The following is a 72,089-nucleotide window of genomic DNA, read 5'->3' on the forward strand; positions in this document are numbered from 1 at the left end:
CGTCCTATACTACCAAATACAGATCCTCATTCCAAACACTTGGGATAAGAACCACAAGACATCCAAGGGTAATTTTAAGCTCTCTGGGCATGGCCTCTGAATAGGCTAAAACTCACTCTATTCTGGCTGAAATACTTCAATTTTCATTGTCTTTTTATGAAATTAATTTCACGACTGCAGGTGTGTGTACTGCCTATTCAAAATGTCCTGTTCACCTTTCAGTGATATCCATCCTATCACTCTCAACACAGATAGGTGCTCCTCCTCCTTCTCCCCCTCCTCTCCTTTTTATTTAGCGTAGAATTTGTTTAGGCGCTCAATAAATTTAACGCTTTCATAGAGGCTTCTAAAGAAGACATACAGAAATTGGTGCTGAGGATTATTTCTCATCTTTTGGGTCCTCGCTTACCCTCTTCCTTCTTTACTTTCTGCATTATTTATGTTCTTCCTTCCTTCTTTTTTTCTTTCCACAAATATGTACTGAACTCCTACCATGTGACTGGAATCTTGCTAAGTGCTGAGGCAAGGTTCATCCAGTTTTTCTCCTGTCACTTAGAATTTAGTGAGGTTTGACAGACATTAAATGAAAACTATTTATAAATGCCAATGTGATAAGTATGCAGAAAAAAAAATAGGCTGGTTTGAGGTAGAATATCACGTCCCTTACCTAGACTAGGGGATGAGGAAGGCTTGAATTGAATGCTTAGATTCTTAATGCTCAGATTCTTAATGCTCCTTTGATGGGCACATAATTATGAAGGTTTTAATATAGATGCAGCCTATGCTCATTTCCTTCCTTTGATGACTACACATACTGAGTGAGAAAACCAGCCTTGGCTTTCCAATGCAGACATGAAAACGGACAGAAAAAAATAGGTCTACCATTTCTTAATGTAGTTGTTTTAACAGCCAAGGGCAATAAACAATTGTGCAATTCAGTTAGTTTATTGGACAAAGATCTAGAAAGAGGTAATCTTACCAATCGTACCAATTTAATTTTAAACTCTGTTTCTATTTCACTCTATTTTTGAGGTTTCACAGGTGATATCTGGAACATGAACTCAGGTTTGGGAAGGGAAGGGAAAGAAAGAAACCAGCCTGACACACGACAAAGCCCCAGAGCATCAGTGTTTACAATGCCTAATGTGCAATGTCTGCCTAAGCTGACCCACCAATTCAGATTGCCTCTTCCTAATTTGGCATTTTTTTTTCTCTGAAAGCAGAGAGGTGACTGTACTCTCAGAGCCTTCCTGAGATGCATTTGTTTGAGAGCTAATTTGTTGCCTTGCAAATTCTCTTCATCAGTGTCCCATTCTATCCCCCACACTGAGACCCTCTGGCCCTTCGTCACCTTGATATATTCACAGCATCTGTATTCAAATAATTTATTCACAGACTGAAATCGCTAATCCCAGTTTGGGGTGGAGAAATGTTTACTCGGTCACTCACACTGTGTTAAGCGGAGGCAGAGAAAGAGGGTCACTCACAGCTGTCCTTCCCCATACAACTTTTGGAGCCGTGCACTGCAAACCATTTTATCTAAGAGCCGTGGGTAGCAGTCTGTGAGGACGTACTGGGAATCAGCTAATGGACAGAAAGTACCTGCTCTGACACATTAATTCCCTTCCCTGTCAGCCTGCATCACTGTAGAGCACGCATGATGGGAAGCAAAGTCCCATCACACCAAGGCACCTGCTGCTTTTCCATCTGCCGAGCGCAATAGCTCCTTTGATTGCCCATTTTTCAGCCTAATGGCTTATTCCTTTTCTCTTTGTAAAGTTTTTACATTTTTTATTGTGATTTTAATAGTCATTTAAAATTTTTCCTCATGTCTGTTTGGCACACCAAGGATGTTGATAAAAAAATAACATAAATAATATTCTAAACCATACCCAAAGTGAGATTTCTCCAAGAGCTGCATTTCAGTATTTAATCTGATAAAGTTGTCATGGCAATAAAGTCCCCTGAGAACAAAAATGCCATGTGCATGGCTGATTAAAGGAAATAGCTCAGATGGTACACAAACTGGTAAATATTGAACCTACGAACTATTATACTGGCCACATTTTTATTTTGCTTTTTATCTGCTTGGACTTTTTTTTTTTTTGGAAAACAGTCCAATGATTCACATTTCTTTCTTTCTTTCTTTCTTTTTTTTAATTTGAGGATTTATATTGTTAAAAATCTTTTAGAATAGATGTTGGCAGTGTTCCCAAACTGGCCTTTGGATTCTGTCTAAAGCTGTTGATTTGGCAGGATTACTCAAAGTGGCAGATCATTATTACATATTGAACATCTGTCAAAAATAGCACCAACAATTATCAGATACATTCTCTATCATGAAGATTGGGACTTGAGTAGTTAAGAAGAACTTTCTACAAATCTAAGTCAATAGGATGATTTAGTTTTACTCAAGGCAAGAAACAGAATTATAACTGCCTTTAATGTGAGGATTAAAAAAATGATAGGCATACTGTATTTGGGTATTTAAAAGGAGGATAGGTTGAAGCTATCTCCTTTCTGGGGGGTCAGAGCCAACCCTCTTCTGAAGTCTCAAGTACATGAGAGAGAAGAATGCGTGCTTTAGGGGGAAAATGTGAACCCTGATGTTACGTGCAGTCTAGAATTTTTCTTTAACATACCAACTTGATATATTATCTGTATGAGGGAAGGCTTTTTGATCTGTATGTTTACACATGACACCACATTAACTGGTGGAGTGAAACATCAGGATGCTGCAATACATGGTCTCATAGGCTGCGGGAATAAGATCAATAGTATACAAGCTTCTGGGAGAACAAGAGTGGGAAGACACTTCAGAAAATATTTGTTTGTGTATTTATACATTAAAGTTTAAAAAGCTCTGATCTACTAACCGCACCTCAGGCAGGGAATTCTATGACTATGAACCTGTCTAAGCCTATAAAGACCAGTAAGATGCCAGGCATGGTCAGGACGGTTTGGAAGGAGGCTGGCATAGAGCACCCATACTGACGGACAAAACAACAGCAATCTTCAGCTAACGGGCAGGCACCCCACAGATCTAGACCTCGAAACTGGAGAATGTCTGGAAAGGGGATGTTACAAGGGTGAATGAACTGAAGGCTCCCCAGTACAAGCAAGGCGAGAATTTTTCGCTTTGCAAATGTTTACTTTTTAGCTGCTCTGTTTTTAGACATTGGGCTAGGTGCTATAAGGAGAAGCGGAAAGAAATACAACTTCATCTTTACCCATAAGGAGCTTGCAATTAAACAGAGGAAGGAGACTAGAGAGAATCCCAAGAGAATGCATGAAGAAGCAGGCTAGTAGAAGTGCTGTATGTGCTGTGTTGAGCCTGGGGTGAGCTATCTCCAAGCTTCTCGGAGTGAAGGGGCCAATGTTAATGACAACGTCATGTAGGTGTTGACAATCTAAGCAGTCTGTCCTGGACTAGATGTGAGAGGGCAGGCTCCCTGATTAAGTAAAAACTGTAACAGAGTGTAAAGCCAGAGCTGAAGAAAGGATGCGATCAAAATTCATACTGAAAAGCGGAACAGGTTGAACACAAACTTCCTTCCCAAATGGAGAAGTGCTAGAAACAGGGAAGGTCTTCTTTGAGCAATACATTAGCATCCTTCCCAAATAAAAAGGGAAGAATGAAGGGAAGGAAGGAGGGAAGGAAGAAAGGAGGGAGACAGGGAAGAGAAAAGTAATCTTACGGAACTAGCCACTCCAAGTTGGTATGGATTGATTATGTTGTATGTTTCAATACTATAGAAGTGTTTGCATAACTTCATGGGTGGCAGATCCACATTCGTAACTGAGAGAATCCAAAGAACAGAGAGGCTGGATACTGGATACTCCAGTGTAAAATGCACTGAGTTGAGAGTCTGAAAACTTAGGGTAGAATCTGCTTGCATCACAAACTATTTTGCGTGATTTGGGGCAAGTTGTATTACCTCAGTTTTCTCATTTGCAAAAAGAATATATAATACCTATTTGACAGGATGGTTAGAATAAAGGAGACAATGGATGCGAAAGACTTAATCACCTTCTTATTAGCAAACACACACATTCCTTGAGACTGATATTAGAAAGGCCAATTTTATCTTCCCATTAAATTGTTCTGTCTCCTGCCTGGTAAAATGGACACCAAGGTTGTTGTGATATCTGATCACAGTGCAGCACTGCCCTCCTCCTTTTGACCCTACAGTTCAGTGAAGGTCTGTGCCTTATGCAGTGACTCAGGCACAATGTCTGGCAGAGGTCGGAGCACTCAGGCCCAATCCTTGATATGCAGGAGGAAGGCATGCTTTGTGTATTACAAGACTTGGCTAGATTAGCAAGGCCATGCAAAGTATTTTCCTTCTAGTCTTTTCCATCGTTAAATGCAACTAGTCTATGTATGATAACTTGATAAGGTTATGTATATTATACCAAAAAATAGAGATAAAATCCTAAACTATAGACAGGGACTAGAATGACCTGTAATGAACAAAGACAGCTGTGACCCCTCTGCAGTACGTGATGGAGAGCTGCTGGCTTGACAGCGCCAGGCTGTTTCAGATACACTGACATGCGTCACAGCACATGACTCTCAGTTCTGCCTTTCTCAGGTGGCAGAACAGTGAAAGGAGGAGGCTGAGGTGCTTCTTAGTGGGTACGGGGTCATCCAAGAATAGCAGATGCATTTATGTCATTAATTATTTAAAAGAGACTGGCAAAGAGCTCCCCCTCTCACTATGTCTACTCTAACATGCTCTTTGACTAAAGCGTGGAAAAGCGGAATATGTAACTTTGCCCTAAAGATCTACACATTCCCCAATGTGCAGCTGTTTATGAAGGTGGTGTTAAATTTGTCAGGGTGCAGTATCCGGACAACCACTGGTTTTTGTCAGAGCAGGTTATTCTACCACCAAATGTTTCATTAAGTCATCAATTCAAATGTTTTATCTGACTGCCTGAAGAGATTTTACACCAATTCATTGATTTCCCTTGCTTCAGACAGACACTTTTGAGTTTCCTTAGCTGGTTATCACTAAAGTCCAATACTCAGTAAAACAGTTTGCTATCAGTAGTTTAAGGTACTTCCCAGCCATGGCCAAACCCCTTCAGTCTTCTTGGCTGTAACTAAACACCAAAGTAAGCTACTGTTACATTTGGGGAGGTATGTTTTCGTCCTTTCTAACAACATAAACAATTAATTCAGAATATTGCTCTAAATCTGTTCTTCCAAGGTCATGTGAGCCAACTCCTGCTATGAACTGGTCAAAAGGGACAGCTGCTTAGGGCTAACTCTGACAGGTCAAACCACTGCATCCTGCCTTCTGCAGAGGAGGGGCAGTATTTCAGGGAATAGCCATTTTCGCAAGAGCCCAAATAAGGGTCCATGTACCCATCTTGAAATCTAATCCTTTTTTTTAGCTTTTTTTTTTTTTTCTGTAGCACTATCCTTTGGGCTGTCCCCTTATGGTCCTAGCTCCCTAGATGAATCAAGGCTATGTCTTCTATCCTTGTCTTCATTCTGTTTCCAGTTATAGAACAAACAGCATGTAAGTGACTCTTAAAGGCTAAGCTAGAATGGAACTACATCTTAGAAAAAACTTCAGAATCTCAAAAATTCTCCTAACAGTTGTAGGAATGCCATTCTAAAGCATTAAAGGCAGGCACCTATACATTAGCTGGACTGAGAATTGTGGGTAGACAGATGGAACTGAATGCTCAGCAGCTGACAGACAAATTTAGATACAAAAAATTAGGTACTTTGAAAATAGCCTTGGAGAAGATACATAAATGGCAAATAAGCACATGAAAAGGTGTCTCACATCCTATGTCATGGGGAAATGCAAATTAAAAGTATAATGAGTTACCACATACCTATCAGAATGACCAGACTCCAGAATTCTGATAACACCTGCTGGTGAGGACATGGAGCAACAGGAACTTTTGAGCACTGCTGGCAGGAAGGCAGAAGTGGTACAGTCACTTTGAAAGCTAATTTGGCAGCTTCTTACAAAATTAAACATAGTCTTACCACATGACCCAGCAATCATACTCCTTGGTGTCTACCCAAAGGAGTTGAAAACTACGTCCACACCAAAACTTACATGTGAATATTTGTAGCAGCTATATTCATAATTGCCAAAACTCAGAGGCAACCAAGATGTTCTTCAGTAGGTGAACAAATAAATAAACTGTGGTATATCTAGGTAACAGAGTATTATTTAGTGCTAAAAAGAAATGAGCTATCCGGCCATAAAGAGACATAAAGGAAACTTAAATGCATATCACTAAGTGGAAAAAGCCAATATGAAATGGCTAAATACTGTATGGCATTCTGGAAAAGACAAAACTATGGAGACAGTAAAAGGATCAGTGGTTTCCAGGGGTCATGGAGAGGAAGGATGAATAGGTGGAGCACAGAACCTTTAGGGCAATGAAACTATTCTGTATGAGGCTATAATGGTGGATACATGTTATACATTTATCCAAACCCACAGAATATCAAGACCAAGATGAACTGTAATACAAACTATGGACTTTGAATGATAATGCATATAAGTCCATCAGTTGTAACAAATGTATCGCTATGGTGAGGGATACTGATGATGGGAGAGGCTATGTTTGTATGGGGGAAGGAAGTGTATGGAAATCTCTGTACCTTCTGCTCAATTTTGCTGTGAACCTAAAACTGCTGTAAAAAGTAGTCTATTTTTTAAAAAAGCTTAGGATAAATATTGGTACTTTTAATACAAAGCAGTAAAGGATAAAGGCCAAAAATGCAAGTTCTGAGGAAGAAACTAGTGGGAGTTTGGGTTGGTCTAAGAAGAGTTTACGGAAAAGCTGGAGTTTAAACTGATCCTGGAAGGACAGATATGTGAAGAGCTAGGAGGAAAAGCACGGCACAGGGATTGGGGTGGAGAGGTACCATGCATGCTTTTGGAATCAGTGAATAAACCAAACTATTTTCCAAGTTGGGAAGAATCTGCGTAAGAGAACACAGCATACTTTCAAGGAGGTGAATGGGAAGAGCAACTTCATCACTCTAAGTAGGATTTATTAAGAATGGGGAGAAAGGATTGTTGCAGGAGGTATTGTGTAAGATGAATTATCAGAATTCTCACAGGGGTTGGCTGCAGAGCATGAGTAGAATGGACTCTCAAGGTCAACATTTCATTGAAAACTAGTAAGTCATTTACCCTTCAATGGGGAAGGGATATGCCTCCATCCTTGTTGATGTTTAGAAAGGCTACTGAGAGAGACAACTCACAAGGTAATTTCTTATTCTTGTGAACATTTTTTGATAATGTGAAAACAAATGCTTTATTCCTAATTGTTAGATTTAGTGACATCATGGCTATAGAATGAACTAAAATAATCTTTTATTTCTTAATCATAAAATTGTAAAATTACTGTATAATTATTTAATAAAATTCATTAAAAATAGATCAAGGAAAAAAACTCCCACTCAGCCGTACCCTTTAAATGTATCTTTTAAAACGCATTTTGGTATATTCACCTTTAATATTTTCTCTCTGTAGTTTTGGTTGTATAATTCTAGACATTTTGCATATGAAATTCTATATACAATTTAAAAACTGTTTTCTTACTTCTTTAAATATTAAATACATCTAAAATGATACTTACGATATTTTTGAAGGTAAGGATAATGGTAATCTGGCTGGATATCTACCACCCAGCCTGGGAAGTGGAAGACACTGCCAATCCTAGAAGACATCTGTGTGCTCCTCTTGGACACAGCACCACTTATTCATTCTAGAGGGAACCACTGTCCTAATCTTTGTGTGTAATATTCCCTTGCTTTAAAAATAGTTTTATATTACATGAGCAATGGGATTTTGTCAAAAGACAAATATCAGAATAACTGGAGTTCCAGAAGGATAAAAGAAGTAGAAGAGGCAGAGTTTACTTAAGAAATAATAGCTGAGAACTTCCCAAACCTTGGGAAAGACTTGGACATACAAGTTCACAAAGCTAATAGATCACCTTATTATCTCAATGCAAAAAGACCTTCTCCAAGACACATTATAATGAAACTGTTAAAAATCAGTGGTAAACAAAGAGTCTGAAAGGCAGCCAGGGGAAAAAAGAATGCAACCTACAGAAGAATCCTCATTAGACTATCAGTGATTTCTCAGCAAAAAATCTACAGGCCAGAAAAGAACAGAGTGGCATATTCAGAATGTTGAAAGATAAAAATTCCCAGCCAAGAATATTTTATTCAGCAAAGTTATCCTGCAGTTAGAAAGGATAAAACACTTTTCCAGACAAACAAAAGCTGGCTGAGTTTACCATCACTAGATGTGCCTTGCAAGAAATGTTGAAAGGAATTCTTCAAGCTGAAATAAAAAAATGCTAATCAGTACATGAAAACATACAAAAGTACACTACACACTGGTAAAGGTGAAAACAGACAGACTTAGAAAATTGTAATTCTATATTAGGATGGATGGTGTGTTAACCAACCAACAATAGTATGAAGGTTAAAGAAAATAATAAAAATAACTATAGTTACTATAAATTGTTAACAGATACACAATATAAAAAGAGATAAATTGTGACATCAATAATATAAAAGGGAGGAATAAAAGGATGGAGCACTTATAGGTGATCAAAGATAAGTTGCTATCAGCCTCAAATGGATTATTTTATCTATAAGATGTTTTATGTAAGCCCCATGGTAACCACAACACAAAAACCTAGATAAATCCACAAAAGACAAGGAGAAAGGAAACAGAGAATACCACCATGGAAAATAACTAATTAACAAATGTAGGCAGAAACAGAGGGGGAAAGAAACAATGGAAATACAAAACAACCAGGAAGCAATTAATAAGATGGCATAGTAAGTTCTTATATATCAATAATTACTCTAAATGTAAATGGATTAAATTTACCAATCAAAAGGCAAAGAGCAACTAGATGAATTAAAAAAAAGAAGACCCAACTATAAGCTGCCTAAAAGATATCCACTTCAGCTTAAAAGATGCACATAGACTCAAAGCGAAGGAATAGAAAAAGATACTCCACGCAAGAGGCAACAGAAAGAAAGTAGGGGTAGCTATACTTATATCTTTCTTTTAGTGAGAATAGACTTTAAGCCAAAAATAAAAATGAGCCAAGGAAGGTTATTACATAATGGTTAAGAAGTCAATCAAAAAGATTCAACAATTTATAATATATATGCACATGACATTGAAGCATCAAAATACATTAAGCAAATACTAACATATCTGATAGGAGAAATAGACAACAGTACAGTAATCATTAATTACGGACTTCAGTACCCCTCCTTTCAACAATGAATAGATCATCCAGATAGAAAATCAACAAAGAAATGATGGACTTGAACCATACATTAGACCAAATGGACACCTAATGGACATCTACAGAATATTCCACCCAACATCAGCAGAATACACATTCTTCAAGTGCACACAGAACATTCTCAATACACGTACAGATACATCATATTAAATGACACAAAACAAGTCCCAGGAAATTTAAGAAGACTGAAATCATACCATGTTATCTTTTCTGACAATGGTATGAAAATAGAAATAAAAGACATGAGGAAAGCTGGAAAATCTGCAAATATATGGACACTAAACAACACACTGCTTAACAACCAATGTGTCAAAGAAGAAATCAAAAGGGAATTTAAAGAATATCTTGAAACAAAATAAAATGAAAACACAACATACCCAAGCCTACAGGATGCTACAAAAACAGTTCTGAGAAGGAAGTTAATTGTGATAAATGCATATATTAAGAAATTAGAGATATCACAAAACAAAATAAACCTAACTTTACATCTCAAGGAACTAGAAAAAGAACAAATTAAATCCAAAGTTAGAAGAAGAAAGGAAATAATAATGATTAGAGCATAAATAAATGAAATAGATACCACATAAGCAATAGAGAATATAAAAAAGCTAAGAACTGATTTCTGAAAAGATAAATTGACAAACCTTTAGTGAGTCTAAGAAAAAGAGAGAAGACTCAATTAAAATCAGAAGCAAAAGAGGAGAGATTACAATTGACACCAAAGAAATACACAGGATCCTAAGAGATTACTATGAACATTACACACTATCAAGTTAGATAATCTAGAAGAAGTGGATAATCTCATAGACTCGTACAACCTATAAAGACTAACCCAGGACAAAATAGAAAGTCTGAACAACCCAATAATGAGTAAGGAGATTGAATCAGTAATAAAAAATCTCCCAACACAGAGAACCCCAGGACCAGATGGCTTCACTGGCAAATTTGAACAAATGTTTAAACAAGAATTAATGTCAATTCTCAAAATCTTCCCAAAAAATCAAAGAGGAAGAAATACTTTCAAACTCATTCTACAAGGCCAGCATTACTTTGCTACTAAAGCCGGATAAGCACATTACAAGGAAAGTATAAACCAGTATCCTTGATGAACATAGATGCAAAACTTCTCAACAAAATACTAGCAAACTGAATTAAAGAACTCATTAGAAAAACTGTACACTATGACTAAGTGGGATTTATCCTTGGGATGCAAGGATTGTTCAACATACAAAAATTTTTAAGTGTGATATACAACATTTATAGTTTGAAATAAAAGATAATATGATTATCTCAATAGATGCAGCAAAAGTATTAAAAAATACAACTTACTTTCATGATAAGAACACATAACAGATTGGGTATAGAAGGAACATTCCTCAAAATAGTAAAGGCCATATACAAGAAACCCACAACTAATATTATACTCAACAAGACAAATGTAAAGCTTTTCCTCTAAGATCAGGAACAGGACAAGGATACCCACTCTCGCCATTCTTATTCAACATAGTACCAGATGTCTTAGTGTGAGCAACCTGGCTAGACAGAGAAATAAAAGGCATCTAAATCAGAAAGGAAAAAGTCAAATAGCTGTTATACACAGATGATATGGTCTTATATATTGAAAATCCTTAAATGAAAAACTTTTGGATCTAATTAATGAATTCATTAAAGTTGTAGAATATAAAATCAATACACAGAAATCAGTTGCATTTCTATCTACTAACAACAAAATATCTTAAAAAGAAATAAAGCTATCCAATTCACAATGGCATCAAAAACAATACGTAGGAATAAATTTAACCAACGTAGTGAAAGTTCTATACTATGAAAACTACAAGACTTTGTTTAAAGAAACCCAAGAAGACATAAACAAATGAAAGGACATCCCATATTTATGAATTAGAAGAGTTAGTATTATTAAAATATATATCTACTAAAGACATCAATAGATGCAACACAGTCTCTATCAAAATTCCAATGGCATTTTTCACAGAAATAGGAAAAACAATCCTAAATATTGTATGGAACCACAAAAGATCCCAAATAGCCAAAGCAATCATGACAAGAACAAAATCAGAGGCATTACACTCCCTGATTTCAAACTAAACTACAAAGCTATAGTAACTAAAACAGTATAATACTGACATAAGAATAGACAAGTAGACCAATGGAATAGAATAGAAAGCCCAGAATTAAATTCCTGTATATGTCAACAAATGTTTGATAAGGGAGCCAAGAGCAGGGGGGAAACATGAGGAAAGAACAGTCTCTCTAACAAATAGTGCTAGAAATACTGAATAACCATGAGCAGAAAAATGAAATTTGATTCCTATCTTTCACATTAATACAAATAAATCAAAATTATATCAAAGACTTAGAAATAAGACCTGATACCATAAAACTCCTAGGGGAAAAAGAAAACAGAAAAGAAGCTCCTTGTCATTGGTCTAGGTAACAATTTTTTGGATATGACACCAAAAGCACAAACAGAAAAAGAAAAAAAAAATGTGGGATGACATCAAACTTAAAGCTTTAACACTGACAAAGAAACAAGAAAAAAGGTAAACTACAGAATGAGAGAAAGTATTTGCCAACCATGTATGAAATAAAACATTATAATTCAAAATTTATAAATAACTCATGCAACTCAAAAACAACAAAAAAACTGATTTAGAAAATTTAAAAATATTTTAAAAAGAAAATATCTAAAATGCTAACAGGTACACAAAAAGGTGCTCAGTATCACATATCATCAGGGAAATGCAAATCTAAACCACAATGAGACATGACCTCACTTCACTTAGAATGGCTACTAAGAAGACAAAAGATAACAAGTGTCGGCAGGGTTGTGGAGAAAAGGGAACCCTTGTGCACTGTTGGTGGGACTACAAACTGGCTCAACCATTACGGAGAACAATATGGAGATTCTCAAAAAATTAAAAACAGAACTACCATACCAACCAGAAATTCCACCACTAGGTATATATCCAAAGAAAATAAAAACAGATTATCAAAAAGATATATGAACATACATAATAGACAAGATATGGAACAACCTTAGTGTCTGCGAATTGATGAGTAGCTAAAGAAGAGATAGTAACCACAAATCAAAAACCTACAATAGATATACAAAACTAGAAAGAAAAGAACAAAACTATACTAACATCATGCAAATGGAAAAGACAAGAAAGCAGGGATAGCAATACTCATATCAAACAAAATAGATTTTAAAATAAAGTCTATAACAAAAGACAAAGAAGGACTTTATATAATGATAAAAGGATCAATACAAGAGGATATTACACTTGTTAACATATATGCATCCAACACTGGAGCACCTAAAGCAAGTATTAAGAAACATACTGGGAGAAATTGACAATGAGACAATAATTGTGGGAGACATTAAAACCCCACTTACATCAATGGACAGATCATCCAGACAGAAAATCAATTAGGCAACAGTGGTCTTAACTTACAAAACAGACAAATTGGACTTAATAGATATCCACAGGACATTCCATCCAAAAATAGCAGAACATATATTATTTTCAAGTGCACATGGAACATTCTGCAGGATAGATCACATGCTAGGCTATAAAATAAGTCTCAGCAAATTTAATTGAATGGAAATTATATCAAGCATTTTTCCAACCACAATGGTATGAAACTAGAAATCATGTATTACAGAGAGAAAAAATGGGAAAATCACAAACACATGGAGACTGAACCACATGCCACTAAAAAAAGAGTTACTGAGGAAATCAAATGCCTCGGGAAAAATGAAAATGAATGTATATAACAAAACAGATACAGACTCACAGATACAGAAAACAAAGTAGTTGATACCAGTGGGGAGAGGAGCAAGATTGAGGTATGGGATTAAGAGACTCAAATTATTATGTTTAAAATAGGTAAGTGTCTAAGGATACATCGTACAGCACAGGGAAATAGAGCCATTATTTTGTAGTAACTTTAAATGGAGCATAATCTATACAAATTTTGAATCACGATGCTATATACCTGAAACTAATAGAATGTTGAAAATCAACTATACTTCAATAAAAATAAAGTAAATAATACTATAAATTTCAGAAGATCCCCAAAGAAGATATAGCTCATATATGTGCGCACACACACTGGAACACTATTCAGCCATGAGAAAAATGGAAATCCTGCCACTTGTGACAACATGGATGGAATTTGAGGACATTATGCTAAGTGAGATAAGTCAGACAGAAAATGACAAACACTATGATATCCCTCATATGTGGTATGTAAAAACAAAACAAAACAAAAAACAGAGAGTGGAATGGTGGTTCCCAGAGGCTGGCAAATGAGAAAATAGGAGAAATATTGTTTCAGGATACATAGCTGCATTTAGTAGATAAATAAGTCCCAGAGATCTAATACACAGTTTAGTGATTATAGACAACAAAACTGTATTGTAATATTAAACTTGCTAAGAGACTAGTTCTGAATTGTTCCCACCTCTACAAGAAATGATCCCGATAATTCTGTGATATGTTAGAGGTGTTAGCTAATGCTGCAATGGCAATCACATTGCAATGATAAATGTATCAAATCAGTACGTTGTATACCTTAGACTTACCCTACTTATATGCCAATTATTTCAATAAAAATACCCTAAAATAGTTTTATCACACACACACACACACACACACACACACACACACACACACAGAGTCATCTCTTGGTATCTGCAGGGGATTGTTTCCAGGACTCCCTCAAGGACACCAAAATCTGAGGATGCTCAGGTCCTTTATATAAAGTGGTATGTATGGTATTGGCATATAACCTATGCACATTCTCCCGTATACTTTGAGCCACCTCTAGATTATTTACACTATCTAATCTAATGTACTTTAACATGGATATGTAAAAAGTCTAATATTAATCACTATTTTTACCCTCTTTCCAAATAAAAAGGCACCAGAATGCTTCAGATCAAATCAGTCTTCTCTCAATTACAGGCTATTATGGTCTAGTTTTTTTTTTTTTTTCAATTTGACTAAATCTGTACTATTATTTTATATAGTCAATATTTGTTCAGATTTACCTTCATATTTACAGAAATCTTTGCTCACTTTTCCTTCCTGCATCTGCGCCTTTCTATTTTGTGTTACTGCTACTTGAAGCTCATTACTGAGAATCTTCTTTAATAAGAATCTACTGGTGGTAAATTCTGGTATCTTGTTATCTTTTAGCTTGGGTGTGTTATTTTTCCCCTGCTGTTGTTGAAAGGTAATTTCCCCACATGCTCCATTGTAAGTTGATAGTTATTTTTTCTTAGCATTTTAAAATACTATCCATTGTCTTCTGGTTTCCATTATTGTGGAAAAACTCAATCAGGCCACTTACGAAGCTTTTGTATAAACATCTTTACTTTCTAGCTGCTTTACAGATCTTTCTGCCTTTACTGTTTCATAGCTTCACTATAGTTTATATCTAGATAACAATTTTTTATTTATATTGCCTGGAATTTTTTTTGACATCCTCCCAAACCTGAGGATCAATTTTTTTTTTTAATTTTTGGATCTCTTGAACTATTGCTCCTAATACATTCTCTTTATTATTTCCTTCTGAAACCCCAAGTAGACATCTGTTAGAGTTTCTCACTCTATCTTTAGTGTCTCTTAATCTCTCTTCATATTTTGTCCTTTTAAAACTGTACTGCATAATGCATAATTCATTCAGATCTGTATTTCATTTCATTGTTTTTTTTCCCCCTGTCATGTTCAATCAGTTAAAACACCCATTGAATTTATTTCAATGATTACATTTTTATTTCTGGAAATTCTACTTGGGTTTTTCACAGCTGTTTCTTGTTGGTTTTTATAATTCTGTGTCCCTTACTCATATTCTTAAGCTTTTCTTATTTCTTTCGATATGTTAAACATGTCTTTTGTATACTCTTTGATAACATCTGAATTCCTTGCAACACTGATTTTGCTGTTGGTTGTTTCTGGTTAGCAATTCCTCATGATACGTTCCTCACGACATGTGACCGTTAAGTGCACACTCCTTGGAACTTTATGTGAAGGAATTTTCTGAGGAGTGGTTTTAAGTTGTTGGGTCTCTTCAGGGAGGAGTTGTCTTTGCTTTGCTGAGATACTACCAACCTGCAAATAACTTACATTTCTCAGCTTGAATTTTCTGACCATAAACCTGTGTGAAAACTGGCTTGTGGGTATATATTCTCAAAATATTCTCAAGGGAGATTAACTTACGCTCTGCTTGCTATGTTTTTGTTTTTGTGTTTTTCTGCACAGTGAGGCTGTTTCTCATTCATCTCACACTGAGAAGGTAGGCCTTCGGGCTCCCAGCTTAATGCTGGGCTCTCCATTAGCTTTTCTGCCTTAGGCGGGTCTTAGGCTTTGTTTCCTGTATCTCACGCAAGTGACCCTGCGCAGCTATTAAATCAGAAGCTCAGAGTTACCAGGATTTGGCAAATGCCGGGCTACACACTGGCTTACCTAAGAATGATTGTCTTTCACTTGTTTTGGGTACCTGAAGAGTCGTTAAAATAAAAGACAACACTTAGCATTTTTATTGTTTTCAGTGGGAGGGTTATGTTATTGTTATTATCTTACTTTTGCCAATTTGATAAGGGACCTCTCCTTAAAAGCAAAAACACTTTTTCTGTCTTAAAAGCTATCTGTGATAAAAGTTTTGAAGTTTAAAAACTCCTATGTGTTCTATGTTTACATGTTTATACATATATTATTGGAAGTCAGTACAGAAAGGCTCATCTCCTGAGACGGGTGGTAAAAATAAGCATTTGTCAACTCTGGGATATTTTGATTCCTCTCTGTCTTTCTACTTCTCCCCCTCTGATGTTTAGGGAGATGTTTTTATAATGTACCCTCTCTTGAGGATGCCCCCTTCGGGAGGTGCCCAGAGGCCACCCAGTGTCCCCATATAAATCCTGGTCGACTCTTTTTAATCAACTCTATCCTCAAAATAAACTGGTTCATTTATGGTCACGTTTTCCAGCTTAACAATGACAACAAAAAAGCTAAAAACTGTAAGAAAACACATATAAAAACATGAAAACTCAGTTTTGCCCCTGGGATTTTTTCTGATGTAAGGTCAAATACTTTGTGTATAACTCAAAATATTTCTTGCATGTGGATGACAGTCTGAGAAGAGGAAGACAGAGCAATCAATATTCTGAAAATTTTTTTCAGAAAATAAACACTTTTTCCTACTTAGAATAATTTTTAAGTGCAGACAGTGCAAAACATCCCCCTTGAAGGTGAGTCTTCTGCAGCAGAGGCAGGAGGAGGGGGTTGCCTCTATGCCTTCAGCCCCACCAGCATTTTTAGCTTCAGCTCCCTCCTGAGGACCTGCTCTCTCTCAGCATCACCTGAACCTGTCTCCCCACGGCCTCAAAGCTTTGTTTCCAGGTCAGGTGCCTCCTGCCCCTCATCCCTGCCAGGTGACTGGCCACCCCTCGAGCCAAGCCCTTGGGGTCCTGATGGGTGCTTCTTTCTTAGGGCTCTCCAGCAAACCTGGCTGCTGACAGCTTTTCAGTTTTCTTTGTCTCCCTATAGGGGCTGGTTTCAAATCTGCAGCTTCCCTGCCTGGGCTTGCATTCTGTGTGTCCCAAGTGAGACAGGCAGGCTCTTAAATGATTCTCACGCAAGGCTGCAACATTCAGCAAGGGCCACCAAGTCTCCTAGTGTTGCTCTTGAAATAATTATTCTCTATTTAAATTTTTTGTTTTTTAAAGAATATCCTAAAGGTTGTTCTATTCAGATTTGGACAGATTGACTTAAACAAAAATTGAGAATTAGCCAATCAATTAGCCAATCTTTCTGTCTTTAAAGGTCAGGTTTGACTGATTTTACCCAGGATACCTGCATCTTCAGAGGGAAATTCTAGTTTGAGTTGTTTGTAAATGTTTGATATAGTTCCCGACATCCTGTTGCCCCCTATCCACAGCCATTGGCTGTCTCTTAGTTTCTATAACTTCTCTTAGTTCAGGACGAAGATTATTTCCATTCACTCCATCTGAGACCACATGAGTCATTTTAACAACTGCCAGCAGCAGGGAAGGCAAACACAGGGGCTCCCTCTGGTCTGGGTTCATCTTTGGGTGATAGGATGTGGTATGTTGGTCATAACACCCGTGCTGTGACGACACAGCTTAAGAGGGCAGCCGGCTTTAGTCTCTAGGCTTCCCAGCTTAATTCCCAACTCCATACACTTCAGCCTTGCTACTCCCAACTCTTCTCCCCATAGCAACAACCAAACAAACATCCTATCCCTATTCTATCTGGTTTTTTGTTTGTTTGATTGAAGAGGGGAGTAGAAGTTCGTTTCCTAAGGAAGTGTAAAACATGGAAGAAGGTAATTTAGATTTCTGACGTGCTTTATAATGTATTTCCTATAGGATATGCCACAGGACAGTCAGTGTTGTCAGAAGCCATGAGAGAAGGGCTTTCAGCTGGACAGAGCTGAGTGGAAGTTCCACCTCTGCTACTTCTTAGCTGCGTGACTTTGGGCCTGTTTCTCCATCTGTAAAATGAGATGGTGCCTCCTGGGTTCCGTGTCCCTTTCCCATCAAGTATGGTCACTGCTATATATGTCAGAGAATTAAGGTTTTAGAATTGTCTAATGCCAAGAACACTTTAAGATGCTTTCTCTTGTAAAGGTCATTAGAATATTAATTTGCATTCTCAAAACGCTTCTTTTTAGGCATTTGGAGAAGCTTTTAGTTAAAACTAACCCTTTTTTTTGCATTAGGAAAAAAGCCTTGAGGTTATAGGTTCTTTCCATTTTTTTTTTTCTTTTTAAGAGCAATAAAAAAGTCCAACTAGAATATTCTGAAGTAAAATGATCTAGGTTCAAACTCTGGGAAGTTTAAGAGGGAAAGGTGACTTGGTGAAAGAATTTTTATCTGGGAAGTCAAAGATACATGTATATATCCACTACATGATTTATTTTACTTAATGTATTTAATCTTAATCATCCAAAAAATACAAAATCCTGTTTTTACTCGTTTCCCTAGAGTCTAGTCTCAACATTAGAGATAGAATCTTTAAAAAATATTGTCAGTTCATATCACTCCCTTGTTTAAAACCCTCCAAAAATTCCCAACCACTCCAAATAAAAATCAGTGTCTTTACAGTGACCCTCACAACCCTATGTGATGTGGCCCTTCACTGAAACTACAATTTAATAAAAGATAATTATTCTTTGCTGTTCCCAATGCTTAGATCACTTCCCAGCCCCCCAACCCCCCAGGGACCTGCATGGTGACCGCCTCCTCCCCTGTATGTCACCTTTATAGTGAGGCTGTCTCTACTTACACAGGTCGAAGTGAAGCCCCCCCCCCCCTTCCAACTTGCTGTCCTCCTTCCAGGCTTCATTTGTCCATGTAACTTTACTTTGATCAGCTTCTAATAAGCTAATTTAATATTTCATCTGTTTTGTTATTTGGCCTTGCCTAGAAGCTCCCTGAAGGCAGAGATCTGGTTAATTTTGTTAACGAATAACTCCCCAGCTCCTAGAACCAAGCCTGAAGCGTGGCAGGCACTCAGCACGTATTTGCTGAATTAATAAGGGAGAAAATTTTAATGCACATGATGGACTTTAGAAGGTAAAAATTTTCTTTAACCTTGTCAGATAAAATAATTCCTTTTGTAAAATATTCTATTTATTTTAAGATTCTACTTAAAATCAATGGAAAAAGAAAAGATGTTGATTAACAAAGAAAATATAAGCAATACACAAACGGTGGAGTTTATAAATAAAAGGTTTCTGAAATGATGAAGGCCTAAGACTAGGCACCCTTTTCAATTAAATTTTCACCATATTTGGAAATATGGTGCCTAGAAATTCACCCTTCTCAGAGTGTAAGTGACACTCACTTTGGCTTTTGCTCTCTCTTTTATACTGAGGGGTTGAAGCAAAAATCGCCAATAGAAATATTGGTTCCCTTAAAAACAAAGCAAAGCCTTCCACATCCTGTGAGTACAGTTCCCAGCAAACTAGTTTGCAGCTAGTATCACGCAGAAGATAAGGAACGCCAACTCTAGGTTTGCCAACCCTGCGTTTCTAGTTTGAAGGCTATTCAGCCTGTGTGTTCTCTTTCTCTGCCTGCTGCCACATATAAAACCCACATTTCCTACCTCACAGCGTCCCAGTTCCCACGAGAGACCGCGGGCTCCATTTGCTGAGGCAGCTTCCAAGTTTTCTGTGGCCCCGTTTTCCAGGAAACGCTGTAAAAGAGGCTGCTGCTCCTGGTCCTGGGAGACCTCGTCTCCTCTTTTAAAAAGTGATCTCAGCTCACAAAATAATTAGCTCCTGAGTGCTAACTCATGTGTATTTGCAGAAGTGCTTTCAGGTTAGGAGAAATAAAGACTTGATTAGGTCTTTATCACTGAGATGTAACACCGGGGAGCTCTTACCTGCCTCTTGCATTGGTGATAAGGAGACCCAAGGCTCCTCAGGTTTGCTCACTAACCTGCTCTCCTTCCTTTGCTTTTTAAAAACATGAAAAACATGTGGAGCTTGCAGAAAACTCTGGAGTCATGGGTTGATTTCCTCTGGAATGTTATTTATCTTACTTTGATTGGGCTTCTGGTATTTCTCTCTTTGTTCTCAGCAGTTCCACTGGGTGCAGTCTAACAGCCTCACAACCCCTGTTGTATACTTTGTGACCAAGACACTTTACTTTGTAATCTAGGCCACTTCTTTTCAATTCTTCAAATCAAAGAGACTTGAGTATGATTCCCAGGCTCTAAGATATTAAAAGAGGGACTGAGAAAGCAGAAATGAAGACGAGAGAGGATGAATTCATGTCAATGAAATCTCGTGATAACTTACTTGCATTTAGAGATCATGCACAATTTTTTCCTTGATGAAAGGTTTTTTTTTAAACTGTTCTGCAAATGCTAATGAGACAAGTTTCAAGAAATTGACAGTAATGGAAAACTTCAATGTTACAATGATATCTTAAAAGAAAGAAATTATTTCACTCATCTTAATCTTGCTGGAGAGGAGAAAAAAATGTGAGCAGAGAAATGAGACAGCTGGCAATTGAAGCCTTGGGATTCCTAAACCTTCTCTTTTGTGCTCCCACATGAACAAGGTTTAAGCTGCCTTCAAGAGAAAGTCAATCTAAAGTCCACGATGACTTTTTGAAATGAAACCTTAGGGGGCTTTTAAAACTACAAGCTTCAGCTCACCAAGGTCACTTTCTAAAGTGAAAGTTCTTTTCAGGGTAATAATTGCAGGGTAAGAAGAGGAAGGAGGATGGGGCGGCATGGCTAGGTTAGAGTTACAAGCCATATTAATGAATCCTCAGCTGAAGAAAGAACCTGTACTGTCTCCCTTAACAGATCTTAGGGAGGTGTACTGCCCAGCTAGGGGCTAAGCATGCTGTGGGCTTCTTTTGCATACCACCTGCTAAAAGCCTGCACACTTGTTCATTGGTAGTTAATTTGCTGATCTCTACTGGAGGCTGAAACTCTGGCCACCGGGGAGATTACATTGCCCTGGGACATGTCAGCCAGAAGAAAGCTCAGCTGTCACCAGGACTCCTAGAAAATGGCCCAGATTTATGCTAAATTCCTTTACAATCCTCTCTGCTGCTTTTTTTTCAGACTTTACACACATTCTTGGCGTACAGGCTATCTTGCTGCTGTTATCCATGATTTCACAAGTGTGTACTGAATTCCTGGTTACACTGGGAGATTCTTAGGGACCAGAACAACTCTCAGACACCAGATCTCCACCATGCCCTGGAATTGGGAGGGGAGCATGAGGGAGGAGCAGTGGCCCAGGGCTGGACTGGAGCCTAAGTGGGCAGCTTCAGAAAGGATATCTGGAAACTGGAAAGTTAGTGGAGGTCACACACTGGGCTAGCAATTCTGAGGACTGAGTTGACAGGAAGGTGGGGAGGAGCTAGGAAGCCCAAGCAAGTCCAAGTTTATAGGCCAATTTAAAGTTGCAGTAAGAACAAAGGAATGCAACAGAGGGCCATACGGAATCCTGCCAGATGTCTGCCACAGCTGCCTGTATCTCAGCCCTCTCCCAGGAGGATGTCCACTTGCTGTTCATAAAAAAACAGAGAGAGAGAGAAGCATCGAGGCTCCTTTTACTAGCTTCCATCTCTTGTGTTTCTGTTGGTATCAATATCCCAGATGGTCCCTGGATGCTGGCACCATTACTTCCTAACAGTGACCTTGAGCACATTTCTTAACTTCTGCCTTTCTATTTCTACAAATAAAATAATGAAACAGGAATCAACATAGGGATAAACTGTCATTAAATTGAAGTTAATGTTGTAGGGATACAAAAAGGATTTTGTTTCTTCTCTCCTCCGTTTCACACTCTCAGAGTAAGCAATTCATGAATATTTGCTAAGAAACAGTAAGTTAACCTTGAGAGTAGAGTGTAGCCGTAGCTGAGGAGCCAGAATGTCTGGGTTCAAACTCTTAAAACCCAGCGATGTGACTTTGGAGAAGGTATTTAGACTCCACAGTAACAGTGACCACCTGATAAGGTTCTGGTGAGCATGAAACGGTAAGAGCACATGCAGATGTTAAAAAGATGATGATGATGAGGGTGACGGTAGCTTTTCCGACCCCTAGCCTTACATCTACCATCTCTCCCTCACATACTTGTATTGCTCAAGTCCCTTCCCCCAATTAAATTTACTCTATTTTTCATGAAAAAAAAAAAGTGAGAACAGGAAAAAATGTTTCTAACAAATGTCATTCGATTTTATAGATGACATGTCTTTAACATTACCGGGGGAGATGTTGTCAAGGTAAAAAGCTCACACTCTGGAGTGTGGAATTCCTTTCATAACGGCGTTCTGGGGAATAGAAGAGGCGTGCTGAATTGTGTGCTTCTGACATCCTCCCTTTTTGCATCCATAAAATCTACATAAGAATGAACCACATACCAAAAACTTCTGTAAGGAAAATTAAGATCTCGGAATCCCCCCTCTGGCACCTTCCAGCAGCCTCGTGCATCCTCCAGGGCACTGACCTGGGGCGTGCAGTTGTGCCCTTGCAGATCTGCCTTCTAACAAATCTTCACGGAGGGAACATTCGGGGAAGGGGAGCTCACCGACTGGTAACTGCTGCCTGTGACGGCCGTTTTGAGCAATGCTTCACACTTACTCCATGTGTAGCTCTCTCAGCAGCAGGCTTCCCTGTGGGCTATGGAAGCGGTTTAAATTTCCTTTCTAAGAGCTCTGTGCTGCGAACTCTAGAGGAGGCTCTTTGATTCCTGAAGTTGGACCACATTCATCCAAACCATATTCACTTTTAAGAACAGAGCAGTGGTACATTCTGAACATTCGTGCTGTTCCCAGCCAGGAGTTACCCGGCCTGGGTGATGGAAGGGAAGCCTTGTGGGAGAGAGGGGAGCGCACTAATCTCCAGCCTCAACATTTTCAAACACAGCCTACCACATAGAATTAAGGTAAAAAGGAGGGTGGGTGAAAGTCAGAAATTTCATTTGGGGGTCTCCGTATGTGTGTCTCTTGAAATACAGCTACAGTGTTAGAAAAAAATGTATAAATGAATCATCTAAAGGATGATAAATGTGGAGTATAGTTTTCCTCCAAAGTGGGAGTTTGAAATTTGTAATCCACAGACCTTTAGGGAAACTAGGAAGTTTGAGTGTGTTTACTTCAGGGAAGAAGGGGTGGTTTAGAATGTGGACTTCAGAGCCAGACTGCCTGGGTTGGAATCCCCGTCCTACTTACTGGACAAATAACCCAACTTCTCTGAGCCTCCTTTTTCCCGTGTATAAAAAGGATACAAGTAGTACCTGCCTCATGAAGGTGTGAGGATTAGTGAGATAATACGTTTTCACAATGCCTTTCATAGAATTAGCACTAATGAGCCATAGTTACCATTATTGTTGTTTTCCCTCTTATTATGTCTTATATCTATAACCAAATAAAGTTCAGATTCACTGATCTAGAGTTTGATGAAATAAAATGTCAATGATGAATTTCTGTAATATCACCGATTACCAGTTTAACAAACTAGCCTGCTAGTGATGAGGCAAAAACAATCATACTCTATACTTATACAGTGATTTCAAGTTTACAAAAGTTTCTGTATATAATTTTCCTCAAGTTGATCCTCACAGTCACCGTGAGATGGAGAGTATTAGCCCCATTTTACAGGTGAGATTATTTGGCTTAGGGAGAGTAAATGACTTGCCCAAGGTGCAAAACCCAAGTCTGCTCCAGTCAGTCCCCACACTGATGCGCTTTCCTTTTCGTTCTGCTGCCTTCCATATGCAAGAGATAAACATTCTTATAATTAGACTACTGGCTGCATATTATATATAGTGTAACAGTTTATCAAGGAAAAGCTGAAGGATTTAAAAACACCACCACAGGTCCCTGAAGCAGTAACAAGTGAACCTGTGAGTGACAACCAGTCAATCAATCACTGTTCACGTTTGCTCTCCAATCACTCATTAGCTGTAGATTCCACGGTGTGCTCCACGCTGAACCAACCCAACATGCACTGCTGTCTGGAGAGCTTTTGGAAATATATGCTTAGAGACAGCATTCGAAAAATTCATCAAAAATGGGGGACAAGATGACAGACTGCAAATTCAAAGGATTTATTTATGTCTTTATGACCTAAGTATGCGGCAGCATTCGGCCTTGAACAGATTGCTTTGGCCCAGCCCTCAACTGGACCTTCAGGGTAGTAATGTAACCCTGCTGCTGCCTGGAGGATTTACTCACTACTCCTCTAAACCCCACTAATTTTCCTCTTTGCTGTTTTGTGTTGAGCTGTCCAGGATACATTCTCAGGCCACTGACTGTCTGAATGCTACCCATCTTTCAGATCTGCCTCAAATTTTACCTCCCCAGATAGAGACCGCTTTTATAATACTTGCTTTTGAACTCCAAGAAAAATGATTTTCTAAATTATTTAATTTGCCTTCAGTTTTAACTGCTTTATTTTTTCTTTTCTATTCATGTACCCTATCTCTCCCAAGAACCATTTCTTCTTGAGAGCCAGGAACACATTCTTTATTTCTTTGTATTCCCCACAGAACCTCAAATTACAGTTACTACGAGAAGCACAGCAGACACTCAATTATCAATTGATTACATTAAAAGATTGATTTATACATACAGATCAGATATGTACCTGATTAAAATTGGAAAAAAGCCAAGAAGATGCATAAATCAGCAAAAAAAGAAAAAAAAAACAAAAAAATAAAAAACAATTTAAAAACAAAGCTCCTATAATGGATAGCATCCCAAAGTTTCACTGCTTCTGCTGTCACCCAATATCTGAATCTTGGCTCTCTTTGCGGACCTTTGCCTACCCAGGAAATGAAAGGGGGTATGTTCATTGATGCTGTCATCCAATAGAATAACACCAATAACATGATAAACTCATCTGTAACGCCCACCTCCAAGAGCTGCCATTCAAAAAGAAGGCTAAAGGAAAGAGCCGAAAAGGAAACGTGATTGTCATTCTTACACCCTTTCCAAATGCCTCTCCTGGAAAGTTAAGTCCTGGTGGGTAGGTTAAAGCGAGAAAGGAGATTAGGAAAGTTGCTAACTAGAAGGAGACGGCACCCCATCTGAGGTTCATGTAACTGGTAGCGGAAGGAGACATTCCATGGAGCCCTCTAGGTCCTCATAAAGTGGAATTGATAGAGGATGAGATTTTATACACTAGGGGTAGAAGGGAGGAGAGGTGGATTCTCAATAATGAAAGGGAAGTGGTCCTGAGCAATGACTGTCCTTTACGCTAGGTGGAGGGAAGCTTTCTCTACCTGGGACATGGGAACCCTGACTTAAAGGCTCTGACATCAGCACAAAACATACCCCTAGAACTGTATCTGGGGTTTCAAGCTATGTGCAATTGCTTTATCCTTTTTGTGCCCCCTTTGGAAATAGATTGGAAATCTATTTGCTAAGCTTCAGTTTCTTCCTAGCCTGGACCATTATATGCGTGTGTGTGTGTGTGTGTATGTGTGTCCGTACACATACAATGTCATAGTTATAATGGGCATATGTGTATGTGTATAGCTCTCAAAAGTTCACTGCTGGAAGCCATTTCTGTCAATGAGAATGCATATGTGAGTGGCTGTGCGGTGGCAGCAGTGATAGCGGAGATTGGTGTTTAAAATACAAAACCTCAAGCAGCAAGTAGAAGAAAATATTATTTCAGAGTTGTTTGTTTACAGCGAAGCTGGAAAGCCAAAACGATGGCTGCAGGACTAGCACAGGTCAGCAGTCCTCAGACCCTACTCGAGTGTTTTACACACTGTGGGTCCCAGGCCATTACTGACTTATACAATCAATTGGAGGCCTACATCTAGATCTAAAGAAATAAACATAGTAGCATATTCATCTAAAATATGTACTTAAAATGAAATAGAACAGAAAATGTCAGAGTATATTGCACACATAAGAGTATTATTTTGTGAACTTTTGGTTATATAAAGGTATGTTCTGATTCTTAATTTTAAAACTGTATTTCTTAATGTGGGTCATGATCAAAAAAGTTTAAAACTTGCTGCCCTAAAGTATTATGAGATTTTCATTCATTTTATGGGCAATCTAGGACAAAGGATATGCTTTAATGGGTTATGAATACTACTTTCATCTTGTAGAAAAAGATTTTAAAAATACATAAAAAATACTAAGCAAAAGAGAAAGATCTTTCCTCTCAGAAGAAAGAAGTAGAAATATGAGCAATCAAAGGTAGTGTCCTGGAGAAGCCACAGGCCAAGTGGGGGAGACAGTCAAACAATAAGCAATGCCCCATGGGCTCTAACCATCACAGAGTTGCTTATAATAGTGAACTACTGGAAACAGCTTAAATGGCCCACAAATAGAGGCTTGGATAAATAAATTAGAGAACATATTTACAACCAAACTTATCCAACCATCACACATGAAGGTAAGGATCTACATTAACTAACTTGGAAAGATGGGTGCGACATAAGGTTGAGAAGGAAAAAAAAGCAGATTACCGATATAGTAGAGTAGAGGGTGATCTACTTACATAGGATTATGATTTTCCATTGTGTATATTTTCCATTGTGAAGATATAAACAATTGGTAAGACGCTTGCCAAAATATTAAAGATGTTTATCTCTTCAGGTAGAGTTTCAATGTGTTTTTGGGTTCTTCTTTTTTTCCTGTTTAAATTTAAGAAGTGTCAGTTTTGTAATTATATATAGCTGTATATATTTTTGAAAAATACAAAGAAGAATGTTATAATGGAGTATACATAATGTGCAGTAGGAGCAAACAGAGGTGACCAGCTTCTGGAAAAGGGAAGAGACAGCTCATAAACTGAGTCTTGAAGGAGACATGTTTATTAAGGCTAATGAGGAGGCAGGACCCATGTGGGAGCAACTGCACAAATGAGTGGAGGTGTGAGAGAGCGGGACATAGTCGGTGCGTGCCATTGTCTGAGATTCAGAGGAAGACGATCATTTTCTAAGGATAAGATGGAGGACAGGGTTTGTAAGCTAAGAGAAAGAGCCTGGATAATTCTCAAGTTGGTGGAAAACTGCAGAAGGATTTGAAGCAGAGTGGTGTCAAGGAGATGCCGTTAATGTCCCGCCCTTTTCCCACTGCCATCTCTGGTCTCTCCCTGCCAGTGACTTCTTATGAAAGCACCTGCAACTCTCAGCCCAAAGCCTTGTTCTGGCTACAGGAGTGTGATTGGCCCACATACAGAACAGGTCAGAAGTGCCAGGGAATTAACCTGGGAGCAGCCCTCAGCCAAAGATGAAGACACGAGTTGGTGGTTAAATACTCCAGCTTTCTTGTCCCTTGGGTGAAACAATTCAAACATGTTCCATGGAGTCTCCCAGAAACCTCCAGTGCAATGGAGCCCACATGCCCATGGCAGTGGCTTGCTACCTGCTCCATCCTTTTCAGCTAAGAAGAAACATGTTAATGGAGAATGATAATTTCAGTTTGGACACACTGTGTTAGAATTCTTTTATTTATTTATTTATTTGTTTGTTTGTTTAGGTCTGGTAGTTCATCATAACCTTTACTTAGAGATTTTGTTCTTTAAATTGCTTAGATAATCTCAATGACAACAGACTTTCTCATTTACATGCTTCATTTACCTGGTATTATTGGAGAATAGAGTTCTCACAAGAAAATTTGTTAGAAAATCCATTAAAAACAAGAAAATCTATTAGTTCTGAGTTACCAGAAACTCAGAACTTTTCACCATTGACTTGGTCATTCATTCAACGAAATGTGTATTAAGCATCTGCTTCATGCAATAGATACTCTTTATGGGTGAGTGACATAATAGTGACAAGACAGGAAGAATCCTGTTTGCATGGAACTTATTCTAAAAGGGGGAATAAATCATGGAAAGAAAACGAAGGAGCATGATAATTCCAAAATGCCCAGAGTAGAGGGAAGAATTCTTTTAAATGATTCAGGTGGAGATATCTATTAGGAATTAGAAATGCGAGACTGGGTAGAAAGTTGAATGAGAGATATAGAATTGGAAGTTATAGGTGTGTACGTGACAGAACAGTCATTGGGGGAGTTAAGATTATCTTGGGAACTCTACAGAGTGGAAAGAAGGCAACATGAGAATGCCACCCTGGGGGCGAGGACATCAGCGCTTCTGTTCTGGGAAAAAGATGAGGAACCAAGAGACAGAAGCCACATGAAACTTACTTACAGAGTAAGTGGGAACATTCTTCCGCTGGACGGTTCAGCAGGAGTGAGTACAGGTGGGCTGACCCGCCCCGAGGCACCTCCTCCTCTTGTCTTTTCCTTCCCCATCATCACTTGCTTGATCTGTCTTCACACAGGCTTGGTCCCTCTTGGTTCGCCTTAGCTAGGTAATTCCAAGAGCAAAACAAGGCACTTTAATAGAACCAATTCCAGGCCTCATTTTAAAAAAGATTTTTTAAATCTAAAAATAGGCATAATAAGTACCCCTGTACTTCACATCGTCTCTAAACGGTGTTAAAATAGTAATTAAACAAGGAGGCCAGCATGCTGAGGTGGCTCTAATGCCTTGGTGGCCTGCCGAAGCCAACCCAAACCAGAGTCAGTCAGGGCACTGCAGAAAAACCGATCACAAAGCACCAACTGGGCTTTCCCAGCCAAGGCAACTGCTTAAGCTAGAGCCAATCAAATGATTTCCTTGCTTTGCCTCCAGATATTCTCCGTAAAAACCTCCCCACAGCTCCTGTCAGTGGGGGGCTTCTAACCATTTCTGGTTGGGAGCTGCCCCATTCCAATCAATGTATGCTCGAATAAACTCTTGAAACTTTTAATGTGTCTCAGTTTATGTTTTAACAAGAGGGTGAGGAAGGAATGGTAACATCTGTTTAAAAGCAACTGAGTATTTAACAATTTGTGTTTTTTAAAATCTTGCTTTACAAGTCCCTACGTCAATCAAAACGGTTGAATCCAAATGGCCTCATCAACATGAAGGGACCCTTCCAAACTTCTGAGTGGGACTTCCGTGATTGGCCAGCTCATCTTACTCCCACAGAGAGTCTCGTGGCTCCACAAATGGTCCTCTCGATCTCTAACCCACCAGGATAGTTTACCCCAGGAGCTCCCAAGCCCTGAGCTCTTTCTGTAGGTAATCCCAACTGCAGCCAAGTTTGGTTCCCAGATGGACTCGGTCGCAGTTAATATCGGGAATAAAGGCAGCCTCTGGCCCCTGGGAGGCAGTCAGAGACAAAAAGATCCGGCCCACGGCTCTCACCTTGCTTGAAGTAGAAAATTGCTCTTAATATTTAAGACTTTCCAGTTCCTGGAGGTACATGTTTAGTCCAATATGGTTTAAAACCTACAAAACCAGAGGAAACAGTTTTGAATTAATATAACTAGAGTGAATTTAAAAGATAATTTTACTCAGAACACTCAGAAAAATAAATCATTTAAAAAATTGTAAGGGATCTGGGTTTTCTAAATTTGAAGTTGCTCCTAATGATTTAACTTAGCTGGAGGGAAAGTGAAGTCTTTCTGTCAACTCCAGGTTGTTCAGCCAGGGAAGGTGAAAAAGCACGCGCACAGAAAGAACAAAGTCTGATGTTCATGAGACGCGGTGGTCTTTTCTAAAAGGAAGTTCCAACTGAAATGTAAGAAGCCAGCTAGAGGCAATGATTCCAAGAGTTTTTGAAGAAGGCATCAGAGGAGAGTGAGAGCGATGCAAATTTCAAGCTGTCTCTACAGCATCAGCCCAGCAGAGATCTGGACGGAAGAGACGCTATTTCCTCAAGGCTTCAGTGCCTGTCTATCTGGAAGTTTAAAAAAACAAAAGTAGACAGGAAAAATAGAGACAGCCCAATCTGGTACATGGTCTGAGCTATGGCCAGAGAAAGTTCAGCTAACTCCATCTTCCCAGTTCAAATCCAGAGATGTTTCTCCCTTGTGCCTTTCACCCACCTTCACCTTCTCCTCAGTTAGGTCCTCAGACAAGGTCACCCACCATGCCTTGGTTTGTGCAGCTGGATGTTTTCTAGGGAATTCCCTGTCAGAGCAGACAGTGTGTACAGCAGATATAAATGCACCACTCTGTAGTTTTCCCATTTTCTTTCCTGTGGACTTTCTTTCTCCCTCGTTCTTCCTTTATATGTTTGAAATAAACACACTGTTCTTTTTATTTTTAAGGATTTTATTGCAAAACACTACCGAAAAACAGCTAGGGAGTAACAAAAATAACCAAAGTTAATCTTCAAGAAATCTTCAAATCGTTAGTCTTTGTCCCTGTTCTAAAGTAAAAAGCAAGGGAAGCCAGCCAGCTTTGGGCCATCAGATACCTGCTCAATTTTGCTTTAAGATTTAGTCCCATTAAACCCTACCTGCCAGACAGATGGCTCCCATGCAGTGTTCTGCACCGTTGCAACTGCTGATTAACTCTTGTGACCACCAGTAAGGTGGCCTTACCAGTTGCTTATTGGCTGTTTGGGAATTTATGCTTTGCCAGGGTTGCAAGGCAAGGATCCAGGCATATTCTGATGCAGAGTCAAAGGTTAGAATGTGAAGGCAGCCCAAGGGAGGAGGCAGGAGGCACATCTGTTCAGTCATAGAAGGAGCAAGTCTGTGCAAGTGTGTGTGTGTGTGTGTGTGTGTGTGTAAACTGTAGTTTTCCCATTTTCTTTCCCGTGGACTTTCTTTCAGTCTGAAGTCACCCTTGGGGCCGCCTGCAAGTGTCTATGACTAGCCATCCTGCATTCCAGGAACTCTGACCTGTGCTGCTCTCTCACTGCTATTTCCTTTCGTTTCTTAAAAATGTCATAACCTCACATCCCAGTTTTATTTACATGTTAAGTGATTTGCTGATGCTGTGACTTTTGATCTTCCCTGCTGAGAGGACAACTGTAGATTCACACGTGCTTAATTAAGCCATTAAGAATAGCTAGCACATATTGAGTGCCTCCTGCATACCAGGAATTCTGCTAAGCGTTTAATCCACTGAGGTAGGTTTTGTTGTTATCTTCATTTTATAAAGGTTAAGTGCCAGAGGTAGCTAATAATAGGCCAAAACAAGATGGAGATCTAGGAAGCCTGAGCCTACAGCCATGTCCTTCCCTACATGACCCACCCTCAGCTTCCTCTCCTGAGCATCATTTTGCCTCACCATTCAGGACTTTCCTCCCCTCCACCCCTCAAGACCTTCTGACTCCAGCCCTGGCTCTGTTTGCTGCATTCTCTTTTTTTCCCCTGTAGCACATCCACTACGTGGTTATTTTTCTTGGCTTTGGTTTGTATTGTTCTAGGTCAATATTGCAATCAAATACAGCACACTGCAATATTTTAAAAAGTGCCTCCCCAGCCATGGTTGCTTTGAGCAACCTCCCTATGGAAAGTGGGGTTAGGATGGTGTCTGTCTCCTGTGGATATTATGAAGATGAAAAGATAAAATGTAGGTAACCTTCCACACAGTGCTTGGCACAATACAAACGCTAATTATTTTTGTTATTTGCACACTAAAATAGTCTGGGAGTCTAGTTATATTTATTTTGTGGATGTGAAAAACTTGGCATGAGGAAATAATACGAGTTCCTGGTAGAGCTGGTGGAGCCTGTGCCTTAAGATTCATCTCCTGCCTCAACTCCCTGCAGAGGGCTCCCTGCAGACCTTTATCTGCTTCCCACGCGGCTGGGTATCCTGTTGCCTTTATGTTTATGGTCTGTGGTCACTTTATATTTTCAGTTGATTCGAAGAGCAAGATAATTCGGATTCCATTTCAGATGACCACATTTTCAGGCTCAGATCATTCAGGGGCTGGCAGACTCGGGAGTGGGGTAGCAGAGAGAGGGGAGAGATGGAGGCTCACTTCGGGTGCTTCTGCGATGGGGTGGCAATGTCAAAGAACATCAAAAGAGGGAACCAAGAGCCTAAATCAGGGGGTGATAAGGATCTTCTGTGGGTTGTGTGGTTCACTTAGATGATAGGGGAGGCCAGACACCCGAGATGGGGGAACCCCATTGCATAGAAGGTGAGATGATGACACAACATTGTAAAATGATTATAAATCAATAAAAAATGTTTAAAAAAAAAGGAAAAAATTAAAGCAGATGAAAATCAAAAAAAAAAAAAAAAAGAAGAAGAAGAAGGTGAGATGACCAGAGAAAGCTGGCAGGCAAGAGCAGCTCCATGCCACCAATGCAGAGCTCGAGTCTTCCCGGAATTGGGCGGCTTAGCCAGGATCAGATTTATCCCCATCCATTCCAGGATCGGGAACCAGCTGTGATGGACAAGAATTACAAGGGAGGAGCACGTGGAGCTGGTGGAACAGAGCAAACAAAGTGCATTGTTTCCCTCCCCTCCGGAAATGAATCCTGGGCAAAGCTCTAACTGAATTTAAATAACACTTGTTCCTAGAAGGGGCTTGAATAAGGAGGGTTTTGCCCCAGGCGAGCCTTTGTTTTCACCTTAAAAATAACTGGCAACATTTCCAGGCGAGGAAGAAAAAGCGCTATTACCTCATATGAGATTCTCTAAGGCTTAGAAATTGTTTTTAAAGATGAAGAAAACCAAATTACTTTCTTATTTACATTTATGCTGTCACCCATACACCAAGTAGTAGCTTAAATGTAAGAGGGACTTGCAATAATAGAGTAAAAATCCGATGCAATGCCTGATTAAAAATGCAAATTTGAGTTTGCCAGCAATCTTCTAGCTAAGCAGAGTAAACACAGGGAGGGAGAAAAGGCAGCTTGAGGTTAGTCAGATAATTGAAATGATTGTGCGCTGAAGGAGGTAGGAAACATGGAGCCTGACTTCTGAAGAATAGGGGAGACTGGATAAGCCCTGGGGGAAAAACCAAGTCCAGAATGATGGTTAGCAGGGTTTGGATTTTATATGCATGGACTGAGTCAGTGATGCTTGAAGGAAACTCAATCAGCAAATTCTAACTGAACACCCACTAGGTGCAAGGCACCCTGCTTTGAGTTTCCCAGGTAATAAAGAAGCATAAAGATGAGATAACGTTGCAGTAGAGCAGCTAACTAAACAAAAAGTTAAGTAAGATAGAGAATGTACACAATTGAAGAAAAGAAAATTATAGCAGGTTAAGTGCAAAATAATGATACACAATAGAGGCGCTGGAGGGCTTTGAGCAAGAGGTGAGGTGGTCAGGAAAGTCTTCTGGGGAAGGCGATGATCATACTGAGCAGGACAGAAAGGAAGGGTGGGAAAGATCATGGCTGAGGTGAGAGGCAATCGCTTTTATGGAACCAGAGTATTACAGGGGTGACATTCGTGGTGACCACAGTATCACAGAGCCCCACTGTGTTGCTTGTTAGCTTAACTTCACTTGTCTCCCTCACCCCACCCTTTACCATCTGGGTCTCCCCGCAGAGCAGGGCGCACTGGCTTAGGGGGAGAGGAGTGCTGCCTGCAGTGCACGAAGCTGGAGGGGCTTCCCAAGCTGGTCTGAGACGGCACTGCTGGGACGGAGGGGTGGCACCTACAGGGAGGAGGCATCCAACCCCCCTGAGGGTCACCTAATGAGGGAAGGCTCAGCAAGTACAGAATTACAGGGTCAGGCCTGAGAACAAAGTCCAGCTGGGAGGCTCAGGAACTGGTCTGTAAACTCAAGGTATATACTTCTACGTGGGGTCTGCTGGGGACAGCTCTTTAAAAGAGATTTAAAAATTTTCTGCAAATGACAAATATCTCATTTAATATTTCCCATAATACGACCCTGGTTTTAGCCCACCACCTCTTATACTTTATAGTCTAACCAAAGTGCTCTTAATATTCATTGGAATCACCAGGGGAGACTTAAAAGTCTAAGTCATCAGTACCATCCTGAGGGATTCTTATTTAGCCCGCAACGGCACCCAGAGAGCAATATGCCTTGATACCCTTCCGGCTAGGACTGGGAGCCACACTGGTAGGGCCAAATTGGTATTCACTGTCGTTTTTTTTTTTCATGTTCATTTCACATTTCAGAGCAAATCTAAGCCTATATTACATTTGAAAACATTACAATATTTACAAGACATTTGGTGGAGAAAACTTGCTGGTATAAATACAAATATTGTACTGTTTTCAATACCTGCCAGTAAAAATGGCAGATTAAACAGTTTTGTCTCTTTGAAGATCTCCGTTCACTACTGAACATCCCCTAATGGGGAATTCACTTGTCCTAACGCTGTCTTCTTTAAATATGCTCCAAAGTTTCCCTCCTTCTTTTGCTATTCATTCTGTTTGCAATGAATGTTAGGGATGTTCTCTTTCGATACCTCTGTTGAAATTCTTATTTTTAAAAATACTGATAAAGGTGGTAGATATCCAGTTCATCTTACGAGTCTGGTCCACTTGCTAGGGCTCTTAGATCCTTCAGGGACTGTGATCTGGAATTGGCTTTGGTGCTCCAAAGTCTGATGTGAACACAGTGCTACTGGAGGCCAGGAGAGGGCAGCAGAGAGCTGGGAAGCCCTCTGATAGAGGCCAGAGGAAGCAGGCTGAGTGGACGAACCCACAGCAGGTGGAGGAGGAAATATTTGATCCTTTATGAAGCACAGGGCATGCCAGTTTTCTGGGCTCCTTACATTAACCAAAGCCAGAGTCATTACTCAAACCAGAAATTGGAACCAATAGGGAATGCAATAGGAAGTAGCAATTTTAAAACAGGAAGAGATAAAAATAGGATCTGAGGCATTGCTGGGAGCCTACAAAGGCAGGTCAGTTTGTGGGGTGATGGTGGACCCATGCCTGCTCATGAGAGCCAAGATCCTAGCAAGTCTGAGCCTAGATATAAACTCAAAATCAAGAGAAAAATGCTTTATCTAAAGGCTGAGCAAGTCTTAACCTAGGGATGTGTCTGAACCGGATAGAGCAGAATATTTTAGGTAAGATCCCAGGGAACTGGAGGAGTCCTGACTTTTAGGAAAGGCATAAGAGATCCATGCAAGCTCAGTGCCTACTACTCATGAGAAAAGACTCTTCAGAAGGCCAGGAAGGGACCAAGGGGTGTTCTGTAGATGGAGGCATACAGGAAGTACTAAATGCACAGGACAGGACCAGGGAGGGAGAGCTAAGGCACCACATGTAGAGACGGTATTTCAAAGTAAATTCTGCAAGAGTTTGAAAATTACACAAGATTCTGTTATTGGATGTGCCAGTTTGACTCTACCTTAGGCCGAAACTTCCAGATTGTGGTTCAGCACCTTGCTGCTTAAAGTGTGGTCTGCAGACCAGCAGCCCTGGTATCACTTGGGAGCTCATTAGAATTTCGAATTTTGAGTCCCACCTCAGACCTATTGAATCAGAATTTGCATCTTAACAAGATCCCCAGGTGATTCCTATGCATACTATTATGGATATTAAAGTTTGAGAAATAGGAGTCTCTCAGCCAGTCTAGACAGGGCTGGGTGGCACTGACGCCTGTAGAAGATTAATAAGGGCATCGGTAATAAGTAAGTGCGAGAGAACAGCTGCATTTGAATGAGAGTAGGTGCATCTCTTACCAATATGTAAACTTGGTACTTTCTTTTGGCTTGTTTTTGTTAAACCCTATTAGATTCCTTATAGTTACATGCAAAGTCAACCAACCAAGGTCTTTTTCAGAGGCCCACTAGCAGGGAAAACCACATCCTATTGCAGTCTGACTGGGGGTGGGAAACAAAGTGGAAGGCGCTGCCTGAGGTGAGTGGGGTTTCTTAGAAGGTCCAGGGTCCGCATACCCAGAAACTAGATTTTTGATTTTTATTTCTTAGACTAGCTAAAAGCCATTAGACTCTTCAACCAGGAACCGTTGGTACTGACATTACAAGGGGGTTTATATTAGTTTCTTATTGCTGCTGTAACAAAGTACTATAAATTTAGTGGCTTAAAACAACACAAGTTCTCTTGCAGTCTAGAGACCAGAAGTCCTATGTCACAATTCCTATTTCAGGGATATGAAATGCCCAGGATGCTATAAAATCACCACCGTCTTTAGCCATGCACAAACAGTAGCTTTGTGCATTGGTTGCTCTACTGTCCTCTGCCAGTCTACAGGAGGAAAAGCAAGGCTTACAGAAGGATGCTTCTTCAGACGGAAGCAGCACTAAAATCTCCCTGAGTCAAGATGAATGGGAAACCGTCCAATAAACACATTTTGAATACAAAAATAAAAAAGCAGCAGCAGCTCTATGCCAGTTTCACCAGGCCAGAGTCAAGGTTTAAGCTGGTTCTTTCTGGAGGATCCAGGGGAGAATCCATCCTTGTCTCTTCCAGGTTCCAGAGGCTGCCCCAGGCATCTATTGCCCTCTCTGGCTTGTGGCCCTTTCCTCCATCTTTCAAGCCAGCAGCATGGCATCTTGCTTCTGTCATCACATTGCCTTATTCTTTTGTGTCCATTCTTTCCCTGTTTCCCTCTAGTAATTACATTGATTAAATTTAGGTCCCACGCGGATAATGAAGGATAATCTCCCCATCTCAATATCCTTAGCTTGGTCACATCTGTAAAGCCACTTTTCCTATATAAGGTAACATTCACGGGTTCTAGGGATCAGGGCCTGGATATCCTTGGGGACCACTGTTCAGTCTACCACAGTGTTTAAATTAGAGCGTTAAATAATTAACAGATAACGTAAAATATGCTTTTCCATTGATTAGAGCAATCTACCCTATTTCTTGGCATTGGGAAGTCAAATCAGTGTCACAGGAACAGGACACTGGAAAACAGAGAATGAGGGCACAGGAAGCGGCTCTTTTGTGTGAGCCCTCCTGACCCACAGCAACCCCTCATGACTGCACTGCTCATGTGGACCGGAGCCTCTCTCCTGCGCCCTGGCCTGGCTTACACTGTTACAGTTTGCCTTCACGCTGCCTTGCTCTACACTGCTCCCCTCCTTCAGTCGGCAAACCCTTTCTTTGGATGCACAATATTACAGATGAAGCCCCAGATTTCAGGGCTCATGAACCTCTTAAGGGTCCCCTCCTAGCTGTTCCAGGAAGGAGCAGCTCAGACAGAAAACCGGGTCATACAGGTAAAAGGCTGCTGTCATAACCTCAGAAGATTTTGGAGCTTGAAGACAACTTAGAAATTATCTAGTCTAGCCCCTCATTTACTGATGGGGAGAAAAGTCTCAGACAGCTGCATGTGCAGGGGCCACACTTTGCTTTATTATGTAGTCAATGAAAATTCATAAAGCAGCTGCCATGGACAAGGGTTACAAAGAGAAATAGAATGTGAAAGAAGGAAATAAAGGATGGTGACCATGGATCGAACTGGCAGGAAGCCCCAACATGTGCACCGGAAACCAGGCTTTGGGAATTTCTGACTTCAGACTCTAATGCTCTGAGGGTTATGGGCCAGCTGGAAAACCTGGTGCTATTTACCCCTTCACCGATAAAACAGAAATAGTAGTATGTTTTCCGGTACATATCAGAAGTATAAAATCTGGTTCTTACTTTTTTCAAACTAGAGAGTACATTTGTTTACCTCCCCAGGGGCAAGCTCTCTCACGGTTAGGTAGCAACCCGCTGCCAGCCCGGCCCTCTGGGAAAAGCAGCAGAGTAGCAATAAGCCAGTCCCTCCGCTCCCATGGGCATCCTACCAGGACCCGTACTGGAGCTGATGGATGTGATTGCCACAACAACATGGATCAGGGTGGAGGAAGCTCTTCTTTCCTCACACAGAGCACCAGTGTGCCTGAGTTTGAAGGAGAACTGGACTGTTCCCAAGAGATTTGGAGCTGAACAAATGACGCCATTGATACTCTCCACATGCATCCATACATATCCTTTCACCATATGTCTGCCAGCCCAGTGTTTGTTATTATATGTCAAACATATTCAAATTCTTTTTTGCAGCTCTCAGAATAATATGCTTGGGTACAATATGATCATGGTGGCAAAAAGCTGTGAAATTCTGAGTCATCTTTCTCGTGTTAATTAAAGTCATAATCCAGTGATCGTAGGCTTAAATAAGGAACATACATGTATTTCAAAATACCTCTGATAGAAAGAGACTCCTTAGGATTCATTTTTCTGAGGAACGCAAAGGAGATCAAAGTCTTTTCACAATAACAGGCAAGGACTTCCAGGTAACCTAACAAAGTCTACAATCAAATATGAAAATGTGAGTTGTTCACCCTTGTCTGAGGGTTGAAAATGCAGGCCTTCTATTTCCTTCTGGGGACACTGTTGACTAGCTAGCCTGCTCTCTAGGTCCTCTCTCAAGACTTACAAGACTGGTTAACAGGTCTCATCAGCACAGATGTCAAAAGCGATGACTTGACTTAGGAGGCCGGTAGACTCTGGCTCACCTTCTCAGAGGTGCTGGGACAGGATGGCTCCCGTGACCCTCCTGTGACTGCCCTGGACACGGTCCCTCCAGTCCGGTCATCTGATCACCACCCCACCCACCCATGACTTGTCCCAGCTTATGTCTGCCCACTCCCGAGTGAGCCTCGCTCAGTCTCCCCAGGGCTGGGTAACTCAGACCCAATCTCTCCTCAGTCTATCATCCTGATGTCACAAACCTTATGTCTGGTTCCCTTCAGGTCTTCTGCTTCCATTCTAACTGCCCATTGTATAGGTCAAGCAGATTAAAGTTTGCTAGTTGACTGTGTCTTTGCCTTCTTGTTATTAGAACCCTAATTCTGGAGGCCATGTGCATTTCTCTAACTAAGGGAAGGCTCAAAACTAAGAAAGCACAGGAAAGGAAAGCTCAAGATATTGTCAATCTACATAAAGGCCAAGAAGAAAGAAGTGGAAGGCCAGATATCAAAATATTAGTAGTTATTGCTGAATGTTGTTGGTTTTTTTTTTCTTTCTATGCCATTCTCTACATTTTTCAAGTTTATTTTTATCACAAGAAATAAATCAGAAAGAAAATGTTATGCACGTTCAGTGAGAATAATTGTGCTTCTCTTTGTAACTATGAGGTAGAGTGCGGAAAGGCAAACCATGAGAACCTCTTTGGTCACTGCAGTGGGCCGGGATCAGGTTAGGTAAGTAAAGGAAAGACATGGCTCTTACGCTTTTTTTGAACTAAGCATAAAATTAACTAAATTTGATTTGGTAAATAAGATGCCCCAAGGTCAACCCTGCTTGGGGTTACTTTATATTACTTCACATAGGCATGGCTAAATGGGTCCTCCATCACCCTCCAGACTAATTACATTTGATTAAAGGGCTTCCTTAAAAGCTCTTCTTTCACAGTGAATTAAAAATGACTGTGACCTGCATTGATGGATGCTGTGGGGTCACCCATGAATTGATTAGGTAGTGCTGCATTATGCCTTTGGCATACTAGCTGTATGGGGCCCCTGGAAACCTGGCTCCATAAATCAATGGGTGGGATGGTAATTACAATATTCTGTTGCTATTTCTGTGTTGTAGTCCCTCTGTGGTGATGTAGTCACAATTTTATCTCTTTCCAAGCTGGCATATTCTCTGCTTATCCAGCTTTTATTTACATGTCTTAAAGGTATCTTGCTGGTAGCTGTTTGCTCAACCTGAGGCCATTACCTCCTCTGCGTTTTGTGCCAGAGGGTTTTATTTTATAGCTTTATGTCTACAGAATGGGATGGCAGGAGAGGGTAAGGATGGCAGAAAAGCAAATGGGTTCAACTATTCAAAATGTCAAGAAGAGAATAAATAAATCTCAAGTGCGATCTGTGGCTGACTACTGAGAATTTGTTTTTGAACAATATTGAAAACATAATATGTACTGTAAACAGAATGGTGTTGATTTCTGGGACTAGTAATATCTACCTATCTATCTATCTTTCTGTTACATGAAAATACATTTTGAAAGTAAATAAAAGCTTCAATCTAACAGTCTTTGAAATGGTCATTTTTTGGTATGTAGATCTTAATCCAGATTTAGTCTCTCCCCCTTAGGTGTCTCACTCTAGCTGTGACTCACACGTTGCTCAAGAAGAGAGAGTGAGAGAATGGGAGAGGAGACAGAAACCAAGGGTCGCATCAATAAAGCTCACAGAAACAGAATTTCTACTACTGAATCCCAGAGTAAAATAGGTTAGGAAAGACTATCCACCCAATAAACGTGGTCTTCTAGGATGAGGAGAAAATTTAACTTTACTTTATTAGAAGACTTGAATGTATTGGCTTTTAAACAAGCTGGCTCTGCCACCTCATGCCTGTGTTTCTGATTCCAGCTCCTCTGCAAATTAGCTGTATTAGCAAGTTACTTAACCAGTCTACTTTTCATCAGTAAACTGGGTTGATTATCATAGTACCTATCTCATACCACTGTTACTAGGAGTCAATAATCTCATAAACGTAAAAGGCTTAGAACAGCGCCTGGCTTATAGTAAGTATGCAATAAATGCTAGCTCTTATTATTTTTGTCCCCTTTATCTTTAACCAACATTTTGTCAAAACTTTCTTAAGATAGGTTAGGTGTTGGTATTAGAAATTTTGTCTTAAGATTGAGATTTGTTTTCATTTGTCCTAGGTTTACAGTTGTTATCTAGATGCTGCACTACATTTTTAAGTTTCTTTTAAACATCCAAGATACTCTATCATCTTTTCCAAATATCAAGCTGTCGCTATTGGAATAATACTAAGAGCAAATATTTACTGAGCACATTTTATGTGCAAGGCAGGGTGCTAAGTCCCTTACATGGATTAATGCATTTGTTCTTCATAACCACCCTATAGCATTATTCCCATTTGACAGATAAAGAGCCTGAGGTACATGAAGGTGGAAGTATCTTGCCAGAGACTGTCTAGCCGGGAAACGGCAGAGCCAGTAGCCAAGTCCAGCAGGCTGTTCCAAAGGTACACCTTCACATCCTTGGCGGTAACCACAACTAGCCACCATAGAGCTGACTGCCTTTGGTTTTCCTTTGGCCCATGTAAAAGGTCCAGCCTTATTGGAAGATTGATAACCAAGCAGAATTTTTGAGTCATTGGTTCATCAATGGCTCTAAGAGATTGACTGGTAAAATTTATAAGAAGTGTGATACTTTCCAATAATCAATTAACTAGAGACACAAATGTTTCTCTAATAGTGGTTCTTGCTTATTTGTCTCCATGTGTTTATCTGTGAGCTGTTCTCTTACAGTATTAATGGCATCACAAATGAGAAAGCAATATATCTCACATTTGTAAATGACTTTTGTTGACTCCCAGAGCCTTAAAAGAAAACTTGTTAAAACTGGAACCTTCTTTGTGGTTTTTTTTTTTTCATCCCTTTGTTTCCATACATTCAATCAGCTGCTGAATATTCTGAATTCATCTCCTTGTTTTGTTTGGGAGAGACTTAGCTAAGTTGTAGGACCTGGGTAGAAAAACTGGCTGGAATTGTGCCACTGCAATTGTTTATCAACTGTATAAAGAAGCCCAGGTGTTGAAAATGATAGCCTTCTTCCTGAAGGACAAATCTCTCAAGGTCTCTTCACCTGAGTGTGTTAGCCTGGGGCAGTGTACTCGGTGACCCTCTGGAGTGAAGCCCAGCCCACAAGGAAGATGTGTAGCAGGGTGACTGCTGGGAATTGATACAGCTCGATTTGCCCCAAGGGTTAGCTCTGAGTTCTGCAGGACTTTTTCATTTCCCATCTTTTTAAAAAGGGTGTTCTCTTAGCTGAATTCTTCAACTTTAAATAGTCTGTCTTCTTAGTCAGTGTTTACTATTTACTTTAAGCTGCTTTAATCTTTTTGTTTTATTGTCTTTTTACTGCATCTTATCTAGTCTGAATTTTTAGTTTGCTATTTCATCTCATTTATTTTCTACTATGCTATCTCCTTTTATCTAAAGTGTATGTATTTGCTTTATATGTGTGATTTCAGTTTTATTTACACTTTATTTTATCTTTAATGGCATGAGGTGACCGGCTAGAGGACAGCCCCTAAACTAACCAAGAGCAATTGGATTCCTTGTCCTTCTAAATATCTCACTAAATAACCCTTTAAGTTTTCCACTGTTCTTTTTTCTTCCAATAATGAAATTTCAACATAGAATACATCAAACTAGTTATATAGATTCACCTGTCAACTTCATTTTCTCTTACTTTGACCCCATCTTTTCAGGACAGTAATAGTTATTTTTAGTGTCAGTGGCTTTGAGTTAGAATTGTGCCATCTTTTCACAACATTGGCCCAACCTTTCTCAATGCTTTCTGATCCAAATTTACAGTTTCTATTTTTTACAACAGCTGTATATTGACTAGGTCTTGCACATAAATCATGGGCTATTGAAGAAAACACAGGTTGGGAAGTTCCTTCATAATAACCTCCTGCTCCATGTTTAAGCTTCCTCCAGCATTACAGAAGTCCCTCCTTTCTTTCCCATGGTTTCAACCCCATTAAAAGCCTTTATTACCACTCCTGGACTACTCTGATTACTGGACAACTTGTTCTTCCTAACTTAAGTCTCCTTCCCTGTTTCTTCCTTGTGAACCACTTCTACATGGACACTTCTTTTCTTGAAATACACCTCTCTTCTCAGGTGCCTCCTCTAGTTCCCATAGCCCATACATGAAGTCCAAACTCTTCAACCCAACATTCAAGGCTTTCAGGTTGTCCTCAGCCTCCTTTTCCAAACATATCTCTACTTCTCTCCCTCATATTAGACAAAATAACCAAATTTAATGGTTTGCTAGTCTTCAACTACAGCTTAAACATCCCTACAGTTGTTTCTACGCCCACTCTGTTTTCTTAATGTATTTTCTCCATTTGTGAATGTCAGTGTTACACCCTCTTTAAAACCCCTTTCCTATTTTTTGACTTCTCTAGATGAAAATAATTAACCTTTCTATCATGTTCCCTGGAGAAATACTATTTCATGGAAATAGCATGGGTTTTGGTCCTAGATGGAACTCAGTTCTAATCCCAACTATGCTATATATTAATTATTTGACCTAAGGTAAGTTATTTAACTTTTTGAGCCTTATTTCTACATCTCTAAAAATGAGGCTAACACAACCCATCTCATAGTGTTGTTAAAAAGAATAAATGAGATGAAGAATGAAGTTCTGAGGTCTTTTTGTATTAGAAAGCTTGAGACTCTGATTCAGTATCTGACGGAATGGGAAAAAGGACAGGAAACCTGTTATGTTAGCAGTTATAGAATCATGGGTTATGGAATATAGGGGTGTGAGAGCTGTGCACGTGCACACACACTCACACACACACACTCAAGGAATTTCACCTCCTGAAACTGAAATTCTCATTTGATATAGACAGGTTTTCTAGCTTCTCTGACTTTATCTGGATTTAAGCGGCTTTTTATACATGGAAATATACTTCTTTTTGTCAGAGAATTGCCAAAACAATCCTGGATAGACCATCTTAAAAAACAAGTCAATTTGCATAAACATCTTTTCATTATTGAGGTCTGTCTGTATCTATAGTTAATTTCAAACTGTGCAAATATACTGATACCCAGTATATTAAGTATCTAAAATGAGTTAAAAATATTAAAGTATTCAACTAAAAAAGACTTGGAAGTGATGTTAGTTGAGCAGGAAATTCCAACATGTGCAGGGAAATTGAGGGGACAAGGGTCATCTTGTGGAAGATATAGAGAGGGTAACAGTTAACAACAGGCTTGTGAAGTAAACACATCCATCAGTGCAAGGAAAGCAAGGATAACTTTTACCTAATTATTCCAATTTCACGATGTGATTATATTCGTAAAGGAATTCAGCCAATGGGGCACAAATTGACATGAGCACAGTTTTCCCTGGGGCAGCACCATCTGCCTAAAGCTATGAAGACAGACTGAAGTTTGAAACACAACTAAAAAAAGAGAGAGACAGTAGTATTTCAAGTGGGGAATTAGTCAGGGGTGAAAGATGGTTTTAAGTGAAAAGATACCTCTCTCTCATCTTTCTAAGTTAGTATCATGTTAGGTTGAATAAAAACAGACTGGAATGGACAGCATTATTCTGAAACATAATTATTCTTCATACACACACACACATATACTTATATACTATTTATAAATATATATTTATAATACTATACATAGACATATAAAGTATGCATATACACATATATACACATATATGTGTATATAATCAGAGTAATTATACATATATGAATACTTACATATATATTATGCTACAGTAATTATAGTTTTATAATAGTAAATACATTACTGAGTGCCTAGTGTATGCTAGTGTATTAATGTTATCTTAAATACTTAAAGGGACTCTGCAAGGTAGATATTATTTCAGATTCAGTGATGCAGAAACTGTAGCCCAGGGTGTTTAAGCCAGCTCTAAGTGGCAGAGTCCTGAGGCAGAGTCATTATTCTGTGATCTCTGATTAAAACAAACCAACCAACGAAGCAAAAGAACAAAACCATGCCCTTGCACAATATCAAATCATCCAGAAAAGTTTAAACAGTGTAAACTATATAAATATCCTGTGTACCAGGCAATTTTGTGATTCTTATTACTCGCAATGTTATGTTTAATTGTCATCTGGGCATCAGAATATTACTGGTCTGTAACTTGTCTAACTTTTGTTTGTTGACTGAATCTCCTCTCTCTTTAACTCCTGTTGTCCTTGTGAATCTGCTTCCTGCAAACACTGCAGTCACCAGGCTGCTCTATTCCTGCTGCTGAAGCACCTGGCTCCTACCAGCACTTGGCGGTGGCAACTCCCAGGGGCTCAGGCGTTGTTTCCACTTTGGCTTCTGAAAATTCCGATAGCAATAAGCACAAAAGTGGTCGACATACTAATAAATGATGCAGTCGTTGGCCCGTGTGGTAAGCAGTGCTGACTCTTAACGACCGAGATTAAAGGTCAGAGAGTCTTGCCCTGGGGTGTGCGTGGTGCTGGCTCAGCAGTCTCGGGCTGGCACTGGAAGGAAACGCCCAGAAATCCGGAGCCAGGCGGGTGGTGAAAAGGGCTGCCAAGGGGAGGGTCAGCATCAGGGAAAGAAAACTGAGTGAAGTGAAGAAGCTAGAGAAAAGCGAAGATTCTGGGGAGAGTAACTAACTGTGCAGCACGGCCTGTGCGGATAAAATCGCTACGTCTGCAAACTGTCATGGATGTACCACAGCTTCTTTGTGACCTCAAAGTGGCAGGGCAGTGACATCACCTCCGAATGAGCTGCATACTTTCCTGGCTTGATTTTCCTCATCCTAGTCAAATTATTCTCTGAGTAGAGATGCACCCTTTGTATATATACCGATGACATGAATAGATGCTATGCACTCTAAAATTGAATCATTCATCCCTCCTAGGGTTGGTATCATTCATTTTAAGTTTGTCTTTGATAGAACAGACATGCTTCATCTTCATTATACTGAGATGCAGTTCTCCCAACCTTTCTCAAAAACACGTATCCATTTATGTTTTCAATTTACTTTGGGCTATTTTTCAAAAAGTCAGGTCAAGACCTAATTTCTAAAGCAATCTTAACAGTGCTTTATTGTTCACCAGTGACTTATATGATTAAAGAATCCACCAGGAATTTCTTGTGGTGGTTGTTCTTTCTATAGCATCTCCTTTGCCAATATCTCATCCTCTGTGGTTTGCAGTTCAGCATCTTGAATAAAAATTCGTGCAAGAAATGGGTGTTATGCTTTAGAAAATGGCAGCTCCATTTCAACAGCTACATAATTTCTTAGAATTGGTGCGTTCTTGTTGAGAACTTCAACCATATAAATATAAAAGGGCATTCAAGTACTTAAATACAACATTTACCTGAGATTAATAGGGCACCATGGTTCTCTTTCAGCCATGACAACGGCATCCAAGTATCACTCCTAAAAAAAAAAAAAAAAAAAAAAATCCACATCAGTCATCAAAAAATAAATGGACTGAAAGGCTGATACTCAAGTTATTGGATTAATGAACAAGCCACTTTGGTGAGGATGTGATGGAAGTTACGAAGCTGTAAGGAAAGACGACTGCGAGTGTGACACAGGCATAGACCTGTCCACATCTAGAATCCCAGTGAGGAGCAATTCAGTTCCAGAAATACGAAGTAAAAATCTTTTCAAATCCCGAATTTGCTTGTTGCCCACATACCTTGCAGCAGGTTTAGGAAGGAAAATAGGCACATAAGGGGGCAGTAAATGGACAGAGGAAATGAACGCATTAAGTTAAACGGCATTCATTTAGCAATGAATGCTAATGGCACTAGGACGAGGTTGGGGGTCAGGAATGACTGTGCTGTCTCTCCCCTTAGATCTTATGTGCTAAAGTAACACTGATGTGGGACACAAGAGAATATTCTCACACTGGAACAGACAATCACATGATGTGAATTGAAATGAACTGACTATAAGACCTATCTACATATTAATTCTTTTTTCAATTTCAGACATTGTCTTAAACCACATCATGTTAGAAGCCAAAGCTGAGTAATAGCAAAAAATGGAAATATATTAAACTTGCAGTAAATGAGGTAAAGGCTACAGTGCCATAAACTGTCAGTGCCTAGAATTGACCTTCATGAAGATAATCTATTAATTGGAATAATTCTAAAATGATTCTATCAGAAAGAAACATAGACTGTTGACATAGGAAAAGGTTGAGTGTTAAATATATATATATATATATTATCAAATATAATTTTATCATGCCTTTTAGAATACATTGTTCACAGTGAAATATATTAGATAAGTCTCAGGTTACTAAAATTCTTTATTAATGATAGTGAGGAGATATATATTTAGTATTAATAACAGTATAAATCAAGTCATTTTTATTGTAACACTCATTGGGAAAATGCCTATTAAATTTGTTTGCTATTCATTCATTCATTCATTCATTCATTTGTGTATTAACTTCTTTCTTTTTCATTTTTTAAAAATAAATATTTCTGGTACTTTATATCATAGCTTAGAAAAATGTAATTCATTACCCATAAAAAAAACAGAAAAATATAAAAGGAGGAGAAAAACAGTTTCTAAAATTAATTTTTAAAAGTGACTTAAAGTTTCTAAGTGTCCACAGCAAAGGAGGTGGAGATATGTTTCTGAGAATAAACATTTTCCTCCTTGGACTTTAGTCTAAATTATATTTCTTGAGTGTATCTTCTCAAATAGTCATAGAATCATGTATTGGCAAATACCATTAGCTATATAAACATGGCAAATGTAGTACCAATTTTTACGGCATGTAGTTATTTGATTCCTAGATGTCTCACCAAAGTCATGGCCCTGTGGCCACCCTTCCCCAGTGGACACATCACATGTTCTGTCTCTCAGCTTCAGAGCAGAATATCAAGTACTCTCCCATGTTTTCTCTCTCTTTTTCTAGTTTTTAAAAATTTATTTTTTATCCAAAGGTTATATTGCAACACATTAAATGACATCAGAGAGTTGTGAAATCTCTTCCTGGCTGTAAAAAAAAAAAAAGTGCATTTACTATATAATTAAAATAATAAAATTGTTACATTATTGATAGCAGGTCCCTAGATAAATAGAAGTAGACTGATGGTACAGGGAAGCTTTTGGTCAGCTGGGCTGGCGGGTAGGAGGGAGAACTGGATGTGAAGTGAAAGAAGCAAGAGAAGTAGGAAGCCACGAGGACAAACTGGAACCCACATCTGTCTCTCTTCACTTCCAGCCTCATGATGCCGGTGACCTGTGGGAGAAGTGACTGTCTTATGATACAATATTACACTTGTGTCTGGACCAAGAATTGGAGAAGCTAAGGAACAAGATCTGGGGAGACTGAGGAGTTGCTGGTTTGGGTGGTGCCCACACCAACAAAGGGAGCCAATAGATGCATGAGTGGTTGTAGTGCACAGAGTTCTGCATTAACCTTCGGCATAAAAATTGTTTCTTCACTCTGCGTTCCAAATCCTGTATGGCAAAAGGGTAATACTTCTGTAGATTTTTACACAAGATTTTTATACAAGGTAAGTGGCCAATGGTAACCTAGAATTATACAAGGAAGAAAAGGCTGGGACACATTTCCAACTTAGCTACAGTGACACACGCAAAGCCATCAGAGTCTACTCCTTGTCAATTTGTCATCCATGTTCATCTCTTTTATTCATTCTTAACTTCCTTACTAGCTTTCTTCCAAAATAAGATAGAACTATCAAGGATATTCATTCCTCTCCCAGCTGAGCACGTTTGCATTTAATTACTCAGATATAAGGTTAACTACTTTAAATATAGCATAAGGGAAACAGAAAAAGGGAAGAAAAATGATGCATTTATCCACACATTTGTTGGTTGATCGTGGTCTTTCATTGTGATTTTAATTTGCATTTTCTTATCACTAATGATGCTGAGGATTTTCTTGTATTAACTGGCCATCTGAATATCTTATGAAGTGTCTGTTCAAATATTATATGCAATCCATTCTTTGCCTTGCCTTTCAATTTCTTAACCATAATATTCAAAAAGCAAAAGTTTTTAATTTTGATAAAGTTGAATTTATCAAATTTATAGTTCATTACTTTGGGGGTTTTATTTAAATAATCTGTCCATTCTGAACTCACAGATTTTCCTCTATAATTTCTTCTAGAAGTGAGTTTTAGTTTTACATTTAGTTCAATCTTTAGATAATCTTTGTTTGTAATCTGAGGTAAGGATTGATGTTCATTTTTTTCCAATAAATATATCCAATTGTTCCAGCACCATTTATTGAAAAGATTCTCCTTTTCTTATTTTGTCTAATATTAATGTTGCCACCTTAATATTCTTATCTTGACTCTACACACCTTTTTTCTTTTATTTTCAAATTGTTATGTCTATATTTAAAGTGTATTTCTTATAGACAGATTATAGTTGGTCTTGGCTAGTATGACAATATCTATCTTTTGATTGGAATACATAGTCTAACAACAGAAATTTTAAAATAACATTTACAGTAGCATTAAAATTATAAAATATTTGGGAATAAATTTAATAGAATATGTATAAAATCTGTGCTATAAGAAATATAAAACTAAGCTGAAAAAAATAGAAATATTGAAATAAATTGAAAGATGTACCAGGTACACATACATATTCAACTGAAATCATGTGTTTTGTGTATGGGTGCACATGTATGTAAAGGCAACAATTCCAAAAAGAAAATTCTTATGTCATATAAGCAATTTTTCACTGTCTCGCATGGCTATTAAGTGGTAGATCTGAAACCTAAATTCAGGTTTGTCATACATCCAAACCCATATTATTCCCAATACATGAAATTACCTTTCTATGTCTACTTATCTGATGAAATACTGCCTAATTTTCAAGAACTTCTGTCTTGTTGAGCTGAAAGAGAATGATGCATTAGTCACAAGACCTGGATCAGTCGGCAGTAGCCCAATGTGTTGACCTTTGCCCAACTTCTTCCTAATACCATGTGCTCCTAGCTAGGTAGGAGGTGATTAAGGATCATCTCAAATCTACACTTTAAACGGCTTATATCAGGTTTCAGAAGGCTCCCAGGAAGTTTTCCTTGAATCATTTAATAAGAAATTTAAGAATTATAAACTAGGAGATATGAGAGCTTAGGAAACTTCAGGGATAACTGTAACTTCACCACAGAGGTTACATCTGTCACTCCCAGTCTGCTCCCCCAGGAGTTAGTGTGAAGCATCTCCCATGAGATATTCCAGCAGGCTCCTTGAATGGCTCAAGATGGCAGAGGAACTGAGAAAATGATTTCCTACTGTGGACCTAGTCTTGGAGGAAAATAATCTAAACAATAGTACAAAGAACAATTTTTAAAAGCAGAAGAAAATCAGCTTCAGAAAAAAGAAGAAAGGGGTTCAAGGTGAGCCAAGATGGGACTGAGAAGACACTTTAGGTTTGGGGGAGAACTCTTATCTAGGGCCAATTTATGATGACTTAGCAACTTAAAGAAAACTTCAGACTGACAGAATTATAATAGGACCGAATACTCCTCAGGCTAAACTCTAATTCTAAAAGATAGAAGTAAAAAAAAAAAAAAAAAAAAAAAAAAAAAAAAAAAAAAAAAGGTTGAGTAGAGAATACTATCATATTTTTATGGAAATAAAGATTATTTACTTTTTATTTATTCTACAAATGCTATTTGACAGCCTACTAAAAGCTATCTTGGCAAAATACTAAGGGTAAATAAATGATTCAGATATGGCCCCTGCCCTCAAGGAATGTACTGTTTATGGGAAGAAATACATAATAAGACATTTATAAAGTAAGAACTATATCAGGTTATGTTAAATTATGTAGTGCTAAAACAAGAACCCCCAAATCTATGTGGCTGTGTACAACACATCATTCTTTCTCACGCACTGCCTGCTGTGGGGCTGAGTGCCTCCAGAAAGCAGGTATCTTCCACATGTTGGTTTATTCTTCCAGCTACTACAGTCTTGTGACAGTCCCATATCAACACGTAATTTCATGATCAAATATGACAGAGGAAGAGAGAACCAGAAAGCAGAGTATCTGAATTAAATAACATACCAGGAAGGGACAATTGTCACTTCCACTCATATTTCATTATTCAAGGAAGTTGTCTGGCCACGCTTTGTCTCACAGTAGGGAAATACAATTGCCCCAGGTGCCTGTAAGTAGAGGGGAGCCGGGTATTAGTGAAGAGTGGTCGCCCCTACAGAGCGCTGTATAATAGAGGTTTAGAAAAGGATTATGGGTCACTAGTCAGTAACAGAGGGTAAAGTGACCACGGTTTTAATTTTCTCCTAGTTGCAGGATGGAAAATAAGTTTAAGTCCTGATATACGTAGTAAAGGGAAAAGATAGGAAATCATTAAAATGAGAGTCTCCCTATGTACTCTAATCTCTAATCTAACAATAACAAACGTAGATTTTGAACCCGTTTGTGTAAACTCCTATGCAAAATGCAAAATAAATAGAAGATATAATTTCAGCCCTTAAAGATCTTACAACGTAATGGGGAGGTGAGAGAAACCTAAAAGAAAAGCAGTAAAAGCTGATCAATCTGATAACCTATGAACTGGAAATCTTTATTACTTCCCTACATATCTAGGACAATGATAATGATAACCTTGAGATGCTGCAAAACCTTAACGTGCTTTCAGAATCATTAAAGGAAGATTAAAACATTTTCAGTATAGTTTAGGTTTGAAACTTATTAAATTTTAAGAGTAGACAATGGGCCATTCCTGCAGAGTACATATTACATATCTCTAGTAACTTGAAACTGTGATGAACTGGAGTACTCCATTTTCTGATAATTCATAAACAAAATTAGACAAACAGAAAAACATTTGCTTCTAGCAACATCTGCAGAGAACTGCTTATGCATATTGTGCAATCATGATGATTTATAATGGGAGTGAGATGGAAGTGGGTTAAATCGGACTTTATAAAAAGGCTGTGTGAAGAAGATGTGTATGTTTTACAGGAGAGGCGAGAGGTATTTTGGAGCATAGAGAGATGAAGGTGCGTGGAAGCATTTTAGAAAAAGAAATGAGGTTTGGGAACAGATGGGTGAACTTGGTCACATTAATTGTGTTTCTGTGATTAGAGAAGAGTACACAATGAAAGGTAGCAAGAGGAAGAAACATCTAATAACAGAATCTTCATGCTTATGACCAGGAATTTTTATGTAGTTCCAAGTACAAATTCAAATCCATTCAGGTTCTTGAAAGGCAGGCTTGGAGATTCAGTTCCTGGATTTGTTTTAAGGTAGCTTGGATTAGGAGAAGCTGCCAAGAGGGTCAGTGCTGGAATACCGACGTGGGTGCCCAGGGACTGCCAGAATAGAAGGTGTAATGTTCCTTCATTTCTGTCTGGGGCACTCTTCTTTAACTATGTAGGTGATCATATCTATTGCAATGATGTGAGTTACCATCAGTAACCAGAAGTAGAAAAAGCATCGTATAGTGATAAGCTAAGTACTCAATAAATGTTAGCTATTATTATATGTCTATTAAGATCTATTTATTCTGATAAATACAATAAATATTATTCAATTGGTTTTAGCTCCCTCCATTTGAATACCCCAAAGAAACCTCGAGTTCAGTATGTCTGGAACTATCCTCTCTCTACTCTGACCCACTCTTTCTTTCTTTTTTTAAAAAATTGTTTGTTTGTTTGTTTATTATTGTATTATTTAATTATTTTATTTTTTGGCGGGGGGATTAGGTTTATTTTTAGAGGAGGTACTGGGACTTGAACCTAGGACCTTCCATGCTAAGCGTGCTAAGCAGGGGCTCTACCACTTGAGCTACACCTCCCTCTTACCCTGACCCACTCTTATGGTATGTTCCCTTTTTATTTAGCCTACTAAGTATATCTCCAACATGTACATCATTGTGTCTCCACATTGTTTGGCACATGACCAAATATATTAGTATGTGAATATTTCATATAAATAAAAACTAGATAAGAGTAAAGAAGAAGCTGAGTTTTGAGTATGACTCCAAAGTCAGAAACTTAGGTAGAAATGCGATTGCAAATTATAGAAGACAATGTGGGTGTGAGAATCAGGTCTCAGTTGTTGACATTACTTGAAAGCTGCTTTATTTAGCAAATGCCTTATATTAACAAAGAACAAATCATCAACAAGGCCTTAGAAAAGGCAACTTTTTTCAACAAGCAGTTCTTCATTGCTTTTGAATGTTTCCACACCTCACTCATTTTGTCTTCTTCTCCCTCCAAGTAACAGCACGACATAGTGGCAAAGAAAGAAGATAAAACTCTGTCATCACTGAAACTCAATGTCCTCATGCTTATATTACTCTTAAAAATAAGAGGTGACATCCTCTAGAGAGATTTCTGAAGGACACAAGTTGGCATCATTTTACAGGAGAAAAAAGGGCACACTTTGATGGATGGATAATAAAAGCATGAGGGGAAGAAGATATTTCAGATGAAAAAAATGACAGACAAGGAGGATTAGTGAAGGGTCAAAACAATATATAAAGATATCAACATTTTTTGCACAAACATTCAATAAAAATGTCAACCAGCAAAAGCCTGGCTGGCAATAATACAGCCAAAATGAGTAATTTAAGTGAAGAGTAGTCTAACTGAGCTCAACATGGCTGTTAACACTTATTTACTGGTCTCAGTGGAATAAAATACTGCAAGACAAGAGTTTGAAGTGAATAAAATGTATCCAATTTACAATCAAATGAAAAGATAGTGGGCTCAGAGCCAAAAAAATATTCCTCAATTAAGCTTCTTTTCAATAGCTTTAGTTTAACCAGCTGGATTTTTATTTAAAGTTCTAAAAAAAAAAACTCTTATTGAACCTTTTCAAAAGCAGGATTTTCCTTTTAATGGGTAATCTATTTCTTTTTATGAAATGAAAGTCAGCAATAACTCGTGTTCTGCACACATGGAAACACAATAAAACTGACACAGAGAAATGGAAGGCACAGCCCCTAGACAGAACATTCTATGAAGAAGAAATATATGGCTCATGGGCATGCAGCTCACTGGACTCACCTCAGTTTTCAATTCAGAGATGTAGTCAACTTAGGTGACAGGTGAGAAACTGAGGCTCTGTGCTTAATGTAACATTATGATTTTGAGGATGACTCTTCAATAAACTGTAGCGTAAAGTCAAAATGTTCCAATTAGGCCGTCCCCTTGCCATATACTAATATAAGCAGTATAATTTAGTAAAATTTCCATTCCTAAATATATATAAAAATTATTTAAAATTCTGGAACTTGAGGAGGTAAGCTTGTACCACCTGGAAAATTCTCTTTCATTATGATGCTGAGTAAATTGGATGTTACTATACCAGGAAACATATTTCACCTTTCATTTTGCTTTTAAATTTTAAGATAAAATCACAGTATAAATATACAAGTATAAATATATATGATATTCCTGTGTCAGAACATTCAATATGAAGGGATAGTTTAATATGTTAAAGTTCTGATTTTTTAAATGTCAAGTAATAAAATGTACTGCTTTACCTCTACGCATGCAAATGAGGTTGAAAAACTGAAATCAACAGATAGTTCAATTCAATCAACAAATATCTGAATTCCTATCATTGGTTAAGTTTCAATGCTACAAATGCCAGAGAGTGAAGTGATATATAGTCTCTGCCGTCACTCACTCTGCCGCCATTGCAGTGGCCCCAGAAGGAGAGAAAATAATATAAACTTAAGAGATAATGAATATAAAGCAGTTACCTGGGAAGCAAAGTGGGGTGGGGTGAAAGGAAGCACATTCAATTGGAGGAAATAGGCAATGGCTGCACAGAGAAGATGGCATTTAAGAAGGGCTTTGAAAGGTAGGTACAATCAACCAATAAAGAGATAAGGTAGTAGGGTATTTTAGGGACTGTAAAAGGACAAGATGGTAAAAGAATGAGGTGGATTTGGGGGAAAGGCTGAGTAACACAGTTCTAAACAAGGTCTATTAAATAGAGAAACTGATAGGTAAGCTTGGGTTAGACTGACATAACACTGTAAGGCACTGAACGCCAGACTAAGGCTTTCATACATCTTTCGTGTAGAACATGCTTGCTTCGCCCTGCAACCTGCCCTAACCCAGAGGCTACCTCAAAGTCACTGTTGAGAGATCATCATCCTATGCGAAGTGAGCCAGAAAGAGAGAGAAAAATACCATATGATATCACTCATATGTGGAATCTAAAAAAGAGGACACTAATGAACTCATCTACAAAACATTTCATGTAAATATAATTATACAACATGTCGGTGGCATTGGTCAGGGTTTGCTAGAGAAAAAGAACAAATAGGCTGCACACATAATTATATACAAGAAGAAATTTGTTATAGGGTTTGGTTCACATGGTTGCAGAGGCTGTGAAGTCCCATAGTCTGCTGTCTGCAAGTTGGAGAACCAGGAAAACCAGGAGTGGGATCCAGTCTGAGTCTGAAAGCCTGAGAACCAGGAAAGGCTATGGTGTTTATCCCAAAGTCTGAAGGCCCACGAATGGGGAGCACTTATGTTCAAGGGCAGAAGAAGATGACTGTCCCAGCTCAAGAGGAGAGGGAATTCACCCTTCCTTCACTTTTTCGTTCTATCAGAACCCTCAGTGGACTGGATGGTGCTCACCCACATGGATGAGGGCGGATCTCGTCACTCAGTCTATTGGACCAAATGCTAATCTCTTGCAGAAACACTCTCACAGACACACCCAGAAATAGTGTTTTACCAGCTTTTGGGGGCATCCCTTAGGCCAGCCAAGTCGACACATAAAATTAACTATCACGGTGGCCTTTTGTGTCTGCCTTCTTTCACTTAACATAATATTTTCAAGGTCCAGCCATGTTGCAGCATGTATCAGGACTTCATTCCCTTTTTTTGGTCAAATAATATTTCATTGACTAGATATACCACATTTTGCTCACCCACTTGTCAGCTGATGGACATCTGGGTTGCTTTCACTTTTTGCCTATCATGAAGGATGCTGCTCAGGATATTCTTGAACACATTTTTATTTGGCTGTATGTTTCATTTCTCTTGGGTATATAACTAGGAGTGGAATTGCTGGTTTATGTTAACTCTCTTTAACATTTTGAGAAACCTTCCACTGTTTTCAAAAGTGGCTGCACTGTTATACAATCCCACCAACAATGTATGATATATGAGGATTTGATTTTCTTCATATCTGTACCAAAACCTGTAAGTATTGGTTGCTTTTTATTTTAGCCACGATAGTATGTGTAAAATGGTACCTTGTTGTAGTTCTGATTTGCATCTGTCTAATGAATAATGATGCTAAGTATCCTTCCATGTGATTATTTTTGCCATTTGTATGTTCTTTTGATAAGTGTCTTCAAATTACTTGTTTATTTTAAAAATTGGGTTGTCTTTAATTTTTGCATTGTATGAGTTTCTTATATATGGTCTAGATATAAGTTCCTTATCAAATATATAATTTGTAAATATTTTCCCCAATTCTGTAGGTTATATTTTCACTTTCTCTATAATGTCCTTCAAAGTTTTACATTTTGATGAAGTCTAATTTATCCATTTGTTTTGTCACTAGTACATTTGGTATCATATCTAAGAAACCATTGCATGATGTAAGGTAATAAAGATTCACTCTGTTGTCTTTTGAGAGTTTTATAGTTTTAGCTCTTATATTTAGACCTGTAATTTCATTTAATTTCTGTATATGGTATGAAGTAGGGGTCCAACTTCAATCTTTTACATGTTGACATCTAGTTTTCCTAGTATCATTTGTTAAGCAGATTATTCTTTTCCTTTAGGAATGAATGAATTTTAGGAAAAAAATGAATTTTTTTATTTCCTCTCACCCAAAGACCACTTGACTCATTAACCAGCTCAAAGCAAAGGACAGATTTGTAGAGAAATGTTTTTCTTTTCTTTTCTTTTCTTTTTAACCACTATAGGCAAAAAAACCATTGTTGCTGGATTTTTTGATCTAAATATAGTCTAAATTTTGGATGGAAACTGATTGCAGTTACATTTTGGGCCAAGAATTCACTTTTGGACCCTACAAAATGACATTTTGGCTCTATATGGAGCCAAAGGAAATTGTTCATTAACATTTGCAAGCTGTTTCTTTGTATTCTTGGTCTGATGAAAACGTGGGAGCCAGAAAATGTGAACTGAATTTCCACTTCTGTCATTGACTCCATGTGTGACCTTGGACAGAACTCTTAATTCCCAGGAACCTACTTTCTCCATCTGTAAAATGGGAATAACAATAGCAGATATTTGCTTCACTGTTTTGTTTCTCATATATAATTTTTAAAGTCTCTTTCACTTATGAGAAGGATACAGTTAAATGGCTCATATGAATAAAAATTGGAAAATAAAAGTTTCATATAAATGCAAGTTTCAGTGGCATGAGTCACTTTAAGGAACATAGACACTTCTGAAAATCTGGTATAAAGTGTAACACTTACATTCTTTTCTACTTTCAAAATGATGATGTATCCACATTAAGAACTGTTGACTTTAGCATATAATGGCAATCTTTAAATTATGTTTTTAATAACATGATTTTTTCATAAAGCAGATGTGTCGTTTTTCCCCCAAGTTTCAGTACAATCAGTTTTCTAGTAATTTCTAGGTTACAATAGACTTTTGTTATATGTGGTTTTGTGTTTCAGAGTTTAGCATAATACTCAAGCCTATGTAAAAACAAGCTAGTTATTATATAGTTCTATAGTATAAAACACATTCAGAGGTGGTTTTAAAAACTCTGAATACTTTGTAATACAAAAAAAAAATTCATTTCATGTTTTCTTTAAATAGCCCATCATTTCAACTACTTAAAAAAATTTAAGTTTGCACAACTTTTAAGGAACACATCTGTCACAAGAACAGGCACATTCTGCTCTCCCATCACAAAAATGAAAACAGATTTCAGATTGCTGCTGGGTCCTTAGGAACAAGAGGGTCTCTTTAGATGCAGCATGTGGCTTTATTTCTCCCAGGTTAACTTTCATTATAAAAATGTCCAGCATATAAAAGAAAAGCTCTTGGCTATTTGCTAGATCATACTGTGGCATTCACCTATTGAATCCAAAGAGGTCTGTTCAGCTTCACTTTCACTTTGTGATATTCAGGGACTGACCACATGATCAAGTTCTGTCGTTCCTCACAGGACTTAAGTTGTGTACTAGGTAAATGTTTAGGTTAACCTTGGTTTTGCTGAAATAATGGCTATTTCAAGGGACTTCATTCCTCTCACTAAGTGGCTCACAGAATAGATGCAAGTCAAGTGGAGGCTAAGTTGCCCATTCAGTAGTTGTTATTAAATACAAAAACAGATTCATGGGTGCTCTTCCTGGTTATTTTAATTTTTCTGGTTAGGGAGGTGACCTGGGAATTTGGAGTGAAAAGGAGAACTAACAAAACCTTCCGGGTGAGGCTAATGTCTAGCCATGCATGAAAATTACTGTCTTACAGTTTCTTAAAGCCCTCCGTGAATTCAGGGTAAATGTTACTTATGTGAGTGAGTGTCACCCTGCAGTTCCAGCATCAGCATTTTGAATCCCCAGTCCAGACTTTATGTGGGCCTGTTTCCTACTCACGATGTTTGCATGCAGTTGGTACTCAGCCTTTTGTCTTTCATATGTGCTATAAACACCATGTTTATTTATTTCCCCTATGAATGCCCTGACCTGGAATAACGTGAGGGTTAGGCCTGCATCCTCGTGCTTAGACCATTTATTAATTTATCCTTTCAAAATGTACACATACGTTTTGAATGTATAATATGTGCTTGGTAGGTATATTTTATAACAGACATTTGAACACAAAGGAGGGGGTACCGCCAACCACAGCAAGACTCTGAGTAAGAAAGCATCAAATGGAGACATTAAAGACGGTGAGGTGAAAAGGGCAAAAAGAAAACAGAACAAAACAAAAAATGCAGGGATATAAAAAAGGTGAAGTTTTATTGACCTTTCCCTTAACCTGTCACACTTTTACACCACTTTAGTTTGTGCAAAGTTAGTAGTTAGTATTGTGTTTCTTATAATTTTTTAAAAAAAATTAATGACTGTAACCCTGATTACTGGGGATTGCCTCAAATTCCTAATTCAAAGCTCTTAGAAAATAATAATATCAAGCAGAGATTTGAAAGGCAACCCTTGAAAACCCTACCAGATTGAATAGCTCTGACTCTGTTACGCTCTGCTGCATCCTGTATATAATAATAATATAGGACATTAACTGAAGATTATTTTCAATCTGGACCATCCTTTTATGTGTTCAAAATGGATGCTCGCATAATAATCTTATTCCATAATGTTGTTTCTGCTGTAATAGGCCACTCTTCCTATTAACTGTGTCACGGACTGTAATGGCAAGGCAGTGATGGAGATCCACGTGAAACGTGAATTGGCTGACCTCTGAGTTGGAACTGGATTCTTGTTAGGTGAAATTAGCTAATACATCGACAAAGCTCCCCACAACCCGGACATCTTGGCAGCTTTTTCAACAACAGCCTCAGGGCTCAGGGTGCGCTGGTCAGCAGGTCCAGGAGCCATACCCTTGCTGAACTGAATGGCACTCCCATTACCCCATGGATAATGAGTTGAAATGTGCTTATGATAGCAATTTATTAAAAATTTAAAAAGCCACACATTAGAAAACTAAAATAATAATCAAAGGATAAAAAGAAGAAAGCTGCATAAAAAGTGCCAAATTTTCAAGGGACCAATTCTTAGAGGACAGAGATATCAGGATTCAAATTCGATGAGTAATTTTCTTAGGCCACACGGCACCAAATATATCATCTGACACAGATTTTCCTTTGATTTCCACTTAGGTTTAATGGTTGAATAATCATGGCTCATAAGTTTATCTTTAATAACAGTCACAGCAGACAGTTTATTAGCAGATTCTGCAGGCTGCAGGGTTGTCATTTGCTGTTATAGTGATTGTCTGTTTTAAATATCACAGCTGTTGGTGTTTTTATTTATTTATTCATGATTCGATTCCTGCCTCTCCCACATCTCTGATGCTCAAAGGCAGGCTATTTTCCTTTTCTCTTTGAATTGTGAAAGGCTGCTGTGACAGCCCCTCGCCCAGGCCATGCAGTGTCACACAGGGCCCTATGGTGCTGAACAAAAAGCCACGTCTTCCTGAATCTGGCAGGGCTCTTTATGAGAGCCCAGCCTTCTTGTGGGGGGCTTTCTCTGTCAGTGAGTAGCGGGCATGAATGGAATCCTATCAGGGGCTCTGGGCCAGTGAAGACCCTTCTTCATGTGTTTCTTGGCCAGGAGAGTAGAACCACTGGGAGAGATGCAAATGCCCAGGCCTCCACTTTCCTTTGCAAAATGAGATACCACTGTGAATAGACATAGGAAGCACTGTAAGCTGCAGTTTCTAAATTCCACTGAAGAGAAAGCTTGGTCATAACACATAGCATCTTTCATTCAGTTGTGAGGGGACAGGCTTGTATTGAACAGATGACATTATTTCATTTGTCTTCAGAAAAGCCCTGTGAGGCAAAGTGCAGACAGAGTGATACAATTTTGTGAAGAGAAAGATTGGAGCCTCACATTCTCAGCATGACCTGGAATCAGGCACGGAATTAGAGGAGCTGCTGCTGCTATGCAGCTGATTTGGGAAACCTGAACATGCCCCAAATACCAAAATCGTCCCCCTCTCCCCTGAGGAAATATGCCGCGCTCCCTATATCCCCTGGCAATGTCCCCACCTGATGGATAGGAGGTGGGCAAAGTCTGATATTCTACAACTTAATGTGTATCCCCTGGACAGAGAGGGTGCGTGAAATGTATATAACAAACCTCAGTTAATTTCCTATGAGCAGACTTGGATCCCTGGGCGGCCAGTGAAAGCAGAAAGAAGAAAGACCTAAGAAAGGAAGAACGAGGAAGGAAAGCAGGAGGCACGTCTCACCCATTTATTGATCTTCGGAGGGATATGTTCTGCCCCCAACAAACGCTAGAAAGCATCTACTAGTTTCTTGCCAAGTTCAGCGAAAAGGAGGCTCAGAAGGCCTCTGTGCCCCTTGTTGCTTTGGGAAAGGGGAAGCTGCAATCTGCAAAGAGGCCATCGTCCTCCCCTTCATTGCCAGCAGCAGATCCTCCCCCCTGCCCCGCCACCCGGCCTGGCTTCCCTGTCTTTCAGTAAGTGCTTTTGTAAAGTAACAGTAAAAGCTAACATGCAATAATATTTCAGAAGTTAATGGTGGGTGCTGAGGATTATGGAGCACTTTAATTTTTACTGTTGCTTTGGTAATATCTTTATCAAAATAATGAGCGCCAGAAAGTGGTATCGATTGGTAAGCAGAGCTAGAGCGAGGACTCAGTACCGTGAGCCTTTCTACCTGCCTGGCTCCAGAGGCATTCCCCAGTGTCAGGTTGAAATCACACAATGATGTTCCCCAGGTGAGATGCCCCTCGTAGTACCTGTGAAAAAGCACCTTCAATATGAGCATCATCCTTCCTTGAATTTGTGCGGCTTAGTGGTTCTCGACCCCTAAAAAGCCCTGCGAGTCTGCAAGCTGGGTGCCAATGTTCTAAGGCTGAAGTCCAACAATTAGTCATTCTTGATAAAATAGAAATGTAATAGACATAATTTTAATGTAGCAGATATGGTCTTTGTTTTATTTTAAGTTTCTTTGCCCATAAATGTTTATAAAGTCTTTGGCACTTGATGATGATTACTAAGGAATGTTGGCCAATATTTATTCATTTAAACTATCTGCTGATTCTATGATGAAATCCTGTCAACTCTACTTTGATATATCCAGCATTTAACTAATTTTCATCATGAACACACCTACTACTTTGGTCTGAGCCACCAAAGATGATGGCAGTCGCCTCCTAACAGATCTTTTTGTTTCTCCCTTTGTGACTACAGAATCTATTCCCCACACAGCAGCCAGAGTGAGCCTTTGAAAATGTAGGTCAGATGATATGACTCTTACTCAGAACTCAGCCATGGTTCCCCATTTCACGGCACAGGAAGGCTCCAGTCTTTGTAACGCTCTACACAGTCTTCCATGGCTGGCCATCCTGGCTTTGTCTACCCCCTCCTTAGCTTCTCACTGCTCCAGGCATTTTGGCCCCCCAGCTGCTCTTTGAACATGCCAGGTAAACACGCCCCTTAGAGCCAGTGCCCTATTTTTCTGCCTGGAATGCTCTGTCCCTAGATATCTGCTTGCCTGAAGTCATTATTTCTCTCAAACTTCTGCTCAAATCTCACCTTCTCAATGCAACCACCCGGCTTAATACCTGTTTCCCTTTCCAACTCCCATTTCCTCTTAACCTGTTCTACTTTTCTTGTGATTATGCCTGTTACCTTCCAGCATTTTAACCCGTTGGAATTAGAATGTTAATACCATGAGAACAGAAATCTTGGGCTTTTACTGTATTTCCACCTTCTGGTGAATGCTCCAGAAATACCTGTTCAATAAATGAACGTCTATTACGTGCTAAACCCTGCTACATTCTAAAGACACAAGAATTAACAAGTTATATGTGCTTACTTAGAATTCAGTGGGGAAAACATATAATTAACAAGCAGATACAGGAAAGAGAACAGCACAAAGTAACAAATGAATAATAACAGAAGAAATCAAAGAACTTTGAGCTGAGTTTAATAGCTGTGTGTGTTGCATGTACTTACAGTTGTGGTCTCATTCTTCATTACCCCGTATAGTTTCTGCCATTAAAATGGTTCCTTCAATACAATTCAACACATCAGTATTCACCGTGATCTCCAAGGAGCTCCACACCTGAGGAAATTTAAGAACTGCTATTTGACTGTGTGATGATTTTTAAAGGGCGTTCACATACATTTTTCTGATCTAATCCTCAGGACAACATTCAAAATGCAGGATTTATGTGTTACCTTCTTTAATATGTTCTCCCTGTTTTGACTTTCAAGCTTTAAGCAATGAAGTTTAAGGTAATTAAAAAAATTAAGATGCCTACCGTTTCTATGAGATTCCTCTATGTTGCAATGGGTGCTATAGCTGCTACCCTGTGTTCATTTTTTTGTTGTGCAATTTCAGTCCACCATTGTGGGTCTTTCCCAAAGTAAGATTAAATTCTGCAATAATTGCTGGGAGGAAGAAAAGTACATCTTAATAGAAACTTTTGTTTTCTTGACCCGTGGACTTTGGTCCTCTTCTTTTCCAGTTCCATGGACATTTATCCTGTAGTGAATGTGTAAAGGCATGGTTTAAGTACTTGTAGGAATTACAAAAACAAAAACAGCATCTTTGTTTCAAGAACTTGCAGAGATGGAAGAGTGTCACTGGTGTCAGCAGTGGTCAGAGACGCTGTTCTTGCAAGGTTCCCGTGCGTGTGTGTAATTTTTAGGTCAACTTTCCATTTTAGGATAGGTTTAGATTTACAGAGAAGTTGTGAAGATAGTAGAGGGACTTCTGATACGTACCACGCCTAGTTTTCCCTGTTATTAACACCCTGCTTTATTATGGTACATATTACAGCTAATGAGCCAATATGGATACATTATTTACCTTATTAACTAAAATCCATACTATATTCAAATTTCTTTTTTTTTTTTTTCCCTTTTTACTTAACGTCCTTTCTGTGTTCCAGGATTACACAGAAGATACCACATTGCATTTAGCCATCATGTCTCCGTAGGCTCTTCTTGGTTATGAGTTTCTCAGACTTTACTTTTTCCAATTATTTTAACAGTTTTGAGGAGTACTAGTCAGATATTTTGAATAATGATCCTCAACTGAGGTTTTTATGATACTTTCCTCATGATTAGATTGAGGTTATGGGTTTCTGGGAAGAAGCCCAAAGAGGTAAAGTACCGCTTACATCCTGTAATGGAAGAAGTACCTGTTACCAGCATGACTTATCCCTGCTGGCGTTCATCTTGATCACCTGACTGAGGTAGTTGTTTTTCAGATTCCCTCACTGTAATCCCTCTGATTTTTACGTACCTTGCCCAAATCAGGATTGTGCAGAAATTTCCTTGGACTTTCCGTTTTAGGTCTAGCCTCTTCAAACCCTAAACCAGCTCACTGTTCTCACATCTCCAAGATTTCCTGTGTATCTTTTTGCCAGATACTTGTGTGATGTCATCCATGGAGAAGTACCAATTTTGTGAGTAGAGCGTGCTTTTGTTTTGCTTATTGTTTTAACGAGTGACAGGTTAGCTATGAAATGAAATACCTTAGTTTAAGAGCAATCAGGCTAAGGAATCCAAAAAGAAGACTAATGATTAATTTTATGGAATCACAAAATTCTAAAGTAAAAGTAGCTTAATTCAAATTAGAGATGTAATGCACATGCGTTGTTTTAAAAGTTGGAAAACAGAATTTTAGAAAAAAACAAAACTACCTGTAACTATCAAGAGATACTGCTATCAACTGATTACCTTCAGTCATTTTCCTACATTTCTATATGTGTATATATTTATCTATGTATCTACACATCTTCATTTTCTTTTGATTTTGGGGGAGGATGATCATATAGGTATAGTTTTGCATTTTGCTTTTTACACTGAATTTTTTTTCTTATTAAACTTTTTGATAAGAAAAGACCCACTTTAAAGAGTCTCAAAATTCTGTGACAGATTTTTGGTCAAATTGTTTCCATTAAAAAGTACTGATTTTAAAAACTAACAAGTTAAAATTACCACAGAAAAAGCCAAATGATCTACAAAACATTCTCTTTTTCCTCTGAAGGTTTTACATTGCATTATTATCATTAACCAGATTTTTACTACTAAACTTAAATGGCCAGTTGAGAGAAACAGTTCTGAGACCTTCTTCCAACACTGATTCAGACTAGGATGGCAGGTATTAGGGCTAATGTTCATTTAACCTACTAAGTTTTTTTTTCTATATGCAATTGAATATTTGTGCTTTTTTTTTTTTTTTAAAAATTGAAGTATAGTCAGTTACAATGTGTCAGTTTCTGGTGTACAGTATAATGTCCTAGTCATGCATATATACACATATATTCATTTTCATACTCTTTTTCATTAGAGGTTATTACAAGATATTGAATATCCCTGTGCTACACAGAAGAAATGTGCTTTTTAATCTATTTTTTTACATAGTGGTTAACATCTGCAAATCTCAAATTCACAAACTTAACCCTTCCTACCCACTTTCCCCTGGTAACCATAAGATTATTTACTATGACTGTGAGTCTGTTTTTGTTTTGTAGATGAGTTCATTAGTAAGCTTTATGACAAATTTCTTTTTTATAGACTTTATTCTGTTAGAGCAGTTTCAGGTTCACAAAAGAACTGAGCAGAAAATACAGAGTTCCCACATAGCCCTCCCTGCCCACACATATATACTCTCCTACCCTCAACATCCCTCATCAGTGTGGCATTTTATACACAGACTTGGTGACCTTACCAGCTTCAGCAGCCTTCTTGTCCACTGATTTGATGACACCCACAGCAACAGTCAGTCTCACACTGAACAGTCAAATGACCCAGAGGAGGGTAGCCTGAGAAGCTCTCAACATGTGGGCTTTCCAAGAACCACATCAACCACGGCAACAAACAGATTTCAAGAATTTGAGGTCGTCTTTCAGCTTCTTACCAGAAGAGTGATCAATCTTCTCCCTCAGCTCGGTAAACCTGCAAGCCATGTGAGCTGTGTCACAATCTAGCACAGGTCATAGCCAGCACTGATTTGGCCTGGGAGGTTCAGGGTAATTGCCTGACTAACGAAGGCAGCTGCTTCCATTTGGCGGATCATTTTTGCTATTGCTAACCGCTATGCCACGATGAACATCTCTGACAGACACACTCTTGACACTGCAGCCCACACTGTGTCCAAGAAGAGCTTCCCTCAGAGCTCCATGGTGCATTTCAACAGATTTTACTTCATCGGTAACACTGACTGCAGCAAAGGTGACCACCATGTGTGTTTGACAACACCAGTCTCCACTCGACCCACAGGGACAGTACCGATGCCACCCATTTTGTAGAGATCCTGGAGGAACAAACCCAAGGGCCTTACAGTTGGAAGAACTGGTGGCAGGATGCGATCAAGAGATTTGAGTAGTCTGGTTCCATTGGCATTTCCATGTCTATGGGTGGCTTCTGACCCCTTGAACCAAGGCGTATTTGTAACTGGCTCCAGCATGTTGTCTCCATTCCAACCAGAAATTGGCAGAAATGCTACTGTGTCTGGGTTGTAGCCAATATTCTTAATGTAGGTGTTGACTTCCTTAACCATTTCCTCATTATCTCTCTGGCTGAGGAGCAGCTCGGTAGAATCCATTTTGTTAACACCAGCAATTAGTTATTTCACAACCAGTAAGCTAGAAGGGCACGCTCACGGGTCTGCGCATTCTTGGAGATACCTGCTTCAAATTCAACACTACTAGCAGCAACAATCAGTACAAGAGGGTCAGAGTAAGATGTGCCTATAATCATGTTTTTGCTAAAGCCTCTGTGTCCTGGGGCATCAATGATAGTCACATAATACTTACTGGTCTCATAGTTTCACACAGAATTATCAATGGTGATACCAAGATCATATTCAGCTTTCAGTTTATCCAAGACCCAGGCATACTTGAAGGAGGCCTCTCCCACCTCAGAGAACTTCCTTCTCAAATTTTTCAGTGGTTCTTTTGTCAATCCCGACACATCTGTAGATCACATGTCCAGCAGGGATGGACTTGCCAGAATCTCTGTGTCCAATGATGTTGATGTTAACATGAGACTTTTCTTCCCCATTTTGGCTTAGATTTAGTGTGGTCTCCATGGCACCTGTGTTCTGGAAGCAAACATGTTATAAAAGCTACACAAAAATTAAATATGTAGGATTCCCCCTATTAATCAAGTTTAAAAATGGCCAACTCCAGTATAAGCATTTAATCATACTCTTAGCGTTGGCAATTTTGGTTAGGGAATTTGTAATTACTTCCTCTGTCATCAGTTCTGTGATGAATATATTTGATGTATCTTTTGAATAATCTTTGATTGCATTTTTTATTACTTCCTTATTATAGTATCTATATCAGTCTCATTAGAATTCTTAGAGGTGGGCTGGATTATAAATTTAAAGATTCAAAGATTAATTACCATCTTCTTTTTATTGGCCTAGAAATAAGACCAGTGCTGTAAGGCAAAAAACAAACAAACAAGCAAACAAACAAAAAAAACATCTGGGGTCTTAAGAACTGCAATTCAGGAGACATAGATTTGAATAGAAACTCAAATGTACTTCAGGAAGAGCTGAAAAACAAAGAGTTTTAAAAGGAAAAAGGAGAAAGTTTACATAAATTGTTTTGCAAGAATTATGATTTATGTTGACAGACTGAAACCATTCTTGTCTACACATGATTGGTTGTTAAGGATGTTAATATGAGAGAGTTCGATGTGTAGGCATTCTTTCAAGATGTTGTGGCCCAGTTCAAAGTTCCTGTTCCACTCAGGTGGAGACGTGCATAGGCCCAGCTTCCCCAAAGGCTCCATTTTAGTGCTCTGTTGGCATTACAGACTCCATTTTATTCTTTCCTTCACACTTTTTGGAAAACCAAGGTAACTAGGCTGGTGCCTCTGAAGTAATAGAATCTGACATAATGCTCTTCCACCTCTAAGATTCTATGATACTACAGGGATGATCGGCTATTTTTGAAGTTTTTTAAATAGATTATAATATTTTACATATATACGTGTACATAAAAATAAGGACTATATAAAGTATATATGCATACTTTAATGTGGCTAATACAACTTAGACTACAATCCTACAGAAATAAAAATACAGATTTCCTTAGAAATTGAGTAAATTATTGAGTTTGATATTTCCATTTATATGTTCCATATAATTCACTCAGGAAAAAATAAGGAAAAAAACCCAGGACATCGTTTTGGGGAAAGTAAGTAGAACTTGGATATTAGCTAGTGTGACTCTTTCAGTCAATTCTACAGTTGAAGAAAGCCTAGATTACAAGGTAACAAGTCAATAACATGCTCACCGCTTCAGATTGAGCTCCCAAAGGCAGGCATTGGAAATATGAAGTGATTCTCCCCGTACAGTTCATATGGTTCTAGCCTTAATTGCTATTGTGGTGAGATTCATTTTAATTACCATTACTGGTCTAAGAAATAGTTTGGATAGGGTCCAGTGGAAATGAGAGAGAAAAAACAAAACAAAACAAAAACAATTAGTGGGTTGACTAGGAAACATTGAACTCATTGGGGTTATTGAGTTTGAAGCAGGCTGAGAGACTTAATATCAGTTTCTGACTATATAGGCAAGACTATGGTATGATTAACTGTGTGTAGCTGAATTCAGCTTCCACTAAGGAAAAGGCACATTTATATGAGTATGGATTTGCTTTGGCCATTGAGAAGATATAATAGACTAGGAGACAGCTACAATTTGTTATCAACCCTAGGATGCATTGCAGCCAGGAGAAAGAAGGCTCATAGCTTACCAGAAGAGGTCCCATGAAATGAATGGAATTGCAGTACAGAATAGCATGCAGACAGAAAGTGATATCTGCCTCGCAGTCATACAAGTTTCAGTTGGTACCACAAATAATGATGAGGAAACCATCTGTCCATGGAAAGCAAACCTCCCAACACTGAGCCCCACTCCATTCTGTTCAGTCTTTTATGACTGGTTTGGGGGGTACCAAATATGGGCCATTGTCTTCTCTGTTATTCTGTGCTTATTATACATCAGCAGGAATTGACTGGCATCAATTCCCTTAGTTTATGAAGACGGCATCTGTGAACTGCAGCATGACACTTTTAGCTCATGCAACATAAGTGCAAAATTTTTATGTCTGTGAGTCACACTGATTTAGAAAGAAGTTCTACTTTCCTCCAGTTTAACAAGTTACTCTTTTGGAGTATATTAAGTGCTTGTGGGAACTTCTTTTGGTCACTGAATCAATATTTCACTATTTGGAAAATTAATGTGTTACATTATATTATGTAATAAGTTCAAGTTGGTGGGTTACGCAGATCTGAAACTTGAGTTAATGTTATTATTCGTTCTTCCTGAAGAATCTAGAGTGTCATATGGATAAAAGAACAGTGATGAAAATATAGATTTTCTTAATAGTCAGGGGACTGGTTTGGTATTTAGCTCAGGGCGGGCACAGTCCCTTGCATGATCTGTCTTTTCTTGTTGCTCTTTGACTCCAGTCATAATCTCTTCACTCAGACCCTGTTCTCTGATTTTGCTTTTGTTTTTTCCCTCCTTCAAATTTTCACTCAGTTCATCTACTGAATTTTTCTTTTGAAACAAGATAGTGTTATACTAAAATCTTGCGCTTCTGAGTCACCTCGGCATGAGTTTGAAAGCAGCTCCATCTTTTTCCTAGTTCAGAATTTTCACCAAGTTTCCCTGAGACTCAGTTTCCTCACCTGTGAAATGAGCATAATGCTATCTATAATGTAGGGATATTGGGAGGATTAAATGCAGTAATATTTGTAACAATCTACCCCAACCGGCACATATTAAGACTGAAAAATTCTAGAAAAAAATAGCTGTTTTTTAATATGATCACTTTCATCAACTCTAAGATAGTATTGATCACTTAATATTTATTGAGCACTTATTATGTTACAACTTTGTGCACAATAGTGTACCATAGATTGTGCTGGATGAAGAAGCACTAAAAATTATAATAATGATAAAATAAAGGGGGGGAAGTTGTATGCTCAGTGGCAGAGTGCATGCCTAGCATGCATGAGGTGCTGGATTCAATCCCCAGTACCTCCATCAAAAAAATAAAATAAGTAAGTAAACTAATTACCTCCCCATGGAAAATAAATAAATGAATAAAAATAAACATAAAAAATAATGATAAACTATAGATACGGTTCTCTTATATTCATGGAGCTTACAGTAGATTATGATTCACCATTGCTTTAATACTAGCTTTTCAGGGAAAATAAGAAATGAGACACATTAAACTGTGTGTTAACTTTAAGGCACATCATGAATTCAGAAATATGTAAATGTGAAAAATGCATACCTTATAATAAATGATACTGCGTAATTATTGTTCCACTCTAAAGGTAAAACTAACTTCTGGATGCTGGTCATCATCTTGAATTTCTCTTGGTTATATTTGTTCTATTCTGCAGCCAAATTATTTCTCTTCATTTGTCCTCAAAGGCTCCACCCAATCCTGTGGCTGTCGGTCAGTGGTATGTTCAGGATTCATTCCTACCTTTATTGCCTATTGTCCTACCGATGCTGTGGACTACACCTGAAAATTCCAGTCTCTCCAAACTGGAGGTGTCACATTCAACAAGAAGCACAGTCAAGCGACCAAGAAGTAATTTAATACAGTTCCAATATCACTTTTTGCTGCTTTTCTTGTAGAACATGAAAGAACATTCAATCCTTCATCGCCAGTGCAGGTGTCTCCACACCCTATTCCTTCCCCCCCTCTACATCTTTCAAACTGCTCAGCCTCTCCTAAGCCTCTCTTTCTTTTATCTTTCACATTCTTAATATTCTTAATAATCTTTGACCTCTGTGATTAAAATCAGAAAATCAGAAATGCCAATTAGGCAATGCCAGGGTCTTTCCTAACTGGAGTCAAGAAGGAAGCAGAGGCTGTGGATGTTATTCAAACACTAGTAGATTCGTTTCTGTCATGCAGTTATACCTTTTGCTACTCTCATCTAAGAATTAGGCACATGAAGCCACAAGGACAAGGAGCGAGGATGGGATCAGCTGAAAAGTGGGGAGAACTGACGGAGCTGGTCCCTGCAGATGCCGGACTCCTCTTCAGCACATCGCTGTACCTTTGGCAAGTGAGTCTTCTCACCCCTCCCATGCGGACTTCAGGGACAATCGTACGCTTGGGCAGGAGCAACAGACAAAACACATGCGGAAGCTGCTTATGAGTTCAACACGACCTAAGTTTCATTGCTGGTTCTCCTGACATTTAAGCCCCATTTCTCCAGTAATACTGTGTTGGTCTGATACCCTGGGATCCACCCCGATTGAATTCTAAGTGCCAATTATTTAAGAATTTTCAGGACATTTAGGGTTAACAGAGTAGTCACATAACAACCATTCAATAATGCAGAAGGCTAGCAAAACACAAGTGAGAGTATAGATATTAGAAATACTCACAATTTATTATGATAATTTGGCCTTGGCATTAACTTTGATATCTTGTAATTTATCACATGTGCTTATTAATGTTTCTATTACGTGATTTTTAAAATGGAGGATGTCAGCATATTGAATTCACTTTACTAAAATAAGTACTGAATTTTGGAAGAATTTGGCTTCTGGGTCTGGGACAATGTGCTTCAGAGAAAACTGCTTCCGATTTGCCTCATGCACCTTCGATCTTCCATGTAGGTAGGAACACAGCACAATCTAGTAAACCAGGACAGTGATATTATTGGGTTAAATCGTGGCTTAATTATTCAGTTACTTGAGGCTACATAATCATCCAGCCGTATCTTTTGATATGTTCCTTTAGGCTCTCTGGGAGTAACCAAATTTAGAATGATGTGCTGTCATACCACTTCTAAGGAACATTTTGCATGCCGTCCTTGGTGATTGGTTAGCAATGCCTCAGAGAATATTGTTTGTGTAAATTTCATTAATTATTTTACTTCAAACATGATGAAAGTGTTTTTTAAAAATTGAGATGAGATCTAAAACAAAACCAGACATAATTTGGGATTCAGAGCCATGAAGGATTTGTTTCAGGAGCAAAACTGTTTCCATGGAGTTACAAAGTATATCTGAAGTTTATAATTTAGTTAAAATTATCAAGTATTTGTTAAGTTACTGTGTTTAAAATATGTTACACACTTTCATAGAGACTTTCAGACATTTGGGATCAGAAAAAGTTGGGTTTAAGACAGCCAAGTGTTGAAAATGGAAGTGCTAGTTACTCCACAGCTGCCGCTCCAAGTCTCACTGCATAATTAAGCTAGAGCTGTTACGTGTTCCCTGGAGGATCCAATTCAGCAACGTATGTCTCGCCTCTAGATTTATTTCCTACAGTCCTACGAGCCATGAGGGCCTTGGATAATCACCTGTTTACTTACATGCTGGACATCCAGCCATAGCATTTGTGTTGCATTATTAAGGACAACTGGTATTTCCTCAGAGTTGAGGTTTTCCAAATAAGTAAATATAACTATTTTTTTCTCTCTTCCCATGAACTATGTCTGCAATATAGATAAATTATCACCACGTGCATAGTGACATTGTATAATAACTTCATGGGCAAAAGAGTGGAAACAGTTACAGCCATGGTAAACTGAGATTGATGTTAGAATTCATGTTTCCTCTCATTTATAATTTTTATAAATACAGCAAAAAATTGTATTTTAAAACAACAAATTATAACTGTGAACCAATCTATAATGAATAATGATAGTATTTAAGTCCAAGGCCAGAAAAAATAAAGATACCTAAGTAAAATTGTATACTTCCTTATTAATTGTCAACATTCATAATCACTGCTTAAAATAATTCTAGTTTTACCTCTGAAGTTGGTTAAGATAATTAACCCTCAAAATGTTATTACAACAAAAAGTCATTTTGGGGAGACAGTGCTGACACGTCAGGGCTCCTGCACGTTATTGTTTTACTCTTTTAATCATTTCACTAGGTCAGCTGGTGCTCAGTCCTCTTATCTTCTTGCTCTCAGATTTCCCAACTTGCATCCTCTACTTGGGGAAAAGTATAAAGTGAGAGAAAACTTTAAGAAGGTCTGTTTTCCAAACAGGGTATCTCCAGTTCTGTGTCATTCATCCTGTCCCAGGTCCCCATTCTTAAGAACTAATATTGTTGTGAGTGACATAGTCAAGTGTCCAAATTCAGATCCTTATTATTAATTAGTATCATATTTCATTTTCCATTTCTAGCCAAAGACTGCAGGAAGGTGCATTTCTTTTTCTTTTTCATTGTGTAGTTTTATCAAATTATTAGATGTGTTTTCCAGCCATATTTCAGGATCTGCTTTAGATTGACCCATTTCTTAAAGATTTCCTTGATAATTCTAGCGTGGCACATTCCCT

At 38.6% G+C, this 72,089-nt stretch overlaps 1 protein-coding gene, 1 long non-coding RNA gene and 1 pseudogene across 2 annotated transcripts; 1 reads left to right on the forward strand and 2 right to left on the reverse strand.

The window, feature by feature from the left end:
• Positions 1 to 28,073: 28,073 nt before the first annotated feature.
• LOC141577817 (uncharacterized) lies at positions 28,074 to 45,692 on the reverse strand. Its single transcript, XR_012507284.1, has 3 exons — positions 45,446 to 45,692; positions 29,073 to 29,156; positions 28,074 to 28,187 (listed from the first exon to the last, which is right to left on the reverse strand). It is a non-coding gene; the product is annotated as an uncharacterized LOC141577817 (long non-coding RNA).
• Positions 35,725 to 35,877, forward strand: LOC123619698 (small ribosomal subunit protein eS27-like). The gene has a single exon (XM_045524235.2). It carries the CDS (start codon positions 35,725 to 35,727, stop codon positions 35,875 to 35,877), a length of 153 nt encoding a protein of 50 aa, XP_045380191.2.
• Positions 45,693 to 64,317: 18,625 nt separating the features above from the next.
• On the reverse strand, positions 64,318 to 65,646 carry LOC105077069 (elongation factor 1-alpha 1 pseudogene; annotated as a pseudogene).
• Between the last annotated feature and the right edge of the window lie 6,443 nt (positions 65,647 to 72,089).

Source organism: Camelus bactrianus, chromosome 6, assembly GCF_048773025.1.
Source record: "Camelus bactrianus isolate YW-2024 breed Bactrian camel chromosome 6, ASM4877302v1, whole genome shotgun sequence".
Lineage (NCBI taxonomy): Eukaryota > Metazoa > Chordata > Mammalia > Artiodactyla > Camelidae > Camelus > Camelus bactrianus.

Excerpts from the sequence above, each read along its gene's own strand:
- LOC123619698 (XM_045524235.2), top strand. The coding sequence starts at position 35,725 with ATGAAATGCCCAGGATGCTATAAAATCACCACCGTCTTTAGCCATGCA.